This window comes from Schistocerca piceifrons, chromosome 1 (assembly GCF_021461385.2).
Source record: "Schistocerca piceifrons isolate TAMUIC-IGC-003096 chromosome 1, iqSchPice1.1, whole genome shotgun sequence".
NCBI lineage: Eukaryota > Metazoa > Arthropoda > Insecta > Orthoptera > Acrididae > Schistocerca > Schistocerca piceifrons.
The window spans coordinates 1165214261-1165286349 of NC_060138.1; the positions used below are offsets into that span (position 1 = coordinate 1165214261).

Below are 72089 nucleotides of genomic sequence, written 5' to 3' on the forward strand. Positions count from 1 at the left end.
AAACACATGGAGGCTCGATTGCTGGTACTGCAAGCAGATTCGGCGCACTTACTGACCTTGCTTTGTCCTTGCTGTAGTGTCTGTAATTCCTTTGCTGCATCGGAGAGCTGGAGCTGTGTTGCGTGGAGCCGGAGGGAGAGCTTCAAGTTTTCCTTGCATAAGCAAGCGACGTGTTCAAGCTCGACAAGGCACTTGTGCGTGGTCTCTTGCAACATAGTCGACAGAGACAAGCATGTACGGATGAGATGAGCCTGGACCGATGTGTCATGGGGGGGTTTGTTCGACGGAGCACAGGGGAAGAGAGTCTTGCACGGGTGATGAAACACGGTGTTTCGCACTAGGTCCGGTGAAAGTTTGTGGTGTCGCAAGAAGTCAATGCTTAGTATAGGTTTGTCAATTTTGCACACTAAAAAAAGTCCACTTGAGTTTGCAGTTTGCGGAGAGTAAGATGACGTGGGAAGTTGAACCCGAGCATTGCAGTTTTATTGAATTCACGGTTTGCAGTGAAGTATGATGAGGGTGGATGTTTGACGATGCTAAGGACGTAGGCAGCAGCAAAACATCGTCGCCTGTGTCCACCAGGAAAAGGTATCCCGACAAAATGTCTTTAATGTAAAGTCGTCCGCAATTATCCGGTCGTTCCTGGACAGAATGGAGCACTGGGGGCTGCCTGTCATGTTGTGCGCAGGAGGTGGCACCCGGACCTACCTGTGATTGGCATTTGGGAAGTAGCAGGGTGGTCTGCAGTTACGTGCTGCCTCACCAGACCGTGTGTGGAAGTAACAGTACGGGTAGTGCTGTTGCATTTCCTGCAGAAGGTTCATGGCCAGTGGCGGAGGCCGAGGTTTGGTGGCCACAGGCCGAGGTTCGGTGGCCACAGCAGGTTCGGTTACAGGAGGGGGCGTGACCGTGGGTGGAGCCGGTGACATCCCAGTTGCTTGTTTACTGCTTCCCGGAGCGAGTGGAACGGTCAGCACAGTACGGCCGTGGCCGCGTCTGGACGCAGGGCAATGAGCCTGAACCTGAGACTTGTCAGGTAGGCAGTGGCTGGCTAAATAGAGCAGTGATGCATCGTGTAGCTTGTCAGCAATTGTCATTCTTTGCTCGACAGGTTCAGGAGACCTTTGAGCCAGAGCAAAGTGGACGTGAGGAGATAGTTTATCTGACCCGATGGCAAGTGACCTGTGTCAGAGAGTAGATTGACGCTGACCAGGGCACGTAGCCGTCTCCAGAGCTGGGAAGGTTTGTCATTGCCTAGTTGCTTGACGTGGAGCACTTGCCGTATTGCTGCCCCAGTTGAGCGTGCATGCCGATGTAGAACTGTCTTTTTGCCTAGAGTGTACCGGGTAGGTGAGTCTGGGGCGTCGACCAGGTCAGCAATCAAGTCATCCTGGTCGTGCAGGTGGGTGATGAGGCACATAAACCTGGTTGATTCGAGGAGTTTGTAATGGTTGAACACTTCGTCCACAATTTTGAACCAGGTTGTAGCTCTGTTGGGATTGAATGGCGGCAGCATCGGTAAGCATTGTAGAATGTTCGGAAGAACAGGTTGAGTTCGTTGGGGCACTGCCTGAATCGAGCTGTTGTTACTGTAGTATTCCAGGAGAGTGTGCCTCCAGGGGATGTGGCAACGACGGCTGTTTGGGTGGCAGCGTGAAGGTGACACGTTGTGGTTGAGTGCGATCAGTCGCGACGCAGAAGGCAGACGCGGGTGAGACACCGTAGTGTGTCGATTGCAATTGCAGAAGCTCAACATGTTGCGGGTGTGTTCGGATTGATGCGTCGTGGAAGACCGTCGCGGATGAGGCACCATGATGTGACGAGAACGGTAGTGGAAGCTCTACTGGAGCCGACGCGTGGTCGACAGGTGAGAAAATGTTCAAAGTTTGAGATTGCGTGTTGGTCCATGGAAAGCTCGATGTATGAGCAGAGCCGGGGGCCACCTGTGTTGCAGGGAGGCTGCGGAGGTGTGGGCTGTCCAGAAGCACAGTGTGGGAAATGATGTCGAACGTGGGATGGACTGTGCGAATGTTCACTGTTCATAGTCACTCCACTCAAAACGGTGTGCAGATAAGATGAATGTCATAGCACAAAACACTGAGGCGTAGAGTGGGACGGAGATGAAGGTCAGGCGCAGATAAAAAGTTATTGTTCCTGTTGCAGGCTGAGGTATCGAAGTAGGAAGGCATGTGCTGATGCTGAACTGAGGCACGCGCGGGCGTGGTCGGATGATGAGGTGGTTGACCTATGAATGAAGCAGTTCTGGCCACATGGCAGGTATCCGCATGGTACTGCACAGATTTCAGTGTGAAAAATTGTTGTCCTGGCGGTAGTAGGTTGTCCAACGAATCAGTTGCAGAAATCGGCATTGGTCCCACACTGCACGGAGATCCATAAGAGGTAACTGCACAGTTGATGAGGGAGGTCACATGTGGCGGGAACAAAGGCGTTTGATAGCTAGAGTCATGCACACTCCTAACCTCATTTATTGTTGCAGGCTCGAAAATGTCCGGCGAAATCAGCGGAATCATCGAGTGAGAGGCATCGTGTTGCAGTCCTAGCGGGTGTACATCGCCCGCAACACGATGCATGTTGATCACAAAATCCGGCATTAGGTGCTGGGCTGAAGTCATTGTTTGAATGCTGTGCCGATGTAATACACGCAAAAATAACCGATGCAGAGGTCGCGGGGACAGTAAAACAGCGAAAATGGAAGATGTTAGAACTCGGGGTCACCAGTGAGGAGTGTGTTCTGGTTGGTTGCACCAATAATCATACCCCTTTAGCAGTAGTTCATTTATTAACCTTAACACATACATGGGTAACAAAGAACTGAGCTGAACATGGTGGAACAGCCAAAGATAAAGCTTAAGAGTCCAAAGATGAATGCATATCGATGTTGGTGTCTATTTAATCGGCGCCACAGGGGAAAACAGTGTTCTACTAAGGTAAGCATTTTATTAGCAAAAGTGTTATATATTTTTCATTCATGCCATGAGCACTGTAAACATCAGTCCAGTGAATGTCTCTGAGGAGTGTCCTAAAAAAATCAATTTTTGGCTTATTGATTACCCTCTTGAGCTCAGATTTAACAGATTTTATATGCTGTTCAGTAGTAACATTTAACAGAAGGAACTGCATGTCATGGTCTGAGAGGCCATCGACTATTGGTTTTGTAACAATTTTTTTCATTGAACTTTTCTATAAAGAAATTATCAATGTCGGGCTGTGAGCAATTGGCTACCTTATTGGAGAACTTTACAGTGGGAATTAAGTTGAATGCTAGTGCTACTAACTCAAGTAAGTTCTTATTGGGAGAGACTAAGGAATCCTACATTGAAATCAGCAGCAACCAATATTTCTTTGTTTTTGGTTGTTAAATGGGCCACTACAGCTTCAATGTAGTTTATGAACAGATTAAAGTTACCTGCAGGTGCTCAATATACACTTAATATTATGAAGGAATTTTTGTGAAATTCTACTTCTGTTGCACATGCTTCCATATGCTGCTCTGGGCAAAATTTATGAATATCTATGTTCTTAAATTTATGACAGTTCCTGATGAATGTGGCAACTCTCCTTTCTCCATTTCTGCTCTACAAAAGTGATATGCTAACCTAAACCCTGTAACACTTAAAAGTTCTATACCAGAGGTTACATGATGTTCAGAAATGCAGATTATGTCAGCTGGGTTTGACGACTAGTTCATCTCTGCAGATAATTAATTCATTAATTTTATTTCTCAGTCCTCGAATATTTTGATGCAATAAAGATAGCTGACATTTCACATTGACTGAGTTAAAATTGAGTAGAGTTGAAATATCTGCTGACTGTTGGAAATTCTTAACCAATAGCTGTTAATGCTGATGTAATAAGCTAGAATTATGTTTTTTTTTGGTTTCTTTCTCAAACTGAAGGTTTGTCTCAATCCTAACCTCTTTTAAAATTTTGTTTCTTTCTGTCCTCCCTACCCTAAAAAAGGGTCTTTTCTGAACCATATAACCACTGGTATTTTATCACTCCTGACAGTGCCTCCCCCTTTAACTTTCCTGCTATTTTCCCTGCCAGTTTGCCCTTCCCTTTCCTCTTGAGGTGAAGGCCATATGTAGTATAATCCCACCTACTGAGAGAATCTACAGGAACCACACCAATGTGTGACCCTGCACCCGACATAACCAGCTGTTCCAACTTCAAATTAACTCTCTTGACAGAAGAGTTTAAATGAGGTCAGTCATGGTGCCCAAGAACAGATACAAACTGAACACTAGTATGCTTCGATGCTGATACAATCTTTGCCAGGTCACACACTATACTGTACCCAGGATTACCTGCCCCACCCAATATAACCATGGTGTCTTCCTTAGTGAAATCTTTGCAAAGTGATCCTAAATCCTCTGTCATGTGCTCCAGACCAGCACTAGGTTTAAAAAAAATTGGTGACCTGGTATTATGATCCTAGTTCATCCTGCAAAAGTTGGCCAACACCTCTTTCATGGGAACTACGTAACAACACTTTCTCTTTACTGATTTCCCTACATTCTTACTTTTCCATTTGCTGCTGAAAGTTTGTTGTGCCCTGTCTACACCTGCAACTGCTTGACACTCACCAGTTTCTAACTGAAGCAACAGGTCAAATCTATTTTCCACATTTACCACGAAGCTGTGAAAGTTCTAGGCCTGTTCTTCCTGTTGCCACTTCCCACCTCTCTTTACCCTTCTCCCTCCTTAACCTGTCAAGATCTCTCCTTACACAGCCCATTCATCAGAGAGACTGGTCGGTAGTTAAAATATGTGGGTCCTTTACCTCTTTTAGGACCACTGAGGTGGAAATTCTTCTTCCTCCAAAATACAATTAAAAAGTCTGAGGATATGTTTCATGCTGTGGGTGGAAAGATTTTTGAGCATTTGGTTGTGGATTTTTATGTATCCAGGGGCTGTACCTCAAAACATTGCCAAAGTGCTGCAAAGCTCCTACACACTAAAAGGGGCATTGTATAAGAGAGGGAGACCTGTGTGCATGGAAGGATAGTGGGCAGTGCAACTTAAAATGTTTCAGGGCCAGGAAATGAGGATGATAATTACTGCAAATGGACACTTCAGTGAAGTGAGCTGCAAAACAGTTAGCAAGTACTGTGGGATCAGTGCAGATGTTACCATTGACAAGGATGCCAGAAACTGCCATAGGTAGTGGATGCTCAAAAATATGGCAGAGTTTAGTCCATACTTGGGACAATGGGGTGTGGGATTGCATGATGATACATATTGCTCATAACACTCCTGCTACCTTTTCTTTAATAAAAACTGTGCTTCTACCCAGAGTCTCTTGAATCCTGTTAAATTATCCATTGAAGGGTGGCACTTGGGCCATTAAAAACCCCTGCTGCAGTCCCTGATAGCTATGGCTATATCTCCAGACCACCACAGCACTGGTGGTCATTGGGATGAGCCGGAGGCCTAGTGGATCACTGCTGCTGCAACATGAATAATAGTATCAATAGTATCGTATACCAATTTGTTGATATCTGTTGCATGACTGGCTGAAAAAGTGGCTGTAGAGGAGAAAGCCTGCCAGTCACGTTTACAAAGTGACCAACATGGAGCGTGTTTCCGATGTGTGTGAGTGGAGAGGGAGAGTGATAGGAAAATGGTCACTGTCACAAAGATCGCCATGGTTCAATTGCTAAATCAGGGGTAAGACTCGGGCTGCAAACTGTGACATCAGTAATTGAGTTGTTCTGTGGGCCACACTGAAATGTGTTGGAGCTCCAGTGTTGAGTAGGCTGACATCCAATTCTGAAAGATGATGTTCTGGTACCCGGCTCCACGGGACTATGTCATCACCCCACAGAGGATTATGGACATTAAAGTCCCCCTGTAGAAGGCAGGGGGAAGGTAGCTGTTCCACTAACAGCTCATGATAATGGGAAGGTCCATCTGGGGGTAGATAAACACTACATATTGTCACCCAAATTGACTGGCAGGCTTTAATGGCGGTGGCCTCTAGTTCAGTGGTGAGGGGCACCTGCTTACTGAAAATATCAAAGCATACGAGGATACAAACCGCACCAATCGTCCTCTTGACATTAACACAATTGGTATGGTAAGGTAATCAGTTTTTCAGAACAGGGAGAAATGTTCCAGTAGACACTGCCTCCTTAAGTGCTATGCCAATTGTGGAATAAGTAGACAGTAAATGACAGAGTTCATTCAGATGGCAATAGTAGCTGTTACAGTTCCACTGCTGGAGCATTGGTGTCAGGTCTGAGAAAGTGGAGAATTGAAAATATGGGTGTGATTACTTTGCCACCAGACCAGTCTGCCTGATTGTGTGATACATTGTGAAGGTGCATAGGTTTGACCTTTGCAGAGGTGGGAAGCAGAATATCCAAAGCCTCAGAAAGTAATTTTTTCTGCTTATCCTTATTATCCTTGTGAGACTGATTTATGTGAAGATTTCCCCAGTTTATCTTCCAAGAGTGAAGAAGACTGTAGTTTTATTTGGCCTGCAGCCTGTGGCTTCTGGCCCTTGTCTTGAGAGGTGGGGGGGCTCGTTGCCAGGTGTCCTCATCCCTGAAGATGCCAGGGGATGAGCAGGCATCTCTGGCTGCACCAGTGGTGTGGGAAGCACTGGTCCTACAGGGATAGTGGGCATGGGAGCTGTCTTTCCCTCTCACAATTGTGTAGCAGGTCCCAGAATACCTCCAGGCCTAGGAGGTATCATGCAAGGCCTTGTCATTGCTTGAGGTGTGTATTGACAACATTCGCAAAATTTAAGACCGTATCAGTTGGGTGAGCTCTTTCAAAATTTTTCTTTGCTTCTTGACAAACGAGGTAGTCAGATGTTTTATACTCTTGAATTTTCTTCTCCTTCAAACACTGAGCATTGCAGTGGACAAGAATGGTGCAGTTATAGACAGTTGACATGTTTAGGGAATTGGTCAGAAGGTCTGCACTCAAGGGGACACCCGTCTACATCCCAACAGATAGCCTCATTAGAACAGTGGGAGGACATGTGTCTGAACCTCTGGATCTAAAACATCTCATTGGAGGAGGAAAATAAGGCCTGACATCACACCTAGAAGCCATGACCTTAATCTTCTCAGGCAAAATGTTGCTGTCAAAGACCAGGATAAAACCTCCAGCATCCACTGTTATCTTTGGCTCATTTCTGGATGAGGCGCACAGAATGGACTCCATGCCATGAGAGATTATTATGCAGCTCTTCATCAGTTTGTAGTGTTGGGTCCTGATGGACACCTTGAATTCTATTGAGCTTGTTATGAGGAGAAATGGTGACTGGTATATTTACTATCTTTACACAGGCCTGAAGTGCCTGCGATTGGTTGGTGTGCGATATTTTGATCCCCAAAAATCAATTTCTGATCTTTTCTGTCGCTGCAAGCTCCCCAAATTGATCTTCAGTAATTTCAACAAAAATCAGTGGTTTTGTTGTACTGAAAAATCTGCTGTCAGTTTGGAAACAAACCAAGAACATCAAACTGTCCACTTCCATTTGTCCTTACCTGGCTCCTGTCTTGAGGCATGATCAAAGACAGAAGTGCCACAGGATTGTACACTTATGCATTTAAACCACTGTTCCTGATTGTAGAGATGGCCATGTTGGCATGACCACCATAAGTTTGATCTGTTTCATTGTGGATCATTCAGCCCAATGCCACTTGCTCTGGTCAGAGGCTCTCCCCATTTGTGCCACCCACCCAAGGCAAAGGCCATCTGGTACAGTAGCCATTGCCCTGAGTCCCAGCACCCTGAAATTGATAGGCACCTACTCCTTGGCTGACATGGGGAGGTTACAGCTCAGGCATTGGCAGTGTGATAACTGCATTGTCAGGGGGCTACCACCAAGACATCCCCACCTCAACAGACTGGCTGGACATAGGTGCAGAGGTAGATCAACTCGATTGGTAGGTGCATAGTGGAGAGTTAATGCACCACAGTAAGATGTACTTCCCAAATGGCATGCAATCTGTAAAATTTGGGAAGTGGAGGTCAAACACAAAATGGGCACCAGAATTTAAAAGCGAAAAGAGGTGAGGGGAAATGGTGTTCAAAAAGTGAAAAGAGTGAAAACGTTCGGAAGTCCAAAATATAGCCAAAATGCCAAGGTAAAAACATAACCAAATAAAGACACTCCTATTAGTCACATTTAACATCAGGCAAGGAAGACCATGCATATATTCTAGCTCTCAACACCACAGGGTCTTCTTAGAAAATCAGTTTGACATCTTTCACAGAAAATATTAATTTCTTGTGGCTTTGTTCAAATGGCTGCGATGTCACTGTAGTTCTAGCCCTACAAAATAACTGCAATGCAAGGACTGAACTGGGCGAGTCTGCAGAAAGGTCACAGTTTTGTGAATGGATTTTAAATAGAGTGCACAATTGAGAAATTGACCCTTACGTACTACATTAATTCACAAAATAACCATTATTGGAGTTCTGAAAAGTGTAGTGTAGTACACAAGGCATCCCTGAATGAGCAAATAATAGGAGTGTGGTACACTGTTAGTAGTGAGAGAATAACAGGCCTTTTTTCCAGGAAACAATTAACCATGAGAGATATGTGGAAAGCATTCTGTGGCTTTTTTTTTTTTTTTTTTGCCATTTCATGGAGAGAAAGTGCTGTTGTGACATCCGCCAGGACTCTGCAGTGGCACATACAGCCAATTTTGTATTAAAAGAAACTCGTGAAGTATTTCAAAATAGAGTTAACTCTAACATATGGCTTCCTCATTCCCCCAATTTAACCCAATGTGACTTATCTGCGGGGGACATTAAAATAGGGTACAAACCAAATCCACACACGTAAGATGAATCTGAAAATAACATTTGTCAAAAATTTCTGCCATTACTCAGATGGAACTGCAGAGTGTGACAAGCAATTTCCTAAAGAGGTGTCAGTAATGCTGGAACAATTAAGGGAGGCAGTTCCAGCATCTCCTTGCTTAATATTACATGAGTAATTCACTTTAAGTGTTTTTGTTATGTATGCTAGAAGTAACTGACACTAAAAACCTTACTAAATTTGCTGCGGACCTGTGCTACCTGTGCTGCGCACACAGCAGCTGGCCTCACCAACCAGCCACACACCACAAAAGCAGTTGTATTTATGATTCACCATCCTGTAGTTACACCAAATCTATGATATCACTTCACTGATTTATAATAACCACGTAATTTCTTTGGTAGACAGACTGCTATGGAATATGTACCTGATCATGCCATGAACAGACTAAGTGTTCAAATAAAAAGTACCACTGTAAGAGCAGAGGATCTGAACCACTGTGATGAAGCAAGCTGGGATATTTTTTACTTCCCCTCTTGTTTTGCCATCTTCCTCCTTAAAATTCATTTTGTTCATAACTAATCACTATCAGCATATGTGAGTATAATCTGCATTTTCATAAAAGGAAGGTTGGCCCTCAGTTTTAAAGAATATAACACCAGATCTAATTTTGAGCTTAGTTTTATGTATGTAATTGATTTTCTAATTTATTTTGACTATTCCTAGTTAGTATCTTTATTTATAGGGTGAAATCAGTAACTGTTTTGTAACTTAAATTCTATTGTTGATGTATAAACAAATATAAATTCTGTACTAATTATAAACATTTGGAGGAACAACTAATAGTATTCTTAATGGATCTATTTCGCTATTCGAAAACATGTTAGCAAAGCCAGCTCTTAATTAAAGACAAAGTAATTAACAGTTTTGTCAAAAATATTGTCTGCATAATGATATATGTTAATTTCATCATTTAAACAAATAATTCAGACTAACTCTTTTAGAAGGAGAAACTTAATTATTTCGAGGGTATATAAGGGCCCAATTTTTTGTCCTGAGACAGACAGTCCATGGCTGAGTTTCAAACGAGAAACCTGTGTTGGTTAGAACAACATTGCTTCAGCTTAACTGTGAAATAAGTGTTACACAATTAGGCTTTGTGTTAAAACAATGACAGTGTCTGCTCCATACACACCTTTCTATTCTTCAAGAACTGTGAACTTTGTGGTTAGGTTTTTACTGCTTGCAGAGGTACAGTAGTAAAATATTGTATCAGCATGTGGAGGTTTGCCTGCAAGCTATTAATGAGGCTTATGGAAAGTTTAAACAACAGTGCACTGGCCATATAACTGTAATGTAATGAAAATTTTGTGGTGCGGGTAAATACAAATAAGTAAATATTTAAGTGAGCTGGGTGGGTATATTAAATGCAGTCCATATGAGTCTTGATCCAATGGATTTCCCACTAAAAAAATGTGTTCATTTGCAAATCAACAAATATGCAGTGTTCAAGGATATTTTATTATTTAATCGCACAGAACAATTTGTTTCTATATCTCTCGTTTGGAAGGTACATTTGGTATTTCATGTACATAATGCAGCAGTCACATTAATACAGAGGCTATACTTTAATTCATAGAAAGGAAATACAGCTGTAGCTCATCTACAGCTAAGAACATAGCTTAAGGTTTGTCATAAGTAATGAAGACTTCATGTAAAAGACCAGCCTACACACAAATGTGCAACACCAAGGAAAACCATAAACAAATCTTTCATGTATTGCAGACAATGTTATAATATGTGATCTCTTACTATCAGATAAGAAATTACTTAGTTATACCCTGGCCAACAATGGTATACTGTCATTAATAGATGAAGTGAAAGTGAATTACAGCTAATTTACTGCCTTAAGACTTCAGTGATTGTTGGCAACAGGTTTCAAAGTCAATATTACTACAGATATAACTAAGTCTTTACTACAGATCAGAAATTGCATGTGAGAAATGCATTATGTCCAAACAATATTGTTTACTGTCAGAATGAGTTAGTAGCATATCTTGAATGATCCAGCAAAACATGCAATAGCTGCTGCTTTCTTTGCCTCCTTTTTGGTTTTACCTGTGGACAAACATTATATTAATACTCAGCAATTAAATTTCCATTTTTATGTCAACAATAAAATCTTATCAAATTTTAGGAATATAAACTTGAAGAATCTATTACTTACCCACACCACTGTAAGTCTTCCCATCAACAGTTACTGACATTGTAAATCTCTCATCTGGATGTGTGTGTTCCTGCCTAGCTTCAGTGAACTGTATTTCTGGTTTTAAATTATGTAATAAGAGAACAGGATGACAACCAGTTGGGTTTTCTGGAATTTTTTTCATGGGAGAATCTGCTGCCAGAACCAGAGGCTGTAACTGACATTAAGATTATACACAGGCACTGGAAAATGTTTTTCAAACATCAGATTTACAAAATGTCTGGCAATTCATTACTCACAGCAGATCAGCAAACTTCCAGGATAAAGCTGAAAAGGAAGAAAGCAGTGTGCTAGGTAGTGTTATGTGTAATATACCTGTCCAGCTGCTGCCACTGCATCCACCCTTGCTGGAGGTGGCAAAACTCGTTTCTGTTTACAAAAAGGAAGAGGTACATGTGTACCTTGACTCTGCCATTCAGTAAATAATTTGTACAGGGCAAATGAAGCCACATTTCCCCATGGCACATCATCCTCTGGGACTGGTGGCTTTCCCAATGCTTGTGCACTTTCAGCCATACTTCCATCATCAGAAACACCACTGCCAGCTGCATTGTTCACTTCCTGCTGCATGGGTTCAACAACTTCTGCATTATGCCGTTTCTGTGTTTTCACTGCTGCATCAAACATTCTTTCCAAAAGTAAGTCTTTTAGAGCTTTTTCAGCAGCATTTTGCTTAGCTATTGATTTGGATAAACCTCCACCTACATACACCTTCCCATCCACCTGCAAAATAAATTTTAGAATACTGTCAGACACACATGGCCGAGAAAAAAAAAAAAAAAAAAAAAAAAAAATAGTGTGAAAATTGATCAGTAGATGATGCTGTGTGTGTCAGAATACATAAAAACACCTGTTATGTGCATGACCCATTGAAGTTGTTATAAACATGCAGGATACACGGCTTTTCCTCCTTTCATGTCTGTGAAGTTTGCAATGATTGTCTCAATGCAGGACCGCACTCTGTTTGTATAGCTGTATTACATGAACGATGACTGCACACGTCACACTGCAGAAGTTCTGGACACTGAAGGGTTTGAAGAAAGACATTGGTCTGATGACTGCTGTGGGTCTGGAGAAAATGATTCGGAAATTAAAAAAGACTGGTTCTTTTGGTGTGCAACCTGGTAGAGGGAGAAAATGAACTGATTCAATGTCAGTGGAAGCAGTGGCCACAGCAGTTCGGGAGGAGATGAGTGGTGGTGTGCAAACGTGTAGTGCACGGAGAATTGCCTGAACATTGGACATACCTATGAGCACGGTGCATAAAATCTTATGAAACATCCTTCTTTGCTATCCACTGAAAATTATGCATGTGAACCAGTTGTTTCCTGTTGACCTACCAGCAAGAAAGACCTTTGGTTTAAAATTTCTTGCTTGCATGGAAGTGGACAATGATTGGCCATGGAAGATTTTGTGGATAGAGAAAGCCCACTTCCATCTGACAGGTTATGGCAATACACAGAATTGTTGAATATGAGCAACTGGTTCATACCAGTATCACTTCATCCCAAAAAGATCACTGCGTGGTGCAGGTTTACGGCATCTTTTATCATAGGGCCATATTTTTTCAGAGAGACAGGTGCTTCCGGTTCTGTTACCTGTAATGTAACTGGTAAGCACTATGAGAGTGTTTTGCACAACTACGTCATTCCAGCTCTTCAACAGCTTGGTGTGTGGATAGGATCATTTTTATGCAAGACGGCACAACTCTGCACATTGCAAAGCCAATGAAGCAACTGCTGAAGTGCCATTTCGGAAATGCTAGAATTCTCAGCCACTATTTCCCTACAGCCTGGCTGTCCCGATCACCTGATCTTAATCCATGTGACTTATGGCTGTGAGGCTATCTGAAAGATGTTATGTTCAGTGTTCTGATTGCAAACTTAGCTGTATTGAAGGCATGCATTGTGCAACATTCTGAATGTGACCCGAGAAACACTTCAATCAGTTGTGGAACATACTGTTTCTTGATTTCAACTTGTTGCAGAAAAACAGTGGACAGCATATTGAGCATGTTTTGCGCCAGTAGCTCTGAAATTAATAATCCAATCTGATTTTGATTGATGCTTTTTATGTGGTTTTTGGCCTCAGGACAGTTAAAAACCAGTTTTTCCCATCCAATATGATATGACCTTGGGGTGGTGGATGGGCTTACATAACTAACAGTGTCACACCTGAACACCCATGCACACTGAATAGTAAAGTTTGTTTGGTGTCAAACATACATCTTAGGCATTGTTGTACAAATCATTTGTCGTCAACCACTATTAAATTATGATGCTTACAGTGTGCCACCTATTGCTGCATTTTGTAATTATTTATTTTGCTTCTGGCATACATTTTCCCCTTTCTCCAACAATATTCTGTTACAATTTGATGTAATTCTGAGAAATGGTGTTATTTCTACAATGGTTTGAAAGTTTAACTCTAATTATAATCATCCTGCATATTAATGAATATATATTGCATTATACTGTGGACAGTCTAACATTACGGAAAAGGCACAATTTTAATTGCTATTTTTTCAAAGTGTCTTTTAATGATGGTAGAAGTTAACAGCAGGTTAAATGAAACAAACTAACCTGAATAGTACAACTAACTGAACTGGTGTTCTTCAGTTTCTCATAGAATATTTGTAACAAAACAATCCACAGTTGTTTTGCCAGTTGTTGGTGTCCAAAGGACACAACATTTCAGCAGTTTATCATGTAACTGTCATCAGGCTCAGTCATCAAAACATTGTGTCCTTTGGACAGCAGCAAGTGGCAGTATACCTATGGACTATTTTATTAACTGAACTGCAAATTGCAGTTGCACTTCACTGATAAAGTAGGTCAACAGCATTACCTGCTTCAGAAGACATTAATAACTCACTGGTGATTTGTCAGAACCATATAAAGAAGTTCTATTAGTTTCATATTAATATCTAGGACACTACTGGGACACACTTAAACAACAACCAAGATGATCCATTTTGGTTTATGTAAGACACAGGTGTAGTCTTTTGTAATTTTAAGAATTACAATATTAGTTTTCTCACAGTACTGCAACATTATACCAAAGGTTTGACTTATTCAGTTAATTTTAGTTTTATACTATTAACTTTTACTTCTTGTTCAATTTTCTTCCTCCTAAGCTGAAAATTTTTCCATTACATTTGTTGTACGTACAAATCAAAGAACCACCATACAAAATAAACCACATTATTGTTAGCACATATATAATCTTATCCCCCCCCCCCCCCATGAACCATGGACCTTGCCGTTGGTGGGGAGGCTTGCGTGCCTCAGCGATACAACCACAACGGAGGGGTATCTGTTGAGAGACCAGACAAACGTGTGGTTCCTGAAGAGGGGCAGCAGCCTTTTCAGTAGTTGCAAGGGCAACAGTCTGGATGATTGACTGATCTGGCCTTGTAACAATAACCAAAACGGCCTTGCTGTGCTGGTACTGCGAACGGCTGAAAGCAAGGGGAAACTACAGCCGTAATTTTTCCCGAGGGCATGCAGCTTTACTGTATGATTAAATGATGATGGCGTCCTCTTGGGTAAAATATTCCAGAGGTAAAATAGTCCCCCATTCGGATCTCCGGGCGGGGACTACTCAAGAGGATGTCGTTATCAGGAGAAAGAAAACTGGCGTTCTACGGATCGGAGCGTGGAATGTCAGATCCCTTAATCGGGCAGGTAGGTTAGAAAATTTAAAAACGGAAATGGATAGGTTAAAGTTAGATATAGTGGGAATTAGTGAAGTTCGGTGGTAGGAGGAACAAGACTTCTGGTCAGGTGACTACGGGGTTATAAACACAAAGTTAAATAGGGGTAATGCAGGAGTAGGTTTAATAATGAATAGGAAAATAGGAACGCGGGTAAGCTACTACAAACAGCTTAGTGAACGCATTATTGTGGCCAAGATAGACACAAAGCCCATGACTACTACAGTAGTACAAGTTTATATGCCAACTAGCTCTGCAGATGAAGAAATTGATGAAATGTATGACGAGATAAAAGAAATTATTCAGGTAGTGAAGGGAGACGAAAATTTATTGGTCATGGGTGACTGGAATTCGTCAGTAGGAAAAGGGAGAGAAGGAAACATAGTAGGTGAATATGGATTGGGGAGAAGAAATGAAAGAGGAAGCCGCCCTGTAGAATTTTGCACAGAGCATAACTTAATCATAGCTAACACTTGGTTCAAGAATCATAAAAGATGGTTGTATACCTGGAAAAATCCTGGAGATACTAAAAGGTATCAGATAGATTACATAATGGTAAGACAGAGATTTAGGAACCAGGTTTTAAATTTTAAGACATTTCCAGGGGCAGATGTGGATTCTGACCACAATCTATTGGTTATGAACTGCAGATTAAAACTGAAGAAACTGCAAAAAGGTGGGAATTTAAGGAGATGGGACCTGGATAAACCAAAAGAACCAGAGGTTGTACAGAGTTTCAGAGAGAGCATAAGGGAACAATTGACAGGAATGGGGGAAAGAAATACAGTAGGAAGAAGAACGGGTAGCTTTGAGGGATGAAATAATGAAGGCAGCAGAGGATCAAATAGGTAAAAAGATGAGGGCTAGTAGAAATCCTTGGGTAACAGAAGAAATATTGAATTTTATTGATGAAAGGAGAAAATATAAAAATGCAGTAAATGAAGCAGGCAAAAAGGAATACAAACGTCTCAAAAATGAGATCGACAGGAAGTGCAAAATGGATAAGCAGGGATGGCTAGAGGACAAATGTAAGGATGTAGAGGCTTTTCTCACTAGGGTAAGATAGATACTGCCTACAGGAAAATTAAAGAAACCTTTGGAGATAAGAGAACCACTTGTATGAACATCAAGAGCTCAGATGGAAACCCAGTTCTAAGCAAAGAAGGGAAAGCAGAAAGGTGGAAGGAGTATATAGAGGGTCTATACAAGGGCGATGTACTTGAGGACAATATTATGGAAATGGAAGAGGATGTAGATGAAGATGAAATGGGAGATACGATATTGCGTGAAGAGTTTGACAGAGCACTGAAAGACCTGAGTCGAAACGAGGCCCCCAGAGTAGACAACATTCCATTGGAACTACTGACGGCCTTGGGAGAGCCAGTCCTGACAAAACTACCATCTGGTGAGTAAGATGTATGAAACAGGTGAAATACCCTCACACTTCAAGAAGAATATAATAATTCCAATCCCAAAGAAAGCAGGTGTTGACAGATGTGAAAATTACCGGACAATCAGTTTAATAATCCACAGCTGCAAAATACTAACATGAATTCTTTACAGACGAATGGAAAAACTAGTAGAAGCCGGCCTCGGGGAAGATCAGTTTGGATTCCGTAGAAATACTGGAACACGTGAGGCAATACTGACCTTACGACTTATCTTAGAAGAAAGATTAAGGAAAGGCAAACCTACGTTTCTAGCATTTGTAGACTTAGAGAAAGCTTTTGACAATGTTGACTGGAATACTCTCTTTCAAATTCTAAAGGTGGCAGGGGTAAAATACAGGGAGCGAAAGGCTATTTATAATTTGTACAGAAACCAGATGGCAGTTATAAGAGTCGAGGGACATGAAAGGGAAGCAGCGGTTGGGAAGGGAGTAAGACAGGGTTGTAGCCTCTCCCCGATGTTATTCAATCTGTATATTGAGCAAGCAGTAAAGGAAACAAAAGAAAAATCCATGGAGAAGAAATAAAAACTTTGAGGTTCGCCGATGACATTGTAATTCTGTCAGAGACAGCAAAGGACTTGGAAGAGCAGTTGAACGGAATGGATTGTGTCTTGAAGGGAGGATATAAGATGAACATCAACAAAAGCAAAACGAGGATAATGGAATGTAGTCGAATTAAGTCGGGTGATGTTGAGGGTATTAGATTAGGAAATGAGACACTTAAAGTAGTAAAGGAGTTTTGCTATTTGGGGAGCAAAATAACCGATGATGGTCGAAGTAGAGAGGATATAAAATGTTGACTGGCAATGGCAAGGAAAGCGTTTCTGAAGAAGAGAAATTTGTTAACATCGAGTATAGATTTAAGTGTCAGGAAGTCATTTCTGAAAGTATTTGTATGGAGTGTAGCCATGTATGGAAGTGAAACATGGACGGTAAATAGTTTGGACAAGAAGAGAATAGAAGCTTTCGAAATGTGGTGCTACAGAAGAATGCTGAAGATTAGATGGGTAGATCACATAACTAATGAGGTACTGAATAGGATTGGGGAGAAGAGGAGTTTGTGGCACAACTTGACCAGAAGAAGGGATCGGTTGGTAGGACATGTTCTGAGGCATCAAGGGATCACCAATTTAGTATTGGAGGGCATCGTGGTGGGTAAAAATCGTAGGGGGAGACCAAGAGATGAATACACTAAACAGATTCAGAAGGATGTAGGTTGCAGTAGGTACTGGGAGATGAAGAAGCTTGCACAGGATAGAGTAGCATGGAGAGCTGCATCAAACCAGTCTCAGGACTGAAGACCACAACAACAACATATAATCTTATAGCTGCACTATATTTAATTAAAAAAGTGTAACTCAAGTATGTTGGCATTGGATATATAAAAAGTGAACACTAACCTCAGCACTAACAACAAACATAGTTTGTGTTAGAGCATTTTTATACTCGTGAAATGTAAAGTTTATTCCAGCTTTCAGTTCACGCAGAACCGTAATGGCATTCTTTGGGTGCAACAGCTTCCTCAGTCGTGCATTCTGTTTTCTTTTTCTTAACTTCTTTTTCAACTGAACTATGATTGAAAGAAAAGCTTTAAATTAGTTTTTAATTTTTCAGGGTGCACAGCAAACTTTTATAACCACAAGATTATATCAATTCAACACAGTTTTTGGAAAGGCTAATTTTTACGACTGTCCACATTAAGTTGTTACGGTTATTAAAAAGATTAAAACTGATACATGACATCACTAAGTTATATTTCTATTCTTTGGGGTGGATGAGGAATTTATTACTACTAGACAAGGCAAACCCTAGGCCCAGATGACAAAATTACGTACAGCCACTTTCCAGTTCACATTATTACCTCCACAGTGCAAGCACAGAAAATGATCACAGATACTGCATTTGTGAGTATCTGCAACAGCTTGCTGTGAACCTAGTTAAATTTATTGACAATGAGTAGGGAAAGGAGTGGTAGCTTTGACAAAATGTGAAAGCAAAGCGTTGAAATTTAGCAACTTACTGGTTTGCAAATTTTAGGGGCAGATACATGGTGCCAAGCAGGCTGACAAAGTACCTAGCCCAGAGTAGAAATAAACTGTACATGGCTATCCCATTAGTTATTTATTTACTTATTTTTTATCCTTGGATCACTTTTGGTAGAAATATTGGATACATCAATGTATTTTAGCAGCACCACCGTTTAGGATAGGTAAAGTTAGTTTTGTGCAATATTCTGAGCACAAATTACAGCCAAGTGTGGACCGGATTGCAGTGAGTTACACATACCAACATTTTCCAAGTAGGATAGAGGCCACAGGGCTATCAAATTGCTGAAAGAGTATACATAGTGGTTTTGCATGCCACAAATCACAGGCAGAAGGGGCCCACTGGCCAACCTAGTGCGTTATGAGTACGTGACGCGAAGGGGCGCATATGGCAAAACAAAGGCACACAGCCACTTACAAATAGATGCGGGTTTCTAACAGGATTCATTCAAGTGTGGCAGCTCTCCTGGATGGCAGGGCGTGTCACCACACCAGCTACACCCAGCAACAGATGGGGGCACCAGCATTCCAGTCCAAGGCGGGTCGCTGGTTCAACCATCTGAGGTTGATGCGGGGTCTGTAGCCAGCCAGTGGCAAGACACTACACGGCTCGCTAACATGGGCAGATGTCCTGGCTTCCAACACACACCGGAGGCATGCTGAGGCCAGGTTGTGGGCACTTGTCGCGATCTCAGCCATGCCGGTGACGATGCCGAGTCGGCAGGGACACAGACCGCCGAGTCGATTGCCGCCATCCTGACGATGCCACTACTCCACTGGCATACAAAGCCAACACACACTGTGAAGTGGTATCCGCACCATTGCAGGACCCGGTGATGCAGACCGAGGGGAACGCAGTGCTCTAGTTGGAAAAAATGAAGCACTTGGAAAGTTCAGACGAGTCTTAATATGGTGCCTTCTACCTCTTCACACTACATTTGGTGTTGCTGTTACATTTGTGGCAAAAGTTGCCACTATATTTAGTGACAGAATAGCAGACATTGTCTGTCCAGTACAACGTTCGACCCCAATGCCCGCATTACATTCACAAGATGTGGCGAGTTTTGACCAGTTTTCTTTTGAATATTGGACATTTCCTTGCCTTTTTCTGTTTTTGAGAATGGCTCATGGCAGGCCATTTTAGATGTTTTGCATAGGCATATTATTATTTTTTTGTCAGAATAAGTGTTAGTGTATTTAGGGCAGTAATCTTTATTTTTTTCGTGGCATTTAATTACCTTTGTATTGGTTTGAGTATGTTACCGAGTATGATGATACTGAAGCATAGGGAGTTGGGTTATTCTTGTACTTAAATGTTTTGTTTCAGGACTAATTGGGAACAAAAGCAACAAAATGGCAGAGTCAGAGATGCGAGGTACGTCTGAACCCAAACCGGTATGGATTTTGTTGGAAGAAGTAGCACAATTGACAGCGGACAATACACAGTTGAGAAATGAATTAATATCTAGAAGCGAGCGGGAAACCGCATCTGATCAGTCGTTGTTGCCTAGGGTGCAGGAGATTGATCCGGCTGCCGCGAGTTAGATTATTCCATTTTCTGGCAAGGCATCTGAGGATGTGCGTTCATTTGTGGTGGGCTTGGAGGCTTCAGCAGTGATGAATGTTCGGTCTGATGAGCAGTTGTTACATATAGCCAAGATTAGATTAACGGGTGAAGCAAAAACATATGTAAGGTGTGTTCTGAGGCCTTAAGGAAGGCAGGTCAGTTTAAGAAGGTAAAGGAAGGGCTTTTACAAATGTACAAAAAAAAAAAAAAAAAAAAAAAAAAAACAGAATAGCACTCAATACTTTAGAGAGAGGTTAAGTAAAATGTCAAAGAGACAGGGGGAGACAGTGGAGAAATTTGCGGACAGGATAATTGAAACTAATGAGTATACTTACGAGCTGGGTCCGAGCGATGAAGCAAATAGTAGGCTGAGCAAAGGGCACTTGATGAATTTTTTAGAGGGTTACCGGTGTGTAGGTCATGGAAACTGCGTGAAGGGACTCCAAAAGATTTGTATTCGGCCATTCAGCTGGCAATTCAATGTGAGGAAACAGACGTCGCAACAGGGGTACGCAAGAGGCAAACAGTGTTTACAGTGGATGTGAAATGTTTTAAGTGTGGTTGTATGGGACATGTGCAGAGGCAATGTACCTAGTCACTGAGGAATAAAGGAAGGGGAAGTTGGAGAAGTGGAGATAGGAGAGGTGTAAAGTGGTAGAGGGGGCCCAAGACCCACCTAAGTGAACTCCCATTTAATTTCAATGCTATGAATACATATGCTGAGGTGGAATGTTCAGGGGTTGGATCCATATGAACTAAACAGTTTAAGATGTTGTTGGACACAGGGGCTCAAGTGTCAGTGGCTACTAGGGATATAATGGGATGAAGAAAGTTAGACCCATCACGTTATAGGTTGCGTGGAGTGGGGGATAAGGTGGTCACACCTTTGGGGTTGGTGACAGTTGACTTTCGAATAGAGAAAGTCTGATTTAATGCATGCATGGAAGTAGTACCATGGGTAAGAGAGGGCTACGACATGATCCTAGGAGTAGATTTCTTGCATCAACATCATGCCAAAATTGACCTTGGACAATGAACTGTGAACTTGGTGGAATGTTATTTCATCTAGGGGAAACTGTTGTCAATGCAGAGCAGTCGCAAGGGGTGTTCAACTTAATGGACAAACCAATTTAACCACGTACATTAGCATTAAGGCTTAATTCACATGTGTGTGTGTGTCTAGTGGCACGGGGAAGTTGCTTTGGGTAAGTGTGGAGTCAAATCTACCTGTGAGTACAGTATGTGTTATTGAACCATAGGATGATAATGAAGTTTTGGGTTCACTGGCTTCTTTCATGAAATGTAGCGTTGTACGCGTACAGGAGAGAAACGACGGGTGAGTAGTTCCCATGAACGTGGAAAATTTTAGCGCTGTAGACGCGAATTTGAGGAAAGGAGCTGTAGTAGCAAATTTAGATGTGCTTGATGACAAAGACTGCTTTTCGAGAGGTAGGCAAAGCGATCAACCACTAACTGCCAAAAGAACTGCATTGCATGACAAAATTAAGCATTTGAGATGAGGAGGAGGAGGAGGAGGAGAAGGAGATCATATGGAAGAATTATTGTGGGAATTTAAGGATTTGTTTCTTCCACAAGGGCCATTACCAGCAACTCCATTAGTTCAACATAGGATACCAACAGGGAATGAAGCACCTGTTTACCATAAACCATACAGAATACCAAGGTATTTGCATCCGATTGTGGAGGATCTCATTGATCAGCAGCTTGCGAACAGTATTATAGAGCATAGTGATAGTTACTGGAGAGTGGGCATTGTCATTGTGCCTAAAAATCTATGGATGGAACCAAAAATACAGATTCTGTTGTGACTACTGATACCTCAATAATGAGACAGGAATGGGCACATACCCTATTCCAAACATATCAGAGACTTTGGATTACTTAGGACATTGCCAGTACTTTCCTACGATGGATTTTACGAGTGGTTGTAATCAGTTACATGTGGCTCCAGAGGATCGTCCAAAAACTGCTTTCTCTACTCCTGGAGGCCATTACCAGTAAATTAGAATACCATTTGGTTTGAAAAACGCTCTGGCATTGTTTCAGAGGTTGCTAGACAGTGTCTTGAGGGGGTTTGAAACCAAGGCAGTTTCTGGTCTATTTAGATGACAGTGTTTTTAAGTAGTATGGAGCAACATAGACAGTGGTTAAGGGAAGACTTTATGAGGTTAAGAGAAGCTCGTTTGACATTGAGCCTGGAGAAGTGTCATTTTGCATTAGAAGAAGAAAAGTATTTGAGTCATTATCAGTAAGGACTGAGCGTGAACAGACCCGAGGTTGGTACAAGCTGAAAGGGATTTTCTGGAACCAAAAACAGTAAAGGAAGTGCAGTCAGTCATCGGATTCTGCAATTTCTATCGAAAGTTCGTGAAGGGATTTTCAGATTTAGCACAGCTGTTGACGCGATTGTTACAGAAGGGTGTGGCAAAAATAGAAGTCATATGTTATGACCTAGCAGTAAGGCAAGAATTACAGGATGCAGACAATGATTTTAAATTATACTGGACATAGCCACAGTTTAATGTGTACAATGGTCTTCTGTGCAGGTAAATGAAGTTAGGGCCAAGGGTAGTAGTACCAGTGGAGTTGGGAATGAGGTTTTAAAGGAAGCACATGATCACATGTTATCTGGTCATGGAGAGCTTAGAGCAACGAATAGGAGAGTGGTGGAGAGGTAGAACAGTAGATGTGGATCAGTATGTCAAGAATTGTATACCATGTGCGCAGAGAGAAGATTTGAGCTGGAAACAGATACAGCTACAGCTATTACCAGAAGTGGCATGTCCATTCTCTGTGCTGGGGATTGATGTCTTAGGATCTTTCAGGTGAACACCATCAGGGAACAGATTCATTCTGACAATAATAGACCATTTTCCGAGGTATGTGGAGATGGTGGCTATACCAAATCAACAGGCAGCAGTTGTTGCCATAGCATTAGTAAACAATTGGATTTTGAAGTCTGGTGTACCAGAGACAATTACTGCCCAAGGGATCAAATTCATGTCAGATTTAATGAAGGAACTGTGTAAATTGTTGAATGTAAAGAAGTTGAGGACGAGGTCATTGCATCCACAGGCCAACAGAGGGACAGGACAGATACACAGAACAATCAGGAATATGCTGAGTTTTTATTTGGATTCTCATCATCATTTGGACGAGTATTTGAAGCATGTTGTATGCACATACAATGCAAAAGTCCATACAAATACCGATTTGTCTCCATATGAGGTAGTGTACGGGCGAAAAATGCCGTCACCATTTGATTTGGTGAGGCTACAGAAAGGAAGGACCGGTGAATCACTACGTCAATTTGCAAGGACAATTCGAGATGTTTGGAAACTAATACAAAAGGCAAATGCAAAGGCTTTGGAAAGGCAGGAAGACGCAGTGGAGCATAAAGGAAGTTTACCGCAGTATAGAGTGTGTCAGTGGGTAATGCTGTCCAGCCCCTATATGCAAAATGAAGAAGTGCCTCACGAGGTATCAAGGGCCATACCAACTTGTTGAAATCACATACCAACTTGTTGAAATCACATACCAACTTGTTGAAATCACATCCCCCATTTCTGTTAAGCTTCAGCTGCCAACTGGAACAATGATAGTACACATTGGGTAGTTATGGCCATTTAAGGGTTGCCCAGATGTGATCCCAGGCGTGTCACAGGAAGGAAAGATGAAGAAAGAGAGCGTGCAGAGAGGTGCTAAGCACAGAAAAAACCAGGAAGATAGAGTACAGCATGAAGTACCATATGCTTTGTGATCCAGAAAGTAGAAGCAAGCTGTTTTGAATCGGGAGAATTTTCAGAAGCGAAATGTATAGAGCTCGAGGGGAGTGCAATTTTAATCAATGGAACTGCATGTAACATAATAGGACCAACCTTCCACCTGCCAGCGTCAATTTCAGCAGTCACGCAGTTGAATGTTATGCAGCCACAGCTATACTGGCCAGAAACCACTTTAGAGTTTTTGCCAAAGCAGAATCTGACCTCGTTAAATCGAACTATGGAGCCAGGTCTGTTGCGATCCATAGAGCAAGAGCAGCACATATCAGCCCAACAGCTTGTGCAACATGTCCTTCAGTATAGGGAAAAGCAACGGCAAATAATGATCATTTCGAGCACCTCTGTGCCAAGTGTCTTTGCAGCCTTAACTTTGTAATGAGTTGTTTTCTTTCTGATCAGACAGAGAGCTAATCCCAAGAGGGTACCAAGGGTAGTTGAAGTCCCAGTCAATTGGATACCGAGGATGCGAGATGATTAGGTAAGGGGTTGATCGAGCAGGGGTCGTCCAGTACGGAATTTTTATGTTTTGTTTCATGTCATGGTTTTAAGGGGCACTAGACCACATTTAAGCTTTCTAATAGTAAGGAAATATGCCATAGGTGCTGACCCAAACAAATTAAGAGTTAGTTAAGGGTTGACCTGGGGACCAAGTTTTTACGAAGAGGGGAATAATGTAGCAGCACCACTGTTTAGGTTAGGGAAAGTTAGTTTTGTGCAATATTCTGAGCACAAGTTACAGCCAGGTGCAGGCCGGAATGCAGTGAGTTACGCATACCAACAGTTGCGATGTAGAATAGAGGCCACAGGGCCATCAAATTGCTGGGAGAGTATACTTAGCAGTTTTGCATGTCGCAAATCACTGGCAGAAGGGGCCCACTGGCCCAACTAGCGTGTTACGAGTACGTGACGCGAAGCAGTGCGTATGACAGAACAGAGGTGCATCGCTACATATAAGTAGGTGCGAGTTTCTAACAAGATTCATTCAAGTGTGGCAGCTCTCCTGGACGGCAGGGCATGTCACACCACCAGCTACGCACAGCAAGAGATGGGGTGCCAGCATTTCAGTCCACTGCAGGCCGGTGGTTTGTCCCTCTGAGGCCGACGCAGGGTCCATAGCCAGCCAGCGGTGGCCCACTTCACAGCTCGCTACCACGGGCAGGCATCCTGGCTTCCAACACATGCCAGAGGCAACCCAAGGTGAGGGCCATAGATTCTGACCCCGGATCATGGGCACTTGTCGCCGCGGTCTCAGCCATGGCGGCGAGAACCACGCAGCTGGCCGTCTGCGGCTCACACCGAGCAGCGCCGAGTCGGCAGGGATGCAGACTGCTGAGTCAACTGCTGGCATCCTGACAAAACCACTATTCTGCTGGCATACAAGGCCGACACACAGTGCATGCACGGGTCGCTGAGACTGCCATTCCGTGCCAAGCCGTTTCGCAGACGGCGAAGTTGTGTCAGCATTGCGGGATTGCGGGACCTGGTGACGCAGACCGAGGGAAACATGGCACTGTAGTTGGAAACACCAAATCACTTGGAAAGCTTGGACGAGTCTTAATATGGTGCCTTCTACCTCTTTCCACTACATTTGGTATTGCTGTTACATTCGGTGGCAGACGTTGCCACTACAATATACAGGAGTGTATTACAAAGTGCGTGGTAACCAGTTAAAAGCATGGATATATACAATTTTTCTAACATTAAGATTTTACACCATAGATGTAAAATTACACATATCAGAGCATTAAGAAGAATATACACAATTGTGCTTACATACAGTGACAGAACAGTGTCTTTATGTTCTTTATGTGGAGTTTCCAGATGAAACTCTTCTTTAAGAATTTGAACACTTACATATAAGATACTCCTTTACACTGTTGCACTTTTATCTAAGAACTCCCTTACATTGCAACAAGCTGAGACCAGATGACCTTTTAGTTTTTGTTTGGAATCAGACAATGTTTTTAAGATCCTGATACTGCTTGTTTGTTTTACAAGGATTGCTCACAAAATAATGCACCACATTTCTTTCTCCAACAATTCTTTACTGAACATAATGAGAATTGGCCACACAAAACAATGGTGTTTTATCTACACACACTATTTTTCCACACAATCTCCATTCCATTCTATGGCCTTCATCCAGTGCGAAATAAGGGCTTGTATACACTGTCAGTACCAATCCTTGCCCTGGTGGCAGAGCCAGTGCCTCACTGTGTAAATCACCACCTAATCATACTCAATATGTCTTCCACCAATTGCAGCCTTTAATGGTGAATGACATCAGCTCGCTGCTACATGTCAGGTATGACAGCAGTGGAGCGTCTCCCTAACGTGGAGCTTCGCTGAACTGCCTTCTGATGACCTCACCCTCCATGCCCAGCGACTAATTGTAGTTATGCTGATACCAGATGCTCCATGGACCATGCACAAGTGTTTGTGAATATTCCCCACAGTTTTTTCTCTGCAGTGATAAATTCACTGATGGCACGTTGCTTGTAACATACATCATTTTGAAACTGTCCTGCAGCTATTCTACATCAGAAGTGACAAACTTGGCACAATCCCTCAGGAGACTTCAAATAAATACATAACATTTCACATCCGTAGCATTGATTTCGGCTGGAAAAAAAAAAGAATGCTGTGTGTTACTTTCTGGGCAACCCTCATACAACACATATCCAGCTATTTTAGGTTCTTTGTAGCTTAAGTCTATTTGAATACATGTGGTGATTATCTTTACACCTAGTACTGTAGTTCTGTAAATTTTTGTTGATCAAAGCTGTACAGTTTTATTTTTAGGTACATAATTGTTTCATGTATGTACAGAGAGAGTATGTACACTGTCAGTATCTGCAGTTATTAGAATTTATTTCTGCAGAACAGTCTAGATGACAGATTCCAATGCACCTAATCACTTTATTTTGGAGTTTAAATAATCTGTTTTTGTGTATATTAGCTGCTCTACGCCACACAGGTATACAGTAAGAGACATGTGGATAAATTAGGGCATAATACATTTTTAACAAAGTGTCCTGATCAACAGTGTGACTTTTTCCTCATGAGAAGTATATTTTTGAGCATATTTCATCTATGAGTCTCCCATGTCATGAGAACCCCAGAAACTTACTGCAACGAACTTTTGAAAGGCTGGAGTCCCCAAGCTTGATATCAAGATCATCTGCTTTGACTGAGTTTGTTTCGCTTCCATTTATGGAAAGGTTGCACCCCAAAAATGTGTGTTTCACCTATCCATCTCTAAACATGTCCTGGTTTCAAGGTCCTTTGTAGATTTACTTGTGATTAGTAGAGATGTGTCATCAGCATAAATAATCACTGTGTCATTTACAGCTTCTGGCATATCATTTACATACAGAATAAAAAGTAATGGTCCCAATATCAAACCTTGGGGTGCACCACATTTTACCTATTTGAATGCTGAGAACACATTTTCCAGTCTGTTGCCATTTCTATATTTTTATCTCTATGCATTGTTGCCTATTTTTGATAAGTGTTTTGATAATATTGTTTGCTCTGCCTCTTATACTGGTTTAGTTTTTTTAACAGGACTCTGTGACAAGAGCTTTTGATAGGTAAGGAATAAACTACATACTTGTTCCTGTTTCTCCAGTGTCCCGATTACATAAGCTGTGAAATATGCCACTGCTGCGTTTGTAGATCGACCCTTTGTGAAACCATGTTATGCTCTATTTATTATGTTCTGTTTCTGTAAGAAATTTACTATGCTGTCTTATGGCTATTTCTACAATTTTAGACAGTACAGATATGATTGTAATAGGTTTGTAATTGCTGGGCTTCCCTTTGTCTCCTCCTTTATATATGGAAATTACTTTTGTTTTCTTTAGAAAATTTGGAAATATCCCTTCCTGCAGTGTTTGATTTATAAAGAATGTGAGAGGTTTACTTATGTATTTAGAAACACACTTATTTTAAGGGATATGCAATCCAGTCCATCTGAATTTTTCTTTTTTAAGGATCTAATATTTATGACTTATGACTCATGACTCATCTGTAGGCAAAAGGAATATACAATGTTACCATATTATCATAACATTTAGTATAAGTAAGAGAGAGATGATTGTCACAACAAGAAAGAAGGAGAGAGGAACAACTGGAATAACAATGGGTGAGGAACGATTGAGGAGAGGAGAGTTTCAAGCACTTAGGAAACCTGATACAAGAAGACAGAAAAAACGACAGAAATAAATGAGCGGGGGAGAAAATCAGAAGCATTTTGGAAAAGTGTCAGAAGCCTGATATGGAGGCAAGGATGTACCCAAAATCAGTAAAAAGGTTATATACCAGTCATACTATATCCCAATCCTGACATATGCATCAGAAACCTGGGTTATGAAAGGAAGAGAGAAAAGTGAAGCACAAGCTAGTGACATGAAATTCTTGAGAAACAGTATTGGAGTGACAAAGATAGACAAGTTAAGAAATGAGAGGATCAGAGAGTTAATGAACGTGGAACCATTACAGGAGGAGATAGAGAAATCAATGCTGAGATGGTATGGACATCTTAAGAGAATGGAGAAGAGGATACTGTAACATCTCCTGGCAAAACACACATTATATGTGGTCAAACAAAAAAAAATAAAATAAAATAAATTGAACTGGATGATTATAATCTTATTTCTGCATGGACAATGATTGTGTGAACTTTATGTAATAAAGAGGAACCATTATGTGTCATGTTTTATACTTGTATAGAATTATGTATCTATTTTTAAAGATAATATCCGTGTCAGTAGGTGCTGAAACCACCACAGACGATACTTATTAAATATCAAACAAAGATGTAAATGTATTAAACTGAGTATAAACAGTAGTGACCGAGCATTAATTTCTCTGTCATCCTTTTGGAGTTATGTGAGTAGGAAGAGCCTGTGACGCTATATTGTAAGCTTGTGTAGCATTCTTTTGTCAAGATTGAGAAAAGGATGTCATTAGGCACTGATTAGTAAAGATGTGTAAGAATTTAATCTGTCTAAATGTTTTGAAGAGTGTTACTTAGTGAAAACTTGTATTATGATTTGTAAGCTTGCCTGGTATTTTATCTCATCCTTTTAAGACATTTTCAGCTATTTAAATATTATTTGTGGTGCAGAGCTGTGCTACGAATGAATGAGCTGCTGCTGCAGCGCATTCAAACTGCATTAAATGAAACCAATCATACCGCAAAGAAGCGGACAGGTAATAGTGAACTAAAATTATTTTTTTCAGCTTTCGGGATTGCAGGGCAGAGCAGCAGATTTTATGATGTGTTTTACAGGTGGACGCAGGCTGCGGATGATGTTATATTATTAACAGTGCAAAAAGATAATTTACCTTCATGACATAAAAGAAATCTTGCCGTGCGTGGTTCTGATCTGGCAAACATTATAATAAAAACATTTTTTTCTCTGCTAATAGTCTCATGTTCTCATGTTAGTCGCAGTATTTATTGGTGTTTTAATGTTAGCAAAAATACACTGCAAAAAGAAGGTACCAACTTTCATTTGTTTCATTTATTGTGCTGCAGCCTGCATAATATCAAAGTTCCCACTCTGTCCAATTGAATAGTACGTGGCACTGCAAATTTTATATTGAACTTCCTAACTAAGCTGTTTTTCTTTGAGGAAAGGCTATTTTTATTTTATGTTGGAACAAAAGGTGCATTTGTGTGTAGACATACCAGCAGTGTTCACACAAATGACAACACACCACATCAACTGCCAACAAGACTGCTTAAACGTTGTAGTCTTGTCTTCTTTGCCCACAGAAACCGCTCACATGTTATAAGAATAAGTGTGATAAGAGTTGATTCAGCACATATCACAGCAAGGAATTCCAAAAATTATTTGCTTACTAAATTAGAAAGATAATGTCAAGAATATTCAGAATATATTTGCGTCCTAGCAAAAATTCCGGCGATGCGGTAAACAGAGGCCAAAAACAGGACTGTCCTGTTTTATTTATGGGACGAATTCCAGTCAGCAGGTGTGCTTCTGTTCACTGACAACAGAGAAACAGGCAACAATGAAATTAAATTATTCTGTATTGTCGTTCTTTCATAGCACAGTTACATCGAATAATCCAAGTTGGTCAGTTCATCACTCCGTGTTTAAAGGAAAAGTCTTTGTTCTTGTGTTATGACGAAGCAAGGTGGGATAATTTTACTTCCCCTCTTGTTTTGCCATCTTCCTCCAAAATTCGTTTTGTTCTTAACTAATTACCATGAACAGACATGAGTATAATCTGTATTTCCATGAAAGAGAAAGGTTGGCCCTCAGTTTTAAAGAATCTAACACCAGGTCTAATTTTGTGGTTAGTTTTATGTATGTAATTGATTTTCTAATTTATTTTGACCATTGCTAGTTAGTGCCTTTTGTTATAGGGTGAAATCAGTAATTGTATCATAACTTAAATTCTACTGTTGACATATAAATTCGGTACTAATTATAAACATTTGGAGAAACAACTGATAGTATTCTTAAAGGATCTATTTGGCTCTATTCAAAGACATGTTAGTAAAGCCAGCCCTTAATTCCAAAGTAATTAACAGTTTTGCCAAAAATATTGTTTGTGTAACTATATACATTAATTTCATGATTTAAACAAATAATTCAGCCTATCTCCACTAGAAGAAGAAACAGTTTAAAAAAAAACAGAATTTTTTGATGTATTCAGTTAATTAAGTTTTAATTGTAATTTCTGCAAATTTAACTTCAAACAACATGTAGTTTCAGTACCTATTATTGTGAGGATATATAAGGACCCAATTTTTACTCCCGAGACAGTCAGTCCACGGCCTGTGTTGGTTAGATCACCAGCAATGCACCAACTTAACTGTGACATAAGTGTAACACAATTAGGCCATGTGTTAAAACAATGTCAGTGTGTTTCAATAAGTAACTTTTTATTCTTCAAGAAATGTTAACTATGTGGTTAGGCTTTTACTGCACATAGATGTTCAACAGGAAAATATTGTAATAGTATGTCAATGTTCGCCTGCACCCTAGTAATGAGGGTTATCGAAAGTTAAACAATAGCGCACTGGCCATATAACTGTGTATTATTGGAAGGTTGTGAGCAGTGAAGGTAAAGTACTGTGAAATGCAAATGTGCACCTGTCAGCTACATCATTTAAAGTAGTCAGTGTTGTACTTCCACACCCATTTTTCAGCCAGTGTAGCAATGCAGTAAATTGACACTGAGGACAACAAACAAAGAAATAAAGCAGGCAAATCACATTTGGTGCCCCAACATGAGGACTACTGTATGTAGGCACAATAAACGAAGACCCTCGAATTTCGACAGTGAAGTTTGAACTCTAGCGGTTTACAGTGATTTAAATGGAAGAGATGCTACAGCCAATCAGCATTGGGGTTTCATGGCCATAAGACAGCAGTCAATCAGTGTGTGGGTTTTATGGAAGCAGTCATTGACTACAGGAGCAGCCAAGCAGCACGCAGATGGACAGAGCTGACCGAGGTAAACAGGACTTCTTGCTGAGAGAATTACAACTTGCAGCAGCAAACGAGTCGAGATAACAATCACAGCAGAGCAGCAGCAGACAAGTGATTAAAAACAAGGTAATTCATTGCAAAACTGTTTTGTATTAAATGATGCATAATGAGTTCCTGCTACTAATAAGGGGAGTACACCATTCACTTGTTGCATATTTTTATGAGCTTCAAACAGGAGCAACTGCAGTAATGGGTAGGAACTGTGACTGTTGTGTACAGATGCAAGCTGAGTTGGCAACCCTTTGCTCACAGCTCCAAGCTGTGCTGGCTTCCATCACACAGCTTGAGGCTGCTGCCAAGGGGCGTCACTGTGAGGGATCGGATGCAGGGATACTAGGTACGTCGAGTACATCCCCCACTTCCTATGATCGGTCAACTACTGTGACCGCCCCGGGTACTGCCTGCACTGAGGTTGACCCCTCACCAGTGGTTGAGTGGGAGATCATTCCAAAGTCTGGCAGGCAGTGAAAAACTTTCCGAGGGGCCGATCGTAGGGCCTCCCTGGTTCGTTTAACAAACATGTTTCAGGCGTTATCTGTGGCTGACGATGTCTCTGAGCTGGATGCAGTCATCCACCCTGTTCCAGAGGAAGCTTCTCGGCCCGCAAGGTCTGGGCATTCACAGAGGGTGGGTTCGCTGGTAGTTGGGAGCTCCAGCATTAGGTGCATAATGGGGCTACTTAGGAACATGGTTGCCAAGGAGGGGAAGGAAGCCAGAGTGCACTCTGTGTGCATTCTGCGGGGGGAAGGAGAGGAGGAGTCATTCCAGATGTGGAAAGGGTGCTTCCAGATGCCATGAAGAGTACAAGGTGCAGCCGACTGCTGGTGGTGGCTCATGTCAGTACCAATGACGTGTGTCATTTTGGATCGGAGCAGATTTGTCTGGTTTTAGGCGGCTAGCGAAAATGGTAAAGACTGCCAGTCTTGCTTCTGAGATTAAGGTGGAGCTCACCATCTGCAGCATCATCTATAGAACTGGCTGTGGTCTTTTGGTGCAGAGCTGAGTAGTGGGTCTGAACCAGAGGCTCAAGTGGTTCTGTGACCGTGTAGGCTGCAGATTCCAAGACTTGCACTATCGGGTGGTGGGTTTCCGGGTTCCGCTTAATAGGTCAGGAGTCCACTACACACAGGAGGCGGCTACATTGGTAGCAGGGGCTGTGTGGAAGGGACTGGGCGGTTTTTTTAGGTTAGAGGGTCTCAGGGAACCACAGAAGGGACGTCCGTCTAAAAGTGGGCAGGTGAAACACAGTAAGGTAGTTGTAGAAACAATTGATATTGTAGTTGTAAATTGTCGTAGGTGTGTTGGGAAAGAACCAGAGGCTTCAAGCCCTAATAGAAAGCACTGAAGCTCAAATAGTTTTAGGCACAGACAGCTGGCTAAAGCCGGAAATAAGTTCAGCTGAAATTTTTTCAAACGATCTAACAGTCTTCAGAAAGGATAGATTAAATACAGTTGGTGGTGGAGTATTTATTGCTGTCAGAGGTAGTTTGCCTTGTAGTGAAATTGAAGTAGATAGTTCATGTGAAATAGTATGGGTAGAGGCTATACCTGACAATTGGACTAAGCTATTAATTGGATCGTTTTACCAACCCCCCGACTCAGAAGATATAGTTGCTGAACAGTTCAAAGAAAACTTGACTCATTTCAAGTAAGTACCCCACTCATACAATTCTAGTCGGTGGTGACTTCAATCTACCCTCGATATGCTGGAAAAATTATATGTTTAAAGCCGGTGGCAGGAATGAAACATCATCCAAAATTGTACTGTATGCTTTCTCAGAAAATTACTTTGAGCACTTAGTTCTTGAGCCCACTCAAAGCGTAAGTGGTTGCGAAAGCATACTTGACCTTTTAGCAACAAATAATCCTGGACAAATAGTGAGTATTTTGACAAACACAGGGATTAGTGACCACAAGGCAGTTGCTGCTAGGCTGAATACCTTAACACCTACAACCATCAAAAAGAAACGCACAATATATCTATTTAAAAAAGCTGATAAAAATGCTCTTAACGCCTTTTTAAAAGACAATCTTCACTCCTTCCAATCTGATCATGTAAGTGTAGAAAAGTTGTGGAATGTTTTCAAAGTGATAGTGTCAACAGCAATCTAGAGATATATACCACATAAATTAATAAGTGATGGTACTGATCACCCATGGTACACAAAACAGGTCAGATCATTATTGCAGAAGCAATGAAAAGAGCATGCCAAATTTAAAAGAACACAAAATCCCCAAGACTGGCAAAGTTTTACAGAAGTTTGAAATATAGCACTTACTTCAATGTGAGATGCTTTTAATAATTTGCACAACGAAATTCTGTCTCGAAATCTGAGAGAAAACCCAAAGAGCTTCTGGTCATATATAAAGCACACCAGTGGTAAGACGCAATCAATACCTTCACTGTGCGATAACGATAAAGTCACTGATGACAGTGCCACTAAAGCAGAGTTATTAAATATGGTTTTCCAAAACTCATTCACCAAAGAAGACAAAGTAAATATTCCTGAATTTCAATCAAGAACAACTGCCAAGATGAGAAACATGGAAGTAGATATCCTCAGTGTAACAAATCAGCTTAAATCACTTAATAAAGGCAAGGCCTCTGGTCCAAATTGTATACTAGTCAGGTTTCTCTCAGAGTATGCTGATAAAATAGCTCCATATTTAGCAATTATATACAACCATTCACTCACAGAAAGATCCATACCAAAAGACTGGAAAATTGCTCAAGTCACACCAATACCCAAAAAGGGAAGTAGTAGTAATCCACTGAATTACAGGCCTATATCACTAACGTCGATTAGCAGTAGGGTTTTGGAACATATACTGTATTCGAACATTATGAAGTACCTCGAAGTAAACTATTTATTGACACACAGTTTCAGAAACTATCTTTCTTGTGAAACACAACTAGTTCTTTATACTCATGAAGTAGTAAGTGCTATTGACACGGGATGTCAAATTGATTCCATATTTTTAGATTTCCAGAAGGCTTTAGACACCATTCCTCACAAGCATCTTCTAACCAAACTGCATGCCTATGGAGTATCACCTGAGTTGTGCGACTGGATTCGTGATTTCCTGTCAAAGGTCACAGTTTGTAGTAATAGACGGAAAGTCATTGAGTAAAACAGAAGTAATATCCGGCGTTCCCCGAGAAAGTGTTATAGGCCTTCTATTGTTCCTGATCTATATTAATGACATAGGAGACAATCTGAGTAGCTGTCTTAGATTGTTTGCAGATGATTCTGTCGTTTACCGTCTTGTAAAGTCATCAGATGATCAAAACAACTTGTAAAATAATTTAGATAAGGTATCTGCATGGTACAAAAAGTGGCAATTGACCTTGAATAAGGAAAAGTGTGAAGTTATTCACATGAGTACTAAAAGAAATCAGCTAAATTTCGATTACGCGATAACTCACACAAATCTGAAGGCTGTAAATTCAGCTAAATACTTAGGGATTACAATTACAAATAACCTAAATTGGAACAATCACATAGATAACATTGTCAGTAGAGCAAACCAAAGACTGTGATTTACTGGCGAAACACTTAGAAGGTGCAACAGGTCTACTAAAGAGACTGCTTACACCACGCTTGTCTGCCCTATTCTTGAGTATTGCTGTGCGGTGTGGAATCCACATCAGGTGGGACTGATGGATGACATCGAGAAAGTACAAAGAAGGGCAGCTCATTTTGTAATATCGCAAAATAGGCGAGATAGTGTCACAGACATGATATGTGAATTGGAGTGGCAATCATTAAAACAAAGGCGTTTTGTCATTGCTACAGGATCTTCTCATGAAATTTCAATCACCAGTTTTCTCCTCTGATTGTGAAAACATTCTGTTGGCACCCACCTACATAGGGAGAAATGATCATCGCAATAAAATAAGAGAAATCAGGGCTCACACAGAAAAATTTAAGTGCTCATTTTTCCCGTGTGCCGTTCAAGAGTGGAACAGTAGAGAGAGACAGGTTGAAGGTGGTTCATTGAACCCTTTGCCAGGCACTTTATTGGAACAGCAGAGTAGTCACTTAGATGTAGATGAATGACCTTAACGAACAAGACAATGCGACAGAACAACTGTAGAGGTAAGTTGTTAAATGAACAGAAATATCTTGATGGGACTGGTTCTGTGGATGAAAGTGATTATAAATCAAACATGAATGTAACTTTGAATGATGGGGATGAAAGTCCTGTTGTAGATGGAAAGAAAGAAACATCATGTACACTGTATGGTGATGTGAGCAAAATGGAAGAAAACAGTACCAAAGAGGATGAAATCATTGAGGTTAAGAGGAAGGAACCTAATAGCAAAAGTCAGCAAGGGCAAAAGTTTATGGCAGATGGAAATTTGGAAGCAACATTAAGGCAAATTATGAGTAGTTTTAGTAATATGAGTATGAAAGAAGACATTAGTAGGGTGGAAAATAATATGAAAGAAGACATCAGTAGTATGAAAGTAGATATTAGGAATATTAAAACTGACATAACTAGCTTAAAAGATGAAATGAAGAAAGAAATTAAAAAGGAAATTAAGGTAGGTAGCTCTAGCCTTTCAGAATTAAATAAGAGGGTTGAGGCAGTAGGGCAAGATTGTGATGAAAAAATAAAGATAGAGCAGAATACTGATGAAAAATTAACATTAATGAGTTGTAAATGTGTAGAAGAGAGAAAGAATCTTTGTGATGACTGTAGTAGGAGGGTGGAGGCTTCTGAAGAACAGTGTAAAGATGAAGTCAAAGCTGTCGGAAATTTTGTGCTGAAAACAGAGTTAAACTTTATAACCAAATGGATCAGATTAACAATGATTTATAAACAGAGGTAGAAACCAAGTGTGCAGTAGTGGTAGAGGAAAAACTGGTAAAAGTAGATAAAAATGTAGATTCAGAATCAACAGAAATGGAGAAAAACATGGAAGGGGTACAAAATCTAAAGCATACAGAAAGTGACAGTGTGTGTGATTCTGATAGTAGTGGTAATGATAGCAGTGACGAATCCAATAGTGATGAGGATGAGAAATTTGAATTTATAATTTATAATTGATATTTGATAATGATGTCCATGTGGTATGTAAAGAAAGAACGAACAAAGGATGATAATATTAGGCCTAGTGAAGAGTTAGAGCTTGGAAGTGGTAATGATGATCAATTTGGTAAGCAGGATGATGGGTTTTCCACGGAAAGGATTAATGAGGATTTCTTTTATGAAGAAGATTACATGGCAAGTGAAAAGGAAGTGTGGCATTCTGTAATAACAGCAAGCATACAAGGTATACATTTTAAGTGTTTACTAGACAGTGGTAATGATTTGAATGGTATTTCACAGGCATTTTTTGTATCTATTAAGAACACGGAGGGTATAGTAGTGATGCATGTTTCTGAAATAAAACTTATTGGTGCTGCTGGTAAGCTATCAATGATTGTGAAACACGAAGTAATATTAACAGTGGAATTGGAAGCACAGCTGTTGGAGTGCAATTTGTTGGTGATCCAAAATCTCAGAATTGATGTAATATTTGGAACTAATTCCTTGTGCAATTAGCAAGTAGGGGGTTCAACATTCTGTGTTGAATTCATTATGTGGTGATAATGCTTACCCCACCTGTCTGTCTCATTTTTTGTGTTTTCTGAGGCGGTCAAACTCTCCTCCTATGCTGTGTATAGTTTCTAAGTGAATCAGGAACAGTGTCCTCTACTTCTACAGAAAGATAGTTATGTACAGAAATATTTTAGAAAAAAGTTTCTCTAGTGTTACCTATATATATTATTTTGTGTTAGGTGTAAGTAATGGAATTATAAAAGGATGGAAGAAAGTAAATGGGTACCAGGATTAAAGGATTTCTGACAAAGAGGTAAAGTAAACAGAAAATGAGAAGTGTCAGCATATATGGAAGATAATTAACATGGGAAGTAATTGGCTCATTGGTGCAGCAATAGAGACAATATGCAGTGAAAACCATTTTGAATAATGGATCGCATTATTAATTGTGGCATAATAGAAGTTTGTGTGTTCAGTGCAGTCAGTATATGGAGATGATAATCTGTGTCATGGTACAGCCTTTTCTAACTTTAAGGTATTTCAACTTTAGACATAATTGCCTGGAGTAATGCGTGGAAAGAATAAGCAAGGTTTGTATGTATATCACCCGTCAGGCTAGAATGTCAAGCAAATAACAGTTTTTCTGAGTGATAATTTCGTCTAATCAGTAATGAGAGTTCAGTTAGCCTTAGCATAAGCATCTGTTACTGTGGAGTGTTTTTCAGCATAATCAATTTTGCATTGGATAACCAGAGCAGGTGTTTATTTATTAGAGAATGAAACAAATAATGAAATAACAAAATAATGAATAATGTTAGGGTCTTAATGATTAGGGAGCCCATCTCTGCAGTAGGAACATTTTTTGAGAATACACTCCACTAGTTAACGAGGGAATAAAGGTAAGTAAAATAATGGAGCTGACAGACATGAGTAATAAATGTGGTGTAACTGTAATGATGATCTAATTGTGAACTAGGCAACATTGGGTACTGTTTATATTGTGCAATTCATGACACTGCAGCTGGGAATGACAGATTAATGGAAAGAGCAGCATTTTAGTGAGGTAAAAGTCAATGCTGCATCATTGGATCTATAGGTTATTTGAAAAATTTTATTTGTGTTCTGAGGAATTATGAGCTTAAAGTGGTAATACTGGGATGAAGAACAGTACTTTTGCTGATTAACTGATAACTGTGATGCTAGACTGATGTGAATATTCTGACAGGTCAACTATTTGGTAACATTTAGTGATTTAATGAGGTTTTAATTTTCTGGTTGAAAGAGTAGTGCTCAGAGTGGAGTAGAGAAGTGGGGCGATGATTTACATCCATTTAATTTTGATTTGAGTAGTAATTAAGTTTTTTTATATGACTATTTTTTCATAATGTAATGATTAGTAAATGTATGCTACTGCACATCTTGAGTTTTTTCTAGAGGCAATGCACATATTTCAGACACTAAGGTGATTTTTGCAAGTGGGAAAGAAACGAAAGTCTTTCGAGTTTAACCAGTTTCAGACAGTTATGACAGAGTAATGTTTTGTAGTGTAATGTGTACTTGATTTAAAAAAAATTTAGAGTCACCATCTTTCAGACTGTAGTCGATTTTAGTGATCATTATTGTAATGTTATGAGAACTATGTAATTTATCTATTTATAAAGTAATGACCATTATTTGCCATCAGTGTTAAACATTTTTTCCTTAGACTTAAGCTAGAAGTGAAAGTAAATATCCTAAAGTAGGGTATTTTATCTAATTTTTTCATGTACTGTGGCAGAGAAGAACCACCTCCAAGGGAACTGATGCCAGTGCATTTCCTTACTAACTGCCACTTGGGCCTGTTGAAGGTGTGGACAGCTTGGTGAGAAATAGAGTGGAAGGGGGCTACAGTGGAGAAGGGAGAGGGGAAGGAAAGGGAGAGGAATCCACACTAGGTGCTAGGGAGGGAGTTCTTCCCCATATGGTTCACACTAAAAACAGGAAATTTTGAAGTGGAGGTCAAACCTCAAGTGGAGACCTAAATGCCAAAAAGGATGAAAGAACAACCAAAAGGAACAAAATTGCAGCCAATTCAGGAAACCAGGTGGACAGCCAGGTTGACATAAATCAGAACACCAAGAGAGGGGAAGGAAGTGGCAACAGGGAAGGAGCAAGGATAGAGAGGGAGGGAGGCAGGGGGAAGGAAATCCGGCCAGGGAAAGAAGAATTGGCTGCAATAGCTCGGCGCCCTGTGTTCACCATGCATAATCTCACGAAAGAACTGTGAGGGGGAGGGGGGGGGGGGAGGTCAAAGTAGTAAAGTTTGGTTGGCTTTGTGTTTGGCCTGGCTGTCCCTTGCATCAATGAGCAAGCACAACTGTCTTGCAGAGTGATCAGTTGGTTACATTGGCACTTTGATATCCAGGCAGACAACCCATTCATTAGAAGTGTCAGCCAGTTTGTGAAATGGTGGCAAGGTTATCTCTATTCTGTAATGAAAGCCTGATGTTTCTAAGTTGTGCCCTCTACAGAGAAGTTAAGTTACATTAAATCTGAAATCTTGGCTAACTATCTGATCTGTGTGTCCATGTTAATTGTATTTTTTCTCTTCAAATGAACCTTGAACTCTGAAAGCCTTTAGGTATTAACAGTGATTGTAAAAAAATATGGTTGTGATGTTTTACTCTATATCTAGTATGCTTACATAACAAATGCTGTATTCTGTAATATCTTACAGTAGAAGAAAGCTTAAGTGAGCCTCCCTCACAGTTTCAGAGCTGTGATTTTCTGTTGTTAAGGAGTGAAATAAATAAATAAATAAATAAATAAATACTTAGCTTAATTTCGAGTTTTGTAATGAATTCATGCTTCTGTTCACTTAAGGAGAGCATGTATTTGCTTAGAATGTTTAGCTGTTTTAAAAAGTTTACTTGTTACTGAGTTTGGCCCAGCTAATTAGCACTCTTAATTTATTTCAACCATTTAATCAGTAATTTATTTCTGCAGTTTTTTGTTGATGTAATAAAGTTTTATTTGTATTTTTGGTAAAACAGTGAATATTGTTGAAAATAAAATCCCTGGTGTCCAGTCCTTCCCATTTCATTCCTTTCCCATAGTTCTTTTGGGTATGAATTTCCAGTTTCAATGGCCTAAATTGTAACTTAACTATCAAACTATAAATATCACAGCCTGACTGCTCACCTCCAGCTGCCCCCGTCAATCCACAAGAACTTTTACCCATTACTACAGTACAGTACACAATGTTGTATTGTGCTATCAGAATTTGTAGCAGTAGGTACCATTATTGAAAACATTACTTTCAAGAAACACTTAATTGCTCATTACTTTTTTATGTCACTTCTGCTGTCTTACTAATGCTCAGTAGCACTACAGCTTGCATTAGATGGAGCCTGTTTCTCCACACTGATCCTCTTCCTGGGAGAGGATCTGTGACAGTATGAACTTGCTTCTTACACCCGCTCCCCTGTTCCTGCAGCTGCACAATATCAATGTAAGTTCAACACTTAGGAAGAACAGTAAGTTTTGCATAAGAATAATGGCTAATACAAGCAATACAAATCATCTCAGAGTATTTCACCTGGGCAACAGGTAAGATTGGAAAATTATTTGATCAGTTTGAAGTTCTTTCACACCAGAGAAATTTTTCAGTACTTTTAACAAAACAATGCTTTCTTGCAGAGGTATAAGGTATTTTGGCAATACATTTTTAGCATTTCAGTATCACTCAATCTACACAAAGAAAGATGTGCAACTCAAGTACAGGTGAATTTGCACAAGCCTCCAACAACTCACCATTAAAATTAACCTACAGTGCGACTTTAAAAAGGCTAAAAAAAACCATCAGACTGATCAGGTAATCTGATTATTCAGCTACTGAGAATTACTCACAAGCAAGAGATCTTTTCTTCTGCTGTGGTTTTAGCATAACTTCACTTCCATCATTTGGTTTATCAGGATCAGCTTTTATCTGGAGACCAGCAGCTGGAGTGCCTGGAAGTACATTTTTAACAGTTGCTACACATGTCACTTGTGACTGTTCCTATAGTGGTGGTGGAGCTAGAGGTACCTTTGGTGCTTGCTGCTGAGATGCCAGTGATTGAAGTAGCGCTTGAGGAGGTGGTTGAAATGGTGGTGGCTGTCAATTTGGTGGCTGCTGCTATTGTGGTGGTGCAGTTTGTGGCAGAACCTCTTGCTGTAACTGGTGGGATGTTGGCAGGAACTGCTGCTGCAACTGCTGGGATGACGATGGGGGCAGCTGCTGTTGCTGTGATGTAGGGTGACGCAAGGCTCCATCAGGTTTATACCCACAAAAACACATCACTAGATACTCAACTCTGATATAGATCAAGAAACAATACAGACAACTGTTGACACCAACTGGTTGTATGCAAACATTGTTCACTTAGATACCAGTCAATTACAACTGAAGTCTGAACCATATACAGATAGAAATTTTAACCCAATGATGCTACTGGCTCAAGGACAAGTTATATATGTGGAACAACACTGCCATCTCAACTAGACAGTGCCATGTTCCACTACTGTAAGTAGTGTAGCTGAGCATTATTTCTTCTCTTCGGGTTGTTACTCTCAGCATATTTGAGAAAGAGATACATTACTTGCAACAAATTTCATTAAGGAATGAATATACTGAGAAGCAGTGGTTTGAATACAAAATTCATTGCACAGGTTTCTACATGATGATCTTAAATTTACACCACAAATGATTCTTATTGCACCCTAGAAACTTTTGCTCCACTTGATGAGTTACCCCAAATATGATCCCATATGACATAATAGAGTGAAAGTAAGTGAAGTATGCAAGTTTTTTTATATTTAATCTCCTACCTCTGACATCTTTGTCACTACAAATTCAAATGGTTCAAATGGCTCTAAGCACTATGGAACTTAACACCTGAGGTCATCAGTCCCCTAGACTTAGAACTACTTAAATGTAACTAACCTAAGGACATCCCACTGGAACTTCAGAAATTCTGCAGTACGCCTTTCCCAACTGAACGAGTTGTGATCCCAGAAATTTAACACTGTCAACCTCTTCAATCTGCACATCTTCATATGTTATACACATGCTGAAAGGAAATCTCTTACAGGTTCTGAGGAGGAGGAGGAGGAGGAGGAGGAGGAGGAGGTGGTGGTGGTGGTGGTGGTTAGTGTTTAACATCCCATCGACAACGATGTCATTAGAGACGTAGCACATGCTCGGATTAGGGAAGGATGGGTAAGGAAATTGGCCATGCCCTTTCAAAGGAACCATCCTGGCATTTGCCTGAAGTGATCTAGGGAAATCACAGAAAACCTTATCAGGATAGCTGGATGCGGGATTGGACCGTCGTCCTCCCGAATGCAAGTCCAGTGTGCTAACTATTGTGCCACCTCGCTCGGTTTACAGGTTCTGAACTGCATATAGTAGGTCTTCTCAAAGTTTAATGACAGTGAATTAGAACTAACCATGTATTAATGTCAGTGAAAACTTTATTAGCAGTTATTTCAAAATCTGTACCTGACTTGCTACTTATGATGTTTCTATGATCTGCAAACAAAACAGACTTAGCATCTTGCAATGTAACAGATGAGAGGTAATTAATGTATACAAGAAAATGCAATGGACCCAAGACGGAACCTTGAGGAACACCACATGTAATGAATTCCCAATCAGATGAAGACAGACTGCTTACTCCACAGGTATTTTGCAACAACACCCTTTGTTTCCTGTTAGATAAGACTCAAACCACTTCACTTCATTGCCAATGACACCATAATATTCTAATTTACTTAAGAGAATGCTGTAGTTCACACAGTCAAAGCTTTTTACAGGTCACAGAAAATGCCAGTAGCCTCTAATTTATTATCTAATGAATTAAGTACATTCTCACTGTCAGTGTAAATAGTGCTTAAGGAGATGCTTTAACACAACCTTTTCAAATATTTTTGAAAAAGCCAGCAAAGGTGAAATTGGTCGATAGGTTGATGGTATTGCTTTATCCCCCTGCTTGTAAAGAGGCTTAACTTCAGCGTATTTTAACCAATCTGGAAAGGTTCCACTGGTAAGAGATTGACATATCCCACACCCACAAGAATCATCTCATTTTTTGGATCTATGGAACGAAAACTGAATCTAATCTTACACAAATAGAACTGAATTCACATGAACATACTTTGATTAACTTCATTCATATGTTGTCATATCCACTAGAATACTTAGATTTTAAGAACTTAATGATGGTTGCTACTTCTTTGGGAGATGTGAATGTCATTTCCATTTTACTGGAGTTATTTTTAAAGACTTGTCTCAGATACTCCATTGCACTGTTCATGTAACCTGATAACCCCAAGCTGTCAGTAACAGAAATGAAATACTTTTCTAAGAGGTTTGTAACACTACATGCACTTGTTACCAATGTCCCATTATTTTAGAGCCATCTGTTCCTCTTCCTTTTTGGCCCCAGACACTTCTGTCTTTGATTAGATTAGATTTACTTTCATTCCGATTGATCTGTAGTGAGGAGGTCCTCCAGGATGTAGAACATATCAGAAAAACAATAATACATGACAAATATTGACACCTAAAACAAATAAGCTAATGTACCTTCCACAGGTCCCACATTCGGACATAACCCCTTCTGACTTTTTTGTGGGGTTATTTTACTGACAATGTTCAGACACCAGTTCCTGACTTGCAGACATTTACAGCATGAATACAAAATGCTGTAGAGGTGACAGAAGAGATGTCAGTGAAGACCGAAATCTAGTGTCACCTAGATGTTCTATGGACAAGTGGAGCACATATTAAAGTGTACATAAAAATGGAATAAAAATAAAAACTTCAGGAGTGAAACAAACCACATAGCTGTATCTAGCATAGTTCCTCAGGAATGAAAATGTTGTAATCAGAGTACAACCACCCAGTGTGTAGAAAACAGCTGCTGGAAACTCCCATATCCTAATTGGGGGTCCAGATATTTTGATAGCTGAGAGTGCTGTCACAATCTTCAGTTCAGATACAGACCACAAAGAGCTATTACCAATTAGTTGGTACTGTTCACAAAAGGATGCTAACAAAGCCACTAAGCAGTTTCCTACATTCCTTAAATCAAGGCAGATCACTACAACTACTATGTTTTTTTAACTGAACAAATGTTGTGAAATGCATATTAGAACATAATAAAACATTTCAATAAATCAGCTGTCACATGTATTTCCACCTGAAAGTATGTAAAGTCTTCATAATGACAAACTCAACCTATGTAGCAAATACCTGGCTGCTCAAAAAATATTTTAGAACATAGTACGGGTCTTCCTTGTCTGAAGTGTGGAATACTTTCAATAGGTAGCTATTGGACCTGTAGTATAATTTTAACATACTGGGTAGCAGTAGATTTTATTCTTTTATGCACGGATATGCACATTTTAAAAACTGATGCATATTGCAAATTGTTTTATCAGAAAGTGTATAATGCTTACAGCTTTGTTAACAGTGTTATTTGCTTGTGAATGTCAAACAAACTCCAGGTAGGAATAACAATGTAGGAAGACAGATTGCTACTTACTGTAAAAATGACTAAGTTTCAGACAGGCACAATTAAGACACTTACACAAAGCTCCCAGCCACAGCCTTCATCAGAAGGGGAAAGACACCAGACTGCATGGTCATCAGTCCCTTGTACCCAGTAGAACAATTACCCAAGTGAAAGAAGAAAACAAAGAAGACATACAATGCACAACAGGAGAAAGAAAGAACCAGGAGGACACCAAACACTACAATGGACAAAACAGGACAAGAAAAACACAGACGCAAGAAACAGGGAGAAGAGATTAAAAACAAGAAAGCTGATTACCATGTCTGGCTGACCATGAGAATAAAAAAGGAGAATTAGCCACTCTGCAACACATTAAAACTTCCACCCCACAAGCCCTAGGGTGGAGGACACAGAGGGACAAAGGAGGTGCGCTAAAACTTAAATCAAATGATAAAACTCACCCTCATGAATAAAATGTAGAACTAAAGCTGCTGTTGACACATTGTCACCCAACACTGAAGACAGGGTGCTGGGAAGGTTAAAAGTCCGCCGCAGAGTGGCTAAAAGTGGGCAGTCCAGCAAGAGGTGGTCAACTGTCATTTGGGAGCCACAGCGACACTGAAGTGGATCCACGCGATAGAGGAGGTAGCCATGTGAGAGTCACGTATGGCCAATGCAGAGTTGACAAAGGACAACTGATTCCCTGTGAGAAGCCCACAGGGAAGACTTCCACACATTCACAGTCTCCTTAATGACACGCAGTTTGTTGCGCATACTGTTATGACACTCCATCTCCCAAAGCCAAAAAACCTTGCAGCATAACACAGAATGCAGGTCAGTTTCAGAGGTCTCCAGAAGTGGCTTCCACGTAGCCTGTTTGGCCGCCTGTCAGCAAGCTCGTTGCCTGGGATTCAAATGTGTCCTGGGGTCCACATAAACACCACAGAACAACTGGACCATTCCAGGGCAGAGATGGACTCTTAGATGTTTGCTATCAAAGGATGGCAAGGGTAGCACTGGTTGATAGCTTGTAAGCTGTTCAGGGAATCAGAACAGAGAAGATATGACTCATCAGAACAGAAATGGATGTACTGAAGCGCACAAGATATGGCCACAAACTCTAGAGTGAATACACTGCAGCCAGCAGGCAAGGAATACTGTTCAATACAGTGTCTGTGGACATAGGTGAAGCCAACATTACCATCAGCCATCGAGTCATCTGTGTAAACAACTTCAGAGCCCTGGAACATGTCAAGAACCAATAGGAAGTGACAGTGGAGAGCAGCGAGGTTAACACAGGTCAGAACGAAGCTTCGGCTGAGGCATACACCATGGAGCTGTACGTGAGTGGACCTTGAGTATATGTGGTAAGGGCAAGGACTCCAGTTTGGAGAGAAGGGATCACATGTGAACTGCAATCGTGAACCCTGACCTGGGCCACCGATGCGGGAGATGAACTGCCTGCTGCAGGTGGGAAAAGGACACTGTAATTCAGATGCTCAGGAGAACTACGAATGTGTGCAACATAGCTGGCGAGCAGTTGTGCACGTCGGATCTGCGATGGAGGGACTCTGGCCTCCACCAGGACACTGGTCACCGGACTCTCTCTAAAAGCTCCTGTCATTAGGCGAATGCCACAGTGGTTCACCGAGTTGAGTGAACAAAATGCTGAGGGCGCTGCTGAGGCATAAACCAAACTCCCATGGTCAAGGCAGGATTGAACAAGGACTCTGTAGAGCTGCAGCAGCATAGACCAATCTGCACCCCAGGGTTGGTGTTGCTCAGGCAGTGGAGAGCTTTGAGGTGCCACAAGAGCTCCCGCTTAAGCAGACGAAGGTAAGGTAGTCAAGTCAATTGGGTACTGAAAACCAGTCCTAAGGAGCGACATGTCCCCAACAGTGTCAGTAGATTGTCATTAAGATAAAGTTCAGGTTCCGGATGAACGGTACAATGCCGACAAGTGCATGCCACATGACTACGCAGCTGAAAACTGGATGCCATGGGCTAGAGCCCATGACTGCTCCATGTGAATGGCTCCCTGTAAGTACAGCTCAGCAACACAAGTACTGGAGGAGCAATACGAAATGCAGAAGCCATCCAAATACAGAGAAGGGGAGACCGATGGCGCTACAGCTGCTGCTAGGCCATTGATGGCCACTAAAAAGGGAGATACACTCAATACAGAGCCCTGCAGAACACTATTCTCCTGAATACAGGGGGAACTATGGGAGGCTACAACTTGAACATGGAAAGGACAGAGCGACAGGAAGTTTTGGATGAAAAACGTCAGCAAGCCCCGGAGACCCCACTCATGTAATTTGGCAAGGATATGATATCATCAGGTTGTGTCATATGATTTTTGTAAATCAAAAGAGACCGCAACCAGGTGTTGGCATTTGGGAAAGGCTATTCAGACGGCAAACTCGAGGGACACAAGATCATTGGTAGAGCAACCCTGATGGAAGCTGCTCTTACATGGAGCCAGTAGGCCATGTGACTCTGGGACCCAACCCAACCGCTGACACACCATACATTGCAGCAGCTTACAAAGAACGGTGGTGAGGTTGATGGGGCAATAGCTATCCACTTCAAGCGGATTTTTACCAGGTTTTAGCACCAGAATGATGGTGATCTCCCGCCATTGCAATGGAAAGACACCATCGCACCAGAATCAATTGAAGATGACAAGGAGATACTGTTTGTGGTCAGACGCGAGATGTTTAATCATCTGATTGCAGATCCGATCTGGCCCAGGAAATGTGTCGGGGCAATGTGCAAGGGCACTGAGGAGGTCCCACTCTGTAAATGGGGCATTATAGGGTTCACTGTGGTGTGTAGTGAACAAGAGGATTTTCCTTTCCATCTGGTGATTAACTGTCCAAAACGCTGGTAGGTAGTTCTCCGACTCAAGGTGCCCGGCAAAGCACCCGGCAATTGCTTTTGCATCGGTAGAGAGCACACCATTGATGTTAATGTTAGGGACACCTGTTGGGGTCTGATACCCAAAAAGACATATGACCTTCGTCCAGACTTGGGATGGTGGCATATGGCACCCAACAGTCAACACATACCTCTCCCAATACTCATGTTTCCTTCATTTTATAAGCATGCGAACGTGGGCACAGAGCCACTTAAAGGCTATTTTTTTTTGTTTTAGGGTGCACAACGTCAACGGTCATTAGCGCCCAGACTACGTTAGGAATGCACCGCGAGTCACAAGTTTAAAACAGCAACGAAACGGAAAACACGATAAAAGACAGACTGACAGGCATAGGATTAAAAAAACAGCATAATCAAATGTCCTTAGAGAGGGTTGTCAAGTTGATAAAATGAAGAACACGAGCAGCTGCTCGTGGGTCATCCGCTAAAATGGCATCTAGAGTACATGGCAGGCCAAGATCAAGACGCAGTGTGTTAAAATCCGGACAGGACGTTAAAATGTGGCGGACCGTCAGCAATTGCCCACATGGGCAGAACGGCGCTGGCGCAGCTGTCAGCAGATGGCGATGGCTGAACCGGCAGTGTCCAATTCGTAACCAGGCCAAAACTACCTCCTCCCGCCGAGAAGGGCGTGAGGAGGACGTCCAAGCTGCGGGAAGAGGTTTCAAGGCCCGAAGCTTGTTGTCTAAGTGCAGCCCATTCAGCACGCCACAGCGATAAAATGCGCCGACAAATGACCCTGCTACAATCTGACGAAGGTACACAACAAGAAGCTGTCCGAGGCTGGAGGACCGCAGCCTTGGCCGCGGCATTTGCAGCTTCGTTCCCAGGGATACCGACATGGCCAGGAACCCACATAAAGCTACCCGGAGAACCGACGTCCACCAGCTGCTGAAGAGAGCGTTGGATCCGGTGCACGAAAGGGTTAACCGGGTACGGATCACTGACGCTCTGGATGGCGCTCAGGGAATCGGAGCAGATGACATAAGCAGAATGTCAGTGGTGGCAGATGTAAAGAAGAGCCTGGTAGAGGGCAAAGAGCTCAGCTGTGAAGACCGAACAATGGCCATGGAGCCGGTATTTGAAACTTTGTGCCCCGACAATAAAAGAACAACCGACCCTGTCATTGGTCTTAGAGCCATCTGTATAAATGAAGGTCATATTAATGAACTTCGAACGAAGTGCGACAAAATGGGAGTGGTAGACCAAACCGAGGTAACCTCCTTTGGGAGCGAGCTGAGGTCAAGGTGAACACAAACCTGAGCCTGGAGCCAAGGTGGCGTGTGGCTCTCGCCCACTCGAAAGGTTGCAGGGAGTGAAAAATTAAGGTGCTGAAGGAGGCGACGAAAGCAAACTCCAGCGGATAGCAGGGCAGAGACATACAACACGTATTGACGGTCGAGAGAGTCGTCAAAAAAGGAACGATAAGACGGGTGGTCGGGCATTGCCAGTAGCCGACAAGCATACCGACAAAGCAGTATATCGCGCCGGTAGGTGAGTGGCGATTCACCAGCGTCAGCATGAAGACTCAATGGGACTAGTATAAAACGCTCCGATCGCAAGTTGTAAACCCCGATGTTGTATGGAGTTGAGGCGGCGTAAGATGGATGGCCATGCAGAGGAGTATACAAAGCTCCCATAATCCAGCTTGGAGCGGACGATCGACCGATATAGGCGAAGTAGGATGGTTCGATCCACTCCCCACGACATACCACTGAGAATACAGAGGACATTTAAAGAACGGGTACAATGGGCAGCCAAATATGACACATGTGGAGACCAGCTAAGTTTCCTGTCAAATGTAAGACCTAAAAAATTTGTTGTCTCCACGAATGGGAGAGCAACGGGACCGAGTCGTAAGGACGGCGGGAGAAACTTTTTGTAGCGCCAGAAGTTAATACAGACCATCTTCTTGGCAGAAAAACGGAAGCCATTGGCGACACTCCAGGAGTAAAGACGGTCAAGAGAATGCTGAAGACAGCGCTCCAGGAAACATGTACGCTGCGAGCTGCAATAGATGTTAAAATCGTCCACGAAAAGGGAGCCTGATACATCAGCTAGGAGGGAATCCATCATTGGATTGATCGCTATGGTGAAGAGAGCGACGCTCAAAACTGAGCCCTGTGGCACCCCATTCTCCTGGCGAAAGGTGTGACAGGACAGAACCCACACATACCCTGAACTGTCAATCCATTAAAAAGGAATGAATAAAAAGAGGGAGGCGACCGCGAAGGCCCCATGTATGCATGGTGTGGAGAATGCCCGCCCTCCAACAGGTGTCGTAAGCCTTCTCCAAATCAAAGAACACAGCCACGGTCGGGCGCTTCCGCAAGAAGTTATTCTTAATTAAGGTCGACAAGGTAACCAGATGGTCAACAGCAGAGCGGTGCCTACGAAATCCACATTGTACATTGGTAAGTAGGCGTCGAGACTCGAGCAGCCAAACCAAACGAGAGTTAACCATTCACTCCATCACTTTACAGACACAGCTGGTAAGCGAGATGGGTCAATAACTGGAAGGCAAGTGCTTGTCCTTCCCCGGCTTAGGGATCGGGACAACAATAGACTCGCGCCAGCATGCGGGAACATGTCCCTCAATCCAGATGCGATAATAAGTATGAAGAAGAAAACCTTTACCTGCAGAAGAAAGGTTCTTCAGCATCTGAATATGAATAGAATCAGGCCCTGGAGCGGAGGACCGTGACCGGCCAAGTGCGTTTTTGAGTTCCCGCACGGTGAATGGGGCATTATATAACTTTCACGATTCGAGGAGCGGAAGTTAGGTGGCCTAGCCTCCTCTGCCTGTTTGCGGGGGAGGAAGGCAGGGTGGTAATGAGCAGAGCTCGAAACCTCTGCGAAAAAGCGCCCAAAGGCATTGGAGACATCCTCAGGTGCTACAAGGACATCATTCGCGACCGTCAAGCCAAAAACTGGTGAGTGGACCTTAGTGCCAGATAGCCGGTGCAGGCTACCCCAGACAACAGAAGGAGGAGTAAAACTGTTGAAGGTTCTTGTGAAAGCAGCCCAGCTGGCTTTCTTGCTTTCTTTAATAATACGACGACACTGTGCACGTAATCGTTTATAATTGATACAATTCGCCACCGTAGGGTGGCGTTTAAAGGTGCGTAAAGCACGTAAAGCGTCTCTACATGCTGCGGTCCACCAGGGGACCGGTACGCGATGTGGAGAAGAAGTAGGGTGAGGGATGGAATAGTCAGCAGCAGTGAGAATGACTTCCGTGAGGTGTGCGACCTGATGACCGCAGCTTGTGAAGGTTTGATCCTGAAAGGTCGCCCTGGAAGAGAAGAGCCCCCAGTCTGCTTTGGAGATGGTCCAACTAGATGAGCACAGAGAGGGGGTATGCTACAGGAGATGGATAACACACGGGAAGTGGTCGCTCTAATACGTATCAGAAAGTGCATACCACTCAAACCGGCATGCAAGTTGGGTAGTACATATAGAGAGGTCTAAATGGGAATAGGTGTGAGATGTGTCCGAAAGAAAAGTAGGGTCACCAGTATCGAGGCAGACAAGATTGAGCTGGTTGAAAAGGTCTGCTAACAGGAAGCCCCTCAGGCAGGATGCTGGAGAGCCCCAAAGGGGATGGTGGGCACTGAAGTCTCCAGTTAACAAAAATGGTGCAGGTAGCTGAGCAATAATTTGCATCATGTATGCCCTGGTAACGGCAGACGACGATGGAGTGTAAACGGTACAAATGTAAAATGTAAAAGTGGGGAGAGTAATTCGGATGGCAACTGCCTGCAGGCCGGTGTGCAACGTGATGGGATCTTAGTAAATATCATCCCGGACCAGCAACATAACCCCTCCATGAGCCAGGATACCTACCACAGAGGGTAGGTCAAAACGCACAGAGGTGTAGTGTGCCAAGGCAATTTGATTGCATGGGCGTAGCTTCGTTTCCTGGAGGGCTACGACGAGTGGACGGTGCAAGCGGAGCAGCAACTTCAAGTCCTCTTGGTTGGAGCGAATGCTGCAAATATTCAAGTGAATAAGTGCCATCGTAAGAAAAAAGGAAGATGAAAGAAGGGGTCACCTCGAAGGCCGCTGAGGGCCTGGCTTCGAGCGAGCACGGCCGCCACTATCAGTAGGCGGACAGTCATCGTCCATTGGTTCTATAGGTTCATCGGCCATCTTGGTAAGATGGCCGGGAGGGGGAGCTTCCTCCGCCGGTGAACGGCCAGATGTTCAGCTACCAGTGGTGCGGCCAGGCGAAACGGATGACGGCCTGGGGCGGCAACCGCTGGGTGGCGCAGGAGAAGAAATGCGCCGTGGCGGAGAAGGAGAACTGTGCTTCCAATGAGCCTTCTTGGAAGGTCATTTGGTGGAAGTACCGGTCGATGGCTGGGAGGTCGAGGTACGTAGGAAGTCTGCACGGGACAGTTCCTTCTTGAAGGCCCGTGCATCTGACTTCTGGGTCTTCGTCTTAGCAGAAGCTGATGAAGGGGCTGGTGTCTGTGGGGTGATGGGAGGAAGAGGAGACGTCGACCGCACGATCTTAGCACTGGCCGAACGGACGACCTTGGTGCTGAAGGTCAGATCGCATGTCTGGGTTGCCACCTCCCTGGTAGTCCGAGGAGAGGCGAGGACAGTACTGTATTTCCCCGCTGGGAGCAGCGTGGGCTTCCTACTAGCCAATAGCTTGCGAGCAGCCGAGGTGGACACTTTCTCTTTGACCCGAATTTCTTGGATACAGCGTTCTTCCTTATAGACAGGACAGTCGCGGGAGGGTGCTGCATGGTCACCCTGACAGTTCACACAATGAGGAGACGGAGGTGGACAGTCACCCTCATGGGCATCCCTGCCACAAGTGACACATTTAGCTGCATTGGAACAAGACTGTCGAGTGTGATTGAAACGCTGACACTGGTAGCAGCGCGTAGGTGTCGGGACATAGGGGCGAACAGAAATAACCTCATAGCCCACTTTGATGCGCGATGGCAGCTTAACACTATCAAAGGTCAAGAAAAGTGTCCGGGTCGGTACAAGGTCATTGTTGACCTTTTTCATGACCCTATGGACAGCCTTCACGCACTGCTCAGCGAGGAAAGACTGAATCTCCTCGTCAGTCAATCCATCGAGGGATCTAGTATAGACCACACCACGAGACGAATTCAAAGTTCGGTGAGCCTCCACCCGGTCAGGGAACGTGTACAGGAGTGTGGCTCGAAGCAGTTTCTGTGCCTGAAAGGCGCAGAGTTTCGAGTAACAAGGTACCATTACGCAACCTCGTACAAGACTTAACAGTACCGGCTATGGCATCTACACCCTTCTGGATAACGAAAGGGTTGACAGAGGAAAAATCCTTTCCGTCCTCAGATCGAGAAATGACGAGGAACTGTGGGGCAGGCGGTAGTACTTTTGTCACTGGGGGCTAGTCATGTTTCCGTTTGTGGGCAGAAGTCGAGAGAGAAGAAGAGAAATCCATTGCGGAGGAATCCCCCCATGATTGCCAGCGTCTCCGATGGCGCGGTCCTTCCTTATAGGGGCCCTCTCAGAGGGCACTCCCGCCTTAGGTGAATGTTTACACCTCAGGTCACACCTCCCGAGAAACAGACGGAGGGACCAATCGGCATGGTCAGAAGGTATCAGCTCAGGCAATCACCCCTCCCTGGGCCTGGCCTTTACCAGGGGGTACGTGCGTGCCTTACTTGTCTACCCAGGGCGGGGAATTACGCGTTACCCCGTCACCGGCTACGCGTGCGAACGCGTGGGTCGGCCTTCAGGCGCGCACAGGGAGGAAGGAAGAAGAGGAAAAGGAAGAGAGAGAGGACAGACTGACTAAAACGCCGAAGCGGAGACCAGAGAAGGCAAGGGAAAGAGGGCAAGGGAAAGAGGGCAAGGGAAAGAGGGCAAGGGAAAGAGGGCAAGGGAAAGAGGGCAAGGGAAAGAGGGCAAGGGAAAGAGGGCAAGGGAAAGAGGGCAAGGGAAAGAGGGCAAGGGAAAGAGGGCAAGGGAAAGAGGGCAAGGGAAAGAGGGCAAGGGAAAGAGGGCAAGGGAAAGAGGGCAAGGGAAAGAGGGCAAGGGAAAGAGGGCAAGGGAAAGAGGGCAAGGGAAAGAGGGCAAGGGAAAGAAGGCAAGGGAAAGAAGGCAAGGGAAAGAAGGCAAGGGAAAGAAGGCAAGGGAAAGAAGGCAAGGGAAAGAAGGCAAGGGAAAGAAGGCAAGGGAAAGAAGGCAAGGGAAAGAAGGCAAGGGAAAGAAGGCAAGGGAAAGAAGGCAAGGGAAAGAAGGCAAGGGAAAGAAGGCAAGGGAAAGAGTAAGGAAGACAGTGAGATGGAGAAGAACAAAGAAAGGAACCAACCAAAGAAGGAAGAAACGAGAAGTAAAAAACCAAAAAGACCACAAATATAGGGCGTGGGACCATCCGTCTCCGGACGCAGGCGCTAACTACCCCCTTGAGGGGGATGGACTCCTTTTAGTCGCCTCTTACGACAGGCAGGAAGACCTCGGGCCTCTTTTAACTCCCGGACCCGCAGGGGGGTTAAAGGCTATTTGGTGCTTTAGGGAAGGGTGCTGCTCATGTTGCTGTAGAGCTCACCGACACTCTTTCATTGCCTCAGCGACTTCCAGTGACCACCAAGGGACTGTCTTTCACCCTGTGCACCCTAGATAATAAGGGATCGATGCACAAATTTTCTTTGTAGTGACCTGTTTGATCAAAACACCAATGGTGCCACATGGGGGAGATTCAACAGTGACAGCAGAGGTGAAGGCTACCCAGTCTGCCTTGTTTAAAGCCCATCTGGTTAGGAGTCTTTGGGCATGACACCAAGGGAGTGAAAGGAAGATGGGGATGTGGTGACTTCTACACAGGTCATCATGTGGTCTCCAGTGGATAGATTGGAGGAATCCTGGGCTGCAAATTGATAAATCAATGGCTGATTAACTACTATGAGCACACTGAAATGTGCGGTGTCACAAGTATTTAAGAGGCATAGGTCGAGTTGGGACAGTAAATTTTCAACTTGTCTGCCACGGCGAGTAAGCATGGTGCTATTCCAAATGGGTTATGGGCGTTAAAATCTCCTAAAAGTAGGAAAGATTAATGGAGTTGATGAATCAGCGCAACCAACGCGTTCAGGGGTACCGCACCATCTGGAGAAAGATAGACACAGTCAGTTATTTCCTGCATCGTCCGTATCCTGAGAGCCACAGGCTTCAAGAAGAGTTTGAAGGACGCAGGTTCACTACATACCAAGTTGAGCACAAACACAAACTCCACCTGACACTCAATTATAGTCGCTACGGTTCCTGTAATATTCCCTGTAGCTGCAAAGGGCAGGGGTCCACACTGACAGGAACCAAGTTTCCTGGAGGGCAATGCGGAAAGCAGGTGTAAAGCTTAACAGTTGCCATGGCTCAGCTAGGTGGTGGAAAAAACTGCCCCAATTCCATTGGAGAATAACGTGATTTTGAGACTGGGAAGGCATGAAACACTTAATGACGAAGTCTACGCCTCAGGGTAACTTGCTGCCACTGACTGATTTCCTGAACAGGCTATATTCATTGTGACTGAGGGTCTGGCAAGATCTAAGTCCTCAGCAGACACCAGAATCTTCAACTCATCGTCATACACAGAGCTTGTAGGCAGTGGTGGTGGTGTGGTTTTTTTTTTTTTTTTGGGCGCTCAACTACTGAGGTCATTAGCACCCAGTCACAAATGTAAGTGCACAGATAATCTGGTAAAACTCAAGGGGGGGGGGGGGGGGGGCGGAAACACCAGAAAGTTCTTACAAAGGTGAAGATAAAATAATTAAAAGAGTTAGATGTCTTGGGACAAGTCCGTCGAAGTAATAAAACGAAGAACACGAGCAGCTGCTCGAACGTCGTCAGCTAAAATTTCCTGTAAGGTAGATGGCAGAGACAGGACAACACGAGATTGATTAAAACGGGGACACGACAATAAAACATGGCGTACTGTCAATGCATGATCACAAGGGCACTGCGGGGCGGGGTCACCAGATAGCAGGTAGCGGTGGCTAAACCAGCAGTGCCCAATCCGCACCCCGGCCAAAAGGACCTCCTCTCACCGAGATGGTCAGGAGGAGGTTGTCCAAGCTGTTGGGAACAGTTTTATGGCCCGGAGCTTATTTTCTTGAAGTGACGACCAAGTATCCCACCATAATGACACAAGCCTCTTACAAACAACCCCACTAATGTCAGACGATGGGACACAAAGGGAGACTGGCCGAGGCAGGAGGACTGCAGCCTTAGCCGTAGCATCAGCAGCCTCATTCCCAGGCACTCCCACATGGCCTGGAACCCACATAAAGCTAACATGAGAGCCATCATCAGCAAAAGAATGGAGGGATTGCTGGATCCGTTGCACCAAGGGATGGACCGGATATGGAGCTCCAAGGCTCTGAAGAACACTGAGTGAATCAGAGCAGAGTACATACGGAGAATGGTGGTGGCGGCGAACATACTGAATGGCCTGATTGAGAGCAAAAAGCTCAGCTGTAAAGCTTGAACACTGGTCGAGGAGCCGGTATTTAAAGGTGACATCCCTGACGACAAAGGCACAGCCGACACCATCGCCAGTTTTGGAGCCATCAGTGTAAATAAAGGTGTTACTGGCAAGTCGTGCACAAACTTTGACAAACCGTGAGCAATACACTGCATCTGGAGTACCCTCCTTTTGGAGCGAGCTGGGGTCAAGATGAATGTGAACCGGAGCCAAGGTGGTGCCGGGCTCTCACCCTCTCTGAAGGTAGTAGGGAGGGCAAAATCCAATTGTTGAAGCAGGCGATTAAAGTGGACTCCAGGGTGCAGCAGGGTAGACACATACAACCCATACTGATGGTCGAGAGAATCGTCGAAGGAGGACTGATAAGAGGGGTGGTCAGGCATTGACAACAGCCAGCAGGCATACCAACAAAGCAGGACACGTGCCAGTAGGTCAATGGTTATTTGGCTGCTTCAGCATAAAAACTCTCGATGGGACTAGTATAGAATGCTCCAGTCACAAGACGTAACCTCCCGATGATGGATGGAGTTGAGACGGCGTAAGAGGGATGGTCGAGCAGACGAGTAGATGATGCTCCCATAATCCAGGTTTGATCTGACTACAGACCAATATAAGCAAAGCAGGACAGTGCAATCCGCTCCCCAAGATGAACCACTAAGAACACGGAGGACATTAAGGGAATGTGTACAACGAGCAGCCAAATAAGAGACATGCGGAGACCAACAAAGTTTCCTGTCCAGTGTGAGCCCTAAAAACTTCGTTGTCTCCACGAATGGGAGAACAACGGGACCGAGATGTAAGAATGGTGGAGGAATGCTTTATATCGCCAAAAGTTGATGCAAACCGTCTTCTCTTCAGAGAACTGGAAGCCATTAGCCACACTCCAAGAGTATAGTATGTCAAGACAACGCTGAAGGCAGTGCTCCAGGAGGCATGTTCTCTGGACACTGCAGTAGATCGGAAAGTCATAGACGAAAAGAGAGCCTGAGACGTTAGGTGGAATACAATCCATAATTGGATTGATCGCTATGGCAAAAAGGGCTACGCTCAAAACGGAGCCCCGAGGCACTCCGTTCTCCTGGAGGAAGACGTCGAACAATACGGAACCCACACGTACCCTAAACATTCGATCTGTTAAAAATGAATCAATAAATAGGGGCAGGCGACCACGTAGGCCCCACCTGTGCGTAGTCCATAGGATACCTCCTCTCCAACAGGTATCTTAAGCCTTCTCCAAATCGAAGAACACAGCTACCGTTTGGCACTTTCGCAAAAAGTTGTTCATGATGAACGTCACAAGGTGGTCAACAGCGGAGTGGCGTCCACAAAAGGCGCATTGAACATTGGTAAGTAGCCGTCGAGATTCAAGAATCCAAACCAACTGAGCGTTAACCATGCACTCCATCACCTTACAGACACAGCTTGTAAGAGAAATGGGGCGGTAACTAGTAGGAAGGTGTCTATCCTTCCCGGGTTTGGGTATGGGAACAACGACGGCCTCACGCCAATGCATGGGGACCTGACCTTTGGTCCAGACGTGATTATAGGTATGAAGAAAGCATTTGCCTGCCGGAGAAAGGTGTGTCAGCATCTGAACGTGAATGGCATCTGGTCTCGGAGCAGAGGACTGGGACAGTGCAAGGGCACGTTTCAGTTCCCACATGGTAAAGGAGGCATTATAATCTTCCAGATTCAGCGAGTGGAAGGAAGGTCACCAAGCCTCTTCTGCCTCTTTTCTGGGAAGGAAGGCAGGGTGGTAATGGGCGGAGCTTGAAACCTCCACGAAAAAGCAGCCGAAGGTGTTGGAGACATCCACAGGGTCCACAAGTACCTCATTACCTGACGTCAGGCCAGGTACCAAGGAGTGGGCCTTAATGCCCGACAGCCAGTGCAGGCCACCCCAGATGACAGAAGAGGGAGTAAAACTATTAAAGGAGCTTTTGAAAGAGGCCCAACAAGCTTTTTTGCTGTCTTTGATGACTCGACGACATTGCACTCGGAGTCGTTTGTAATCAGTACAATTCGCCAGTGTAGGATGGTGGTGAAAGGTGCATAAAGCACGTTGTTGAGCATGGACAGCATCTCTGCAAGCCTCATTCCACCAGGGGACTGCAACGCGACGTGAAGAAGAGGTAGTACGAGGAATGGAACGTTCGGCAGCATTGATGATAACAGCCGTGAGGTATTCGACCTGACTGTCACAGCTGAGAAAATCTTGGTCCGGAAAGGTCACCAGGGAGGAGTAAAGTCCCCAGTCAGCTTTGGTATGTTCCAGCTCGAGGGGCGGGAGGATGGGGTGTGGTGCAGGAGGTGAACGACACAGGGGAAATGGTTGCTCGAATAGGTGTCAGAAAGGACATAGCACTCAAACCGTCGGGCAAGAGTGGTAGAACAGATCGAGAGGTCCAAGTGGGAGTAGGTATGAGTAGAGTCTGAGAGGAAAGTTGGGGTGCCAGTATTGAGGCAGACAAGATTGAGATGGTTGAAAACATCCACCAAGAGGGAGCCTCTCTGACAGGATGCAGGAGAACCCCAAAGGGGATGATGGGCATTGAACTCGCCAAACAATAAAAATGGCGGAGGAAGCTGAGCAATCAGGTGCATCATGTCAGCCTGACTAACTGCGGATGACGATGGAGTGTAGACAGTACAAACAGAAAAAGTAAAGGCAGAAAGAGTAATATGGACAGCTATTGCTCGGAGTGGGGTGGTCAATGGGATGGCATGGTAATAGACATCGTCCCAAATGAGCAACATGACCCCACCATGAGCTGGAATAGTGTCCACAGGGGTTAGGTCAGATCGCTCCAAGGTATAGTGGGTAAAAGCAATACTGTCAGTTGGGCGTAACTTCATTTCCTGGAGACCAATGACGAGTGGACAGTGCAGGCAGAGGAGCAGTTTTAATTCCTCCCGATTAGATCGAATACCTCTTATGTTCCAATGTAACAGAGCCATTGCGAATCAGAGAAAGGGGGAACGAAGCAGGGGAGAGCTGGTCACCTCGACGGCCGCAGAGGGCCAGGTTTCGAGGGAACATCACTACAACTGTCAAGAGGTGGATCCTGTTCCATCGAGTAGTCGCCAGCTGTGGCCACATTCCTGGGTTGCACAGGGGGGAAGCATCGTCCACCGATGACAGGCCAGCTGAGCACCTGACAGCAGAGCGGTCCGGCGAAACTGAGGACGGCCGGGAGCAGCGACTGTTGGGTGGAGTATCAGACGAAACACGCCGGGGTGGAGAGGGGGATAAAGACTACTTCTTTGAGGCCTTTTTGGAAGACTGATGAGTCACAGGGATGGTGGGCTGTGGGGGCTGGACTCTAAGAAAGTCCTCACGCTCGGGGTCCTTTTTTGAATGCCGGACCTTGGAAGCCGGGGTCTGTAACGTTTCCCCGATGGGCGCCTGAGAAGAGGACCACTTCTCAGGCGGAGGAGGAGGAGGAGGAGGTGGAGGAGGAGGAGGAGGAGGAGGAGGAGTGGCCCCTGGGGCAGAGGGGGCAGGGGCCATGAGGGAGGAGGATTTGGAAGGGAGGGATTTGGGAGGTGGAGGCATAGACCCCGGATGGGGTGAGGAGGTGGAGGGGGGACAGGATATGGGTGAGGATACTGCGGAAGGAGTGGACACGACTGAAGCAAATGACGTTGTCAACATCACGGGATGGAGGTGGTCATATTTCTTCCTGGCCTCAGAATAAGACAGATGGTCCAAGGTTTTCAATTCTTGTATCTTCTTCTCCTTCTGATATGCGGGGCAATCGAAAGATCTAGGCGAGTGGAGACCAGGACAACTGATGCACCGAGGTGGTGGGGTGCATGTAAGTCCCTCACGAAGAGGACGTCCACAATCGCCACAAAGGGGCTCAGCTTCACATCGTGACAACATGTGCCCGAAGCGCAAACATCAAAAGCATCGCATAGGAGGCGGGCCATAAGGTCGCACGTCGCACCAGTAGCACATCACCTTTATCTTCTCCGGGAGAACATCCCCCTCGAAGGCGAGGATAAAGGCCCAGTGTCGACGCGACGATCTTTGGGGCCACACTGGACGAAATGCACGCCACGGCGCTCCAGGTTGGCCCTGAGCCCCTCATCAGACTGCAGCAGGAGGTCCCAATGGAAATAATCCCCTTCGTCCTATTGAGCACCAGATGTGGGGCAATGGACACTGGGATGTCCCCTAGTCGGTTGCATGCCTGGAGCACCACTGACTGTGTAGCGGAGGTGGTCTTTATGAGAATGGACCCTGAACATATTTTACTAAGAGCCTCGATTTCTCCGAAGATATCCTCGATATGCTGTACAAAAGAACATGGGCTTGGAGGTGGCAAACGTCCCCCCATTGGTCCAAGAACAGACTAAATAGTGGGGGAAGTATTTCGCTCCAAGCCGGCAAAATTTTGAGAAATGGAGGTCAAACCCTACAGGCCGAAAGGTGTGAGACTCCCTTTAGTCATCTCTTATGACAGGCAGGAATACCTCGGGCCTGTTCTAACCCCCCAGGCCCACAGGGGGGAGGTGGGGGGGGGGGGGGTGTACACATGGTCATCAGTTCCAGCACCTCTGTCCCGAGTTACTGGATTCGGGGGTTATATGAGTGTGATGTGTGTAAGCTTGTATGTATGAATAGTGTGTCTTTTTCTGATTTTTTGTTTGTATTGTTTTGGGGGCACAAACAACTAAAGTAATACACGCCCAACTCTCTCTCTCTCTGATAAATGCTGTGGCCGAGAGCTTTGTGTGTCCTAATTGCATCTGTCTGCAACTTAACCTTTTATCTTTATGGTATGTGGCAATCTATCTTTTCCTACAGTGTTCACTTATATGTATGTTATTACCTTCCACACTTTGGACGACGCTGCTTGTATTTACAAGGGGAATGTATCATCAATCTTAGTATCTAGGTCTAAATGTACGAAGTCCTTTGGTAACATGGTTAGCCACTGGCATCACATTTCCTAACATTTTGGCACAATAAATCTTATGAAAAGTGATGTGTTTTCGAGAAATTTTTAATATGATGCGTCCATTTAATTGCATATTCATGTAACATTCTGAGATTATGGAAAACTAAACCATCTTTCATCATTAATGTGCAGAAGTTATGAGTAATACTCAAAATGAACTGATATCAATACCCATAAAATTTTGACGCTAATATCAGAAAAGAGTGATCACTAGGAGGAGGAAAACAAACCTGATCACAAATAAATATTCAATGGGTTGGTAAAATGTCAGGAGACAAAGTGAGAAAATTGATAACATAGTGGACTCATTGAGCATCATGTAAAATATTGCAGCTCACCAATTTGAGTGGTCACTGCTGTTCTGAATATTAGATAACACTGTCCAACAGTAGTTTGCATCCAGAAAATTTCAGCCAGCCACATGATTGCAGGCTGTCACTTTGTGCCTAGCCATGACTCTGCTGAAAACATTGTACAATATGGATTATAGTGGGCACTTTGCCACTTTGATTAGTGTTGATTGGCAGGATGAATAGTTTCTTTGTGGGTGTGGATGATGACTATTCCCTCAACCTGTATGGACTGCCCAAAGTGCAAACTCCAGCTAAATTTATGCCTAGTGAAGAAACATTGTTGTATAAGCACTTACACAAAGTGCAGAAAGTAGCTGCATGGTTAAACTGCAATGCAGTCAGAGTGGGAGGAAAGGAACTGTTTTGCAACTGAAATGTGACAGTCACAAAAACACCATTCTTCATATTAATGTACATGGGTTATGCGAAGATGGAGCAATTTAGCTCAAATATAGGCTACTTCACACATGTTGTGACTGGTCTTCCTACTGTCATGAAGTATATATCAAGTGGGTGTAACAATTTGCAGCAGTAGCAAAAATTTGCAGAGGTAGCAAATATTGGGAAACGGAAATACAGCAAAGAATGTGAAATTGTCAAATGGGGTGTTTGGCAAGATTCAGTGAATACTTTCCTATGTAAGAATGGACTGTAGAAGTCTTGGTATAAATAATCAGAGAACAGAGCCTCTTGGAACAATAATTTTAAGAGACTCCTGGAAGTCTTACAATACTCTGTTGAAGGTTTCCATCACAGTAGGAACTTCGTGTATCCATCAGATTGTTCTGTTTACACACTGAACATAGATATTAAATGTGAGATGTCCGACGTGCATTTCCATGATTTGGCAAAATGATTGGGCACTCTGTGTGTTACCTAACTGAGAACATCACACAAAAGAACTGTTATGTAACTTTTTCACTGAGGTGGGTAAACTTCACTCAGCAGGAAAAACTTATGGAAAGGTTCCTTTTGCAGAGTGATACTGGCATGACTGGCAGCTACGTCTCTGTGCCTGCAGTTTTTGATATAAAAATGACGTGCAACCAAATACCTTAGCTTTGCTCACTGTTTTAGGTATATGAAGACATGCTTTTCTTCATACTGCACAGTTTGTTGGACGTTTTCCATTCTTATTTTATTCATGGTGCATGCTTAATGTTTTCATGTGTGTTTTGAAACCATGGCAATGCAGTTCATGCAATGAAACAATTTCCTGTGCTGGAATTGGATGATAAGGCAAAGAAGAGCAGGTTCCATGTCAATTTAAGTGTTTGCAAAACCAAAGAGCTGCATTTTGTGGTTTTCATATTTCTAGATAAACACTGTGAAAAACTTCTCTGGAAGTACGGGAGTCCAGAATAAGCCATTTGGTCCTAGACTCGAAGAAACAAAAATTCTGTGATCTCCTCATGGTACAAAAGAAGCAGTGCATTTCTCAGGTGAGGGGAATGACACAGGGTCCATATATTTCCCAGAATAATGAGATTCCTTCCACCAAATGCCAAAAGCCTGCCTGGAGGTAGATGAATGGGTAGTAGGCAGTGCGCACACTTACCCTCTAAGTTGGAAACCACTCCATGAAGCTCCAGGTGGCCCTTACCCAGGAGAAATGTTCATTACAAGGCAAGATGAGCAGGAAATCATATCTACCGAGGAATGCAGCATGGAATACGAAGATAAGAATGTAAAATTAGAAAACGCAAAGACAGAGAGAGAATATCAATCTTTTAGGCTTAAGTGAGGTTTGGTGGGAAGGAGGAGAATTTGAATCTATAGAATAAAAGATAATTTACAAAGGATCATTTGTTTTTATTTGATTTGGGGTGCAAAACCAACTGTGGTCATACATGCCCACATTAAAACTATAGAACATAAAGACAGAGGAGTTAAACGACTAAATGTCAATCCCAGCTGACATAAGAAAAGACAGCTAAAAACTGGGAAGTGGAGAAAGGCCTACAAAAGACATCATACAGAAATGGAGGTCCAAAACTAAGAATTAAATGGCCTTCATAATATTGCTTTGAGGGATACAAAGAAAACATGGTCAACAGCCCATGTGCCATTTGCTAAAATGCCCGATAACTCAGATGACAAACCTAAGAGGAAATGTAAATGGTTAAAAATGGACATTCCATCAGGAAGTTGTGGACAGTTAAAACTTGGGCACAATGTGTACAAAGTAGTGGGGAAGTGCCACTTATCAAATGATGGCTAAAAAGGCAGTGCCCAATATACAACCAAATTAAAATGACCTCTTCCCGGTGGGAGGGCCGAGAGGAGGTTGTCCAAGCCGCTGGGGGAGGCTTAATAATCCTGAGCTTGTTCCTATGAAGGGAGGACCAATGGCAATGCCAAAGGGACACCACCTCCCCTGACAGACAGCAACACAGAGATCATTGGAGGGAATATAGGAACCAGTAGTACGAGGTAAGAGGACTGCCGCCTTGGCAGCAGCATCAGCAGGGTGAGCAAGCAACAGTTTTACTAGACCCGCTGCACTAATAGATGGGCAGTGTACAGCACACAGACTTTGAAGGGCGCTGAGAGTCTGAGCAGAGGACGCAATTGGAAAGGTTGTGTCGCTGGATGTATTCCATGACCTGATACAAGGCGAAGAGCTCGGCTGTAATTACTGAGTAGTGTGCTGGAAGCCAATGTCAAAAGACACGGTTGCCAATGACAAAGTCACACCCAACCCCACGGTCAGTCCGAGAGCCATCTGTGTATACAAAGGTACTACTGCAAAATTCCATGCGAAGGTCTTGAAACTGGAGGTGATAGAGTGAGGGTGGAGTAGTGTCCTCAGGAAGCAATTGAAGGCCAAGGTTAGCATAGGCCACTTCACGAAGCCAAGGTGGTGAAGGGTTCACATCTACTGGGAAAGTTGCAGGTAGTGTGAAGTTAAGCTGCCCAAGCAAGTGCTGGAAGTGGACTCCAGGAAGTAACAGAAGAGGAATGTGCCCCATAATGGCAATCAAAGGAACCACTGAAGAAGGAGGCATAGTATGGGTGGACATGCGTGGCAGACAAACAGCATGCATACCTGCTGAGGGAGAAGTCACAATGGTAGGACAGTGGTAGTTCAGCAGTTTCAGCATACAGACCTTCAACTGAGCTAGTGTATAAGGTACTAGTGGCATAACAGATGCCACGATGATGGGTAGTGTTGAGATGGTGTAAGAGGAATGAACATGCAGAAGCATAAATGAAGCATCCATGCACCCATAGTCGAGTTTTGAATGGACAAAGGAACATTACAAATGGAGGAGGACTGTTTGATCTGCACCCCAGGAAGCACCATTGAGGACACTGAGGGACTGCATACAGCAGGTTGCCAGGTAAGACACATGGGAGGACCAAGAATGTTTCCTGTCAAGAATGAGCCCCAGGAATTTCTTAGTTTCAATGAACGGAAGAGCAACAGGCAACAGATGTAAAGAAGGTGGGAGAAACCAATTGCACCACCAGAAATTCATACAGAAGGTTTTGAAAGTGGAAAAACAAAAGAAATTGTCGAAGCTCCATGAGTGAAAACAATCTAGACATTGCTGAAGATGCTGTTCAGTGAGACAGGTCCATAGAGAACTGCAATAGATTTTTTTTTTTTTTTTTTTTTTTTTGTGGTTTTCGGGCACACAACTTCAATGGTCATTAGCGCCCTGACTACTCTAAGAATGCACCGCGAGGCACAAGTTGACAACAACAACTAAAAGGGAAAACACAATAAAAGACAGACTGACAGGCATAGGATTAAAAAACATCATCAAATGTCCTTAGCAAGGTTTGTCAAATTGATAAAACAAAGAACACGAGCAGCTGCTCGTGGGTCATCCGCTAAAATGGCATCGAAAGTATTAGGCAGGTTAAGATCGAGGCGCAGTGTGTTAAGATCTGGACAGGACATTAAAATGTGTCTAACCGTCAGCAAGTGCCCACATGGGCAGAACGGCGCCGGCGCCGCCGTCAGCAGATAGCGATGGCTGAACCGGCAGTGTCCAATTCTTAACCTTGCTAAAACGACCTCCTCCCGCCGAGAAGGGCGTGAGGAGGACGTCCAAGCCACGGGAAGAGGTTTTAAGGCCCGAAGCTTGTTGTCGGTAAGTGCAGCCCAATCGGCATGCCACAGCGACACAACGCGCCGACAAATGACCCTGCTAAAATCGGACGAAGGGACACAACAAGAAGCTGTCCGAGGCTGGAGGACCGCAGCCTTGGCCGCGGCATCTGCAGCTTCGTTCCCAGGGATACCGACATGGCCAGGAACCCACATAAAGCTAACCGGCGTACCGACGTCCACCAGCTGCTGAAGAGAGCGTTGGATCCGGTGTACGAAAGGGTGAACCGGGTACGGATCACTGAGGCTCTGGATGGCGCTCAGGGAATCTGAGCAGATGACATAAGCAGAATGTCGGTGGCGGCAGATGTAAAGAACAGCCTGGTAGAGGGCAAAGAGCTCAGCTGTGAAGACCGAACAATGGCCATGGAGCCGGTATTGGAAACTTTGTGCCCCGACAATAAAGGAACACCCGACCCCGTCATTGGTCTTAGAGCCATCTGTATAAATGAAAGTCATGTTGTTCAACTTCGAACGAAGTTCCAAAAAACGGGAGTGGTAGACCGAACCGGGGGTGACCTCTTTTGGGAGCGAGCTGAGGTCGAGGTGAACGCGGACCTGAGCCTGGAGCCAAGGTGGCGTGCGGCTCTCGCCCACTCGAAAGGTTGCAGGGAGTGAAAAATGAAGGTGTTGAAGGAGGCGACGAAAGCGAACTCCAGGGGGTAGCAAGGCAGAGACATACAACCTGTATTGAAGGTCAAGAGAGTCGTCAAAAAAGGAACGATAAGACGGATGGTCGGGCATTGACAGTAGCCGACAGGCATACCGACAAAGCAGTATATCGCGCCGGTAGGTGAGTGGCAATTCGCCACCGTCAGCATGAAGACTCTCTACGGGACTGGTATAAAATGCTCCGATCGCAAGTCGTAAACTCCGATGTTGTATGGAGTTGAGGCGGCGTAAGATGGATGGCCGTGCAGAGGAGTATACGAAGCTCCCATAATCCAGCTTGGAGCGGACGATCGACCGATATAGACGAAGTAGGACGGTTCGATCCGCTCCCCACGACATACCACTGAGAACACGGAGGACATTTAAAGAACGGGTACAACGGGCGGCCAAATATGACACATGTGGAGACCAGCTAAGTTTCCTGTCAAAGGTAAGGCCTAAAAATTTGATTGTCTCCACGAGTGGGAGAGCAACGGGACCGAGTCGTAAGGACGGTGGGAGAAACTCTTTGTAGCGCCAGAAGTTAATACAGACCGTCTTCTCGGCAGAAAAACGGAAGCCATTGGCGACACTCCAGGAGTAAAGACGGTCAAGAGAACGCTGAAGACAGCGCTCCAGGACACGGGTACACTGCGCGCTGCAATAGATGGTAAAATCGTCCACGAAAAGGGAGCCTGATACATCAGCTGGGAGGCAATCCATTATTGGATTGATCGCGATGGCGAAGAGAGCGACGCTCAAAACTGAGCCCTGTGGCACCCCATTCTCCTGGCGAAAGGTGTCGGACAGGACAGAACCCACACGTACCCGAAACTGTCGATCCATTAAAAAGGAACGAATAAAAAGAGGGAGGCGACCGCGAAAGCCCCATGTATGCATGGTGCGGAGAATGCCCGCCCTCCAACAGGTGTCGTAAGCCTTCTCCAAATCAAAGAACACAGCCGCGGTCGGGCGCTTCCGCAAGAAGTTATTCATAATGAAGGTCGACAAGGTAACCAGATGGTCAACAGCAGAGCGGCGCCTGCGAAATCCACATTGTACATTGGTAAGTAGGCGTCGAGACTCGAGCAGCCAAACCAATCGAGAGTTAACCATTCGCTCCATCACTTTACAGACACAGCTGGTAAGCGAGATAGGTCGATAACTGGAAGGCAAGTGCTTGTCCTTTCCCGGCTTAGGAATCGGGACAACAATAGACTCGCGCCAGCATGCGGGAACATGTCCCTCAATCCAGATGCGATTGTATGTACGAAGAAGAAAACCTTTACCCGCAGGAGAAAGGTTCTTCAGCATCTGAATATGAATAGAATCAGGCCCTGGAGCGGAGGACCGTGATCGGCCAAGTGCGGTTTCGAGTTCCCGCATGGTGAATAGGGCATTATAACTTTCACAATTCGAGGAGCGGAAGTCAGGTGGCCTAGCCTCCTCTGCCGGTTTGCGGGGGAGGAAGGCAGGGTGGTAATGAGCGGAGCTCGAAACCTCGGCGAAAAAGCGGCCGAAGGCATTGGAGACAGCCTCAGGGGCCACAAGGACTTCATTCGCGACCTTCAAGCCAGAAACTGGGGAGTGGACCTTAGTGCCAGATAGCCGGCGCAGGCTACCCCAGACAACAGAAGAAGGAGTAGAACTGTTGAAGGTGCTTGTGAAAGCAGCCCAGCTGGCGTTCTTGCTTTCTTTAATAATACGACGACACTGAGCACGTAATCGTTTATAATTAATACAATTCGCCACTGTAGGGTGGCGTTTAAAGGTGCGTAAAGCACGTCGACGAGCACGTAAAGCGTCTCTACATGCTGCGGTCCACCAGGGGACCGGTACGCGACGAGGAGAAGAAGTAGGGTGAGGGATGGAATATTCAGCAGCAGCGAGAATGACTTCCGTGAGGTGTGCGACCTGACGATCGCAGCTTGTGAAGGTTTGATCCAGAAAGGTCGCCCTGGAAGAGAAGAGCCCCCAGTCTGCCTTGGAGATGGTCCAACTAGAGGAGCACGGAGAGGGGGTATGCTGCAGGAGATGGATAACACACGGGAAGTGGTCGCTCGAATATGTATCAGCAAGTGCATACCACTCAAACCGGCGTGCAAGTTGGGGAGTACATATAGAGAGGTCTAAATGGGAATAGGTATGAGATGTGTCCGAAAGAAAAGTAGGGGCGCCAGTATTGAGGCAGACAAGATTGAGCTGGTTGAATAGGTCTGCTAACAAGGAGCCCCTCGGGCAGGATGCGGGAGAGCCCCAAAGAGGATGGTGGGCATTGAAGTCTCCTGTTAACAAAAATGGTGCAGGTAGCTGAGCAATAAGTTGCGTCATGTCTGCCCTGGTAACGGCAGATGACGGAGCGTAAACGGTACAAAAGGAAAACGTAAAAGTGGGGAGAGTAATGCGGATGGCAACTGCCTGCAGGCCGGTGTGCAACGTGATGGGATCGTAGTAAATATCATCCCGGACCAGCAACATAACCCCTCCATGAGCTGGGATACCTACCACAGGGGGTAGGTCAAAACGCACAAAGGTGTAGTGTGCCAAGGCAATTTGATCGCATGGGCGTAGCTTCGTTTCCTGGAGGGTGAGATATTCGCTATTTTTGACTTCATTAAAACAGCAAATACGAGTAGTTAATACTTTCAGCCAGAAGGCAAATACTTGTTTGTAAATAATGATTAATGTATAATAAGGCGTCGCATGGCGACGGTGGAATTTTCTAGATAATGTAATTTGTCGTCTTTGGGCGGCAATAAAAACAGAAAAATACGGATAGATATACGATCCTTCACTATTTTGTTCGCGGGAGAACAAATGAAGCCTGGAGCGCTAAGAAGACTTTTACTGTTTTTCTCGAGTAAGACGGACGCAGATTTGTGGCAGTCTGATCTAATTTTTACTAAATGTATAAAAACGTGAATGTCTGAGTTGAGTGAAGTGTAAAGAACTGTTATAACTTACCGTGACGACGCACGAGCGACTCAAAGAAGACAATGGCTATATAAAAGAGCGCTAAATGGACATGATACGGACATAAAAATCTACCGTCATTGTTGTATTAAGCTTAAGGTACGATATATGTTTAAGTTATAATAAATGTTTGTTCTGGGAATACTGAATCATTTAGCAGTGCTCATTTCGATTATCTCCTCAGTATTATTTTCATTTTAATTATGCATTTTGCTAATATTACAGACTCCAAGATCAGCAGTCCAATGTGCGTGTTACCTTGATAAAAAGAAAACTGTTTTATCGTCTTCTTGCATCAGCTTTAATATTGAATTTCTCTTTTGTGTGATGTTACAGTTGTTTTTGCGCCCTTAAGAACTTTCTGGTCCCTTAGGAAATTGTTTTGTCATAATAATAACTTCACAACCGGGTATGATCGTATCTACGATCATGAAGTAATTAGAAAGACGATAACGCAATTTCTTATTCAACAGCACGCTAGTTGTGACTGCCTCAAGCCACGCGAAACTGCAAGTAAAAACTATTCACATCTCATAATGCAATATTTTATGACAATGGTCAATCCATGATTCTTACGCCAATTGCGATTGATAAAACAGTAAGCTAAATCTCAATTTCCAACTTTCCATTGAATAGCAACATCACTTCTATTTTGTAACATCACACTTGGCGCCCGAACAGGGACTTGACCAAAAATTAGTTCAAATACTTGGAAAATTTTCTATGTGCTTGTGTTAATAAATGTTCTGTCGTTTCATGTACACATCGTATCTCTGTGAGAATAACGGTCAATAATGCAGTTTAATTACCGAGAGAAAAGAAAAGAAAAGAGACGTGAATTTGCTGAGACAACATAGCGGTAATCAAGCCATCAAAAAGTAAGTCAGAATTTTGCATACGCAGTGTAGTGCTTCAGTAGCAACGTTGCTTTTCCAAGTCGATCCACATCCTTTCTATCTCCTTCCCGCTATAGAAAATCTGCTTTATTTTATCTTTCAAAGTAAAATTCTTCGTAGTCTGATAATAGAAATTATTTCTCCCCATTGTTAGTATACCTGTATTGTATTTTCAACATGGTGGATAGTGTGCGCAATTTGCAGTGAAGAGCATCTTCATTCATTTGTCTGAAACGGTTAGGTTCCATCTTGTCTTCTTGCCAGATAGAATTTCATTTGTTGCTCACGCGAGAGTGGTGCTCTTAGCGGACTCACCACGTCACTGACAAACGACGAAAGCCTTACGTAGCACGTGATTTACTAACGAAAATGGCAGATAGTAAACAGAGACAGGTGACAACAGGAGACGGGAGTGAAGACGTTAATAGTATTCCATACCCTTTACGATCGCGAACGGTAGGTTCCCGTGTGGAAACTGAACTAACCATGTCTGTAACAGGGGAAAGTGACCCTAAAGTCCAAATTCTTCCCGCTGCAGCTACAAATGACCTCGGTGCGTTAATGGAAATGCTGAAACAACAGTTTGACGCAGTAAATGAGACTATAAAAACACAAAATGAGACTGTTAACGCCCGATTAGATGCTGTAAGCGAATCATTAAAAACACAGCTAGGCACAATCAAAACAGATCTGCATAAAGAAATTACGGCTGAATTAAATACCCATTTGGGTGAGTTGCAAACTAAGATCAGTGATCAAATTCAGAAAATGCAGAAACAGGTGAAAAGTGAAATAGCTGAAGTATCTGGAACATTAAACACAAAAATTCAGGCAGCTACCAAAGAAATAAACTCAGTTAGAAATGCAGTATCTGACATTGAAGGTGTAGTGGAGGATCTGTCGAGGCAGATAGACTCAATCAATATTGAAGAACAGGTTAAGAGCACCGTGAAAGCACACGCGGAGGCATTGTCGGAACACTACAGTGAATGGATAAAGGGTAAAGATATTTTTATCGAAAAGAAGGTCAGGGAGGAGCTTAGGGAGACTGTCAAGGATGTAACTTACGAAATCTTAGCTGCTCCTGGTAAGTCGGGAGACACAGTAGTTTCTGAATTGGGACAGATTCGGAGGACACTCACACGGGATCTTCCCGAGTGGAAGCAGCAAGTAGTGGACGAAGTCAGAATGCTGAGAAACTGGGTAGAAAATCCGCACACGCATACGCAAACTATAGGGAACAACTCTTTAGACGGTGACGAATGTCAGTCAACTCCTTATTGTTCACCGCCTGATTACATGCAAAACAACAGTCCTGTTGAGTCCCGAGTAGGGAAACTAAATGATCCGCCCACAATTGTGAGTTTAATGCAAGAGGAAAGTGTGATTAAGCATCGCACTTTTCCTGTTTTTCATCCGCAGAAGCGAGAAATACACCCCATCGTGTTCCTAAAGAATTTTTCCGGCATATTTCCCAGGAGCTGGACAGACAGACAGCGTATTCAGTTCGTCACTGGCTTTATTTCTGGTGATGCAGCATTATGGGGAACGGAAATGGTAGACACGTGTAGGAATTATGAAGAGTTTGAGAAAATGTTCTTGGCAAAATTTTGGAGTAATGGGGTACAGCAAAGATTAAGGAAGGAGGTGTATGGTGCGGAAATTTTCAATGAGAAGCATGGAAGTCTCCGGCGATACTTTGAGAAGTATCTAGCAAAAATTAAATTCTGGGATTCTCCGATTTCTTCCAAGGACGTAATTATGATTCTCAAAAGCAAACTCCCTGTGTCTATTAGAGAGAAATTAGTAAATGTGTCCGAAGAAGACACGGATGTATTCCTTTCTGTGCTGGATTCCTTAGATTTAATTAGCGAGGATGTGCGCTCCAAGGTTGGCAGCGGCAAATTCTTCCCTGGCAGCCAGCAGAATGCATCGCACGCGGACAACAATGCGCCCAAGGAGAGAGCGAGCTACTGCGACCGCTGTTGCCAACCTGCCAGCGGTTATCAAAACGCAAACGGCAATAACTTTAAACGGAAGCAGAAAACCAATTACAGTAATCAGCAGAGATACCACCCAATTTACAACCACCAGGTACAACATCAGTACGGAAACCCACCCTTTAATTCTGCGCCTGAGCAGCATGGAAATTCTCCACAAACTAGTGGTAATTTTTCAAATGGACCAGTGTACAATCAAAGTTATAGGTCGAAATATAGCAAGTGGCATGGGCAAGGCGGAGGCCACCCAGCACAACATAAGAACAACTATTCACAGGATAGAGGACCGCGGAACAATTTTCAAATGGCACCAAATGCGAACTTTCCTTCACAAGGAAATGGTTTTGCCGGCAACCAAAAGATCGGGCGACATCAGCCGTCTCAAGTATTTTATTCACAAGTGAATGCACCCAGTGGATTTTACCCCTTTAC

At 43.4% G+C, this 72089-nt stretch overlaps 1 protein-coding gene across 1 annotated transcript; it reads right to left on the reverse strand.

Annotated features, from left to right (window-relative positions):
* Positions 1-10850: 10850 nt before the first annotated feature.
* On the reverse strand, positions 10851-39954 carry LOC124778855 (double-stranded RNA-specific editase Adar-like). Its single transcript, XM_047253672.1, has 5 exons — positions 39915-39954; positions 17638-17807; positions 11415-11795; positions 11034-11223; positions 10851-10924 (listed from the first exon to the last, which is right to left on the reverse strand). The coding sequence occupies exons 1-5, from the start codon at positions 39952-39954 to the stop codon at positions 10851-10853; spliced, it is 855 nt and encodes a 284-aa protein (XP_047109628.1).
* Positions 39955-72089: the final 32135 nt, after the last annotated feature.

Coding starts and splice junctions, on each gene's coding strand:
- LOC124778855 (XM_047253672.1), bottom strand. CDS start 39,954: ATGGGTAAAAGTTCTTGTGGATTGACGGGGGCAGCTGGAG. Junction 17,808..39,914: donor ATTGACGGGGGCAGCTGGAG/GTGAGCAGTCAG, acceptor TTTCAATCATAG/TTCAGTTGAAAAAGAAGTTA. Junction 11,224..11,414: donor TTTTGCCACCTCCAGCAAGG/GTGGATGCAGTG, acceptor TGTCAGTTACAG/CCTCTGGTTCTGGCAGCAGA.